We start from the raw sequence: 63963 nt of genomic DNA, 5'->3' as shown, positions 1-63963 counted from the left end.
ACACCGTGAAATTTGTATGCCACGATAGTGTGGACGTATACAAAATCAAACATTTGTAAGAGGGGTTTTTAATTTTATTATCTTGTCAACTTATTTATTTGACAAATCAATAGTTGGTTTTCTTCGGTCACACAAATAATAGCAGTGACTCCGATGGGGAGGATACTATTAGACGTGCCTAAGTGTATACCATTACTTGACACTAAGTCCATTAATAAGATTGTGCCCCTTCCGATGGGGAAGATCACACGCTCTTAATTAACTTCCTATAGTCATCCAAAATGGAAGTTTAAGCTAGTGATCTGCAAACAAGCTCATCCGATATGGAGGAAGGCACTCAGAGCCAATGCGCAAGCTTGTTGCATCACTTATAAACCAGTAATGGAGACCGTGGAATTTATTTAAAAATAAATCCCTCTCCCACTTAGTTATTTAAAGTGAGGAATTTTGACTATGCTAGCCTACTTAGCATGCATACTAACAAGCACACACAACACAAAATAAAAAGCAATAAATAGAAAAACTATTTTTTAACTATTATGGCTTTTTATCTATTGTTGTCCTCCGTGTGTCGCCAACCCTAGCTGCTGCCATCTTTGGCCACCGCCACCGGGTCTAGTTGTCGCATCCATCTTGCTCCTTGTTCCGCTGCGCCTCTGGTCCTCAAAAGGTTCCACGCCTTGCAAGATTCGATCCGCGACATGAATAGAATTTTACATTTTTCGATCCTATATTCCTCGAAGGAATGAACATGTAAACTAGATCGAACATAAAATAAAATTTACATCCATCGATCCTATATTCCATAAAAGGAATGTACATGTGACTAGATCAAAAAATAAAATCCTAATAAAACTAAATACAGCTCCTGCTGTATTTTATAATACAATCATGCACACAGAATAAAATGCCCTTGACATGTCCAAGGGTCCAATCACACACATAATAACTATAAGCCATAATAGTTGGATCCTGCATCCACAAAGTTAGCACATCCTACTATTAACCTGCCTAAATTATGTATGACATGTGCATAATTAAACTAATATCAAATACACAGAGGCAAAACTCTAGCTCTGATACCAATTGTTGGTTGCTACTCAGAAAACCTAATGGTTCCACTGTACAAATATTTTGTACAAAGGTCTGAACCTTTTCCTAGCTACCATGTGTTCTTTTAAATTAAACTCGGATCGCCTGCGGAACTTAACACGTTTGATCCAAAGTTTAATCTATTTGTTCTTTTAGGTTTTGACTTGGATCTCCTGCGGAACTTAACACGTTTGATCCAAATCACCTAGGTTATTAATTTCGTTAAATATTAGTTTCCAAAATTGACTCCGAGTACTGACGTGGCGAGGCACATGACCTTCTTGGATATGGGAACAACCACCACCGACTAGACAAAGCCTTTTAAGGAAAGTTAATATTTAATTTCCTTAAATAACTTTAGGTCAACCGAAAAGAACAATCAAATCACAAGGAAAAGAAAAACAACAAAAAGAACACAACATCGAAAACAAATTCGAAATACTAGAATCGTATGCCTCTTGTATTTAGTATTATTTCCTAAAATAACTAGTATGATGCGGAAAGGAAAAATACTAGTTATATCTTTTAGAAAGACCTCTTGATCTTCTACCGTATTCCTCTTCTAACCTCGGACGTTGTGTGGGCAACGATCTTCCGAGATGAGAAACCACCAAAGCACCTTCTTCTCCTTTCTTCAAGTTTCGGCCAAGCACAATGCTTCCAAAAGATGAAGATCTTTTTCCACCAACCAAGCTCCAAGGGATGTAAGCTTTCTCTCCTTCTTCTCCAAGCTAAAACCCGGCCACCACTTGATCTCCAAGGAGGAAGAGAGGTTCGGCCACAAGGATGGAGAGAAGAGAAGGGGAAGGGCCAACCACACCAAGGAAGAAAAGAGGGAGAAAAATAATAGGGTAGTTCACCCATGAAGGCACCTCTACCCCCTCTTTTATAATCCTTGGTCTTGGCAAATAAGGAAATTTAAATAAAAACTTCCTTAATTCTTTTGCCATGAAAAGGAAATATTTATTTAATTAAAATTTTTTTTTCTCTTCTCAATTTACAATGGCCGGCCATATACAAATCTCCAAGCAAATAAAATTTTAAACACAAATTAAAACTTCCTTATTTGCTTCCGAAAATTTATAAAAAATTTCAATAATTTTTATCCCTTCATGATTGGTTAATAAAAAGAAAATTTTATAAATTAAAATCTTTCTTTTAAACATGTGTTTAATTTTCTAAAAAGGAAAGTTATCTCTAAAAATTAAAATCTCTTTTCAATTTACAAATAAGGAAAGATATCAAATCTTTTCTTAATATTTTGTAGAAACTAATAAAAGAGAATTTTTAATTTTTAAACTTTCTATTAAATCATGAACATGATTAAAAAGGAAAGTTTTTACCAAAATTAAACTCAACCTTTTAATCTACAAATAAGGAAAGAGATTTAGCTCTTCTCTTAATCTTTTGTAGAATCTTATAAAAGGAAAGATTTAAATTTTTAAACTCTCTTTTAAATCATGTTATCCACATAAGAAAAATTTTAAAAAATAAAAATCCTTTTATTTTAATTTGGGCCGGCCACACCAAGCTTGAACCCAAGCTAGGGCCGGCCACCTTAACTTTGGCCGGCCCTAGCTTGGTCTCCAAGCTAGCTTGGCCGACCCCTATGGGATGGGTAAGAAGGTGGGTATAGGTGGGTATAGTACTCTATAATTAAGAGGCTATGATAGGGACCGAGAGGAGGAATTGGTTTTGGTCTCCCGATGAAATTAAGCATCCCGTGTTCGCCCCGAACACACAACTTAATTTCATCAATAATAATTCATTCCACTAAAGAACTATTATTAAACTACCGCACCAATCCCAAATTACATTTTGGGATCCTTCTTATTATGAGTGTGTTAGTCTCCCTGTGTTTAAGATAACAAATGTCCACTAATTAAGTAAGTTACTGACAACTCACTTAATTAATATCTAGCTCCAAGAGTAGTACCACTCAACCTTATCGTCATGTCGGACTAAGTCCACCTACAGGGTTTAACATGACAATCCTTATGAGCTCCTCTTGAGGACATTCTCAACCTAGATCATTAGGACACAGTTTCCTTCTATAATCAACAACACACACTATAAGTGATATCATTTCCCAACTTATCGGGCTTATTGATTTATCGAACTAAATCTCACCCATTGATAAATTAAAGAAATAAATATCAAATATATGTGCTTGTTATTATATTGGGATTAAGAGCACACACTTCCATAATAACTGAGGTCTTTGTTCCTTTATAAAGTCAGTATAAAAGAAACGACCTCTAATGGTCCTACTCAATACACTCTAAGTGTACTAGTGTAATTATATAGTTAAGATAAACTAATACCTAATTACACTATGACCTTCCAATGGTTTGTTCCTTTCCATCTTGGTCGTGAGCTACTGTTTATAATTTATAAGGTACTGATAACATGATCTTCTGTGTGTGACACCACACACCATGTTATCTACAATATAAATTAATTGAACAACTACATTTATCATAAATGTAGACATTTGACCAATGTGATTCTTATTTCTAGATAAATGTTTATACCAAAAGCTAGGCTTTTAGTATACATTCTAACATTTTAGATGCGACCTGTTGCAGGAGCCGTTAGACAATACATGCACGGTAGGAATTCATACCCGAGGGTTCATTAATCCTTGTATTTACTATATGTAAGATAGTCCTATCTTTTTCCAGCTCGTAATGGGGTGTAGTGAGAGTTTCAATGACCCATTTACTTGAAAAGACGCGTCCGTTTGACTTCTATATAGGAAGCGGTAGGGTTTGGTAGAGGCTTTTTCCTATAATTACGCGATTCACTGGACAGACTCATCCAACTTGCCTTGCATTTGGTCCCCATTACATCTCTTTCATGATCATGTCTATCTTTAGCAGAAAGACGCAACCTACTATGGGTGGGGTTAAAGACCCCCCTTTGGAAGAGGATTCATGCTGTGCCTCTTCTTCACCAAAAAGATCATCTGTATCACTGGATCCGTATGCTTCCAGGTTTGTATTATTTCATCGTGTTGTTCTTTATATATATCTTTATTTATTTTGAATCTCGATTTTTCCAACATATTCGTGACATGTATCTCAGTTTATTCATGGAACATCAGGTAGTTTGTGGCTATCTTAAGATTCTCACAGAACAACGGGACCAGGCGAGGAAGGAGTTAGAAGCTGCCCTTTTTCGAGAGAAAAAGAACCAAACAGAAATTGTGCAGCTACGACGTAAACTATCCCAAGTCAATGGGGCATTAGAGGAGGCCGCAATTCAAAATAATGAGTAAAATATCACTCTTTGTGAAGCTCTGCCTCACATCTCCATAGGGATGCTGCCTTTCGGCGGGAGAAAAAGAGTACAACTGTATGTGTCCAAGGAGGACGATACCTATGTATTTGTAATGTATCATTAGTGACTACTATAAAGGGAATGAATTACGCACTAATGTTTGAATAAACTCTTTGTTAAGATATTGTTTGTCTTATGTTATTATGAAACCTAACTATAGACTCCAAGCCTTCCTCGTCTACGCTGAACAATATTTGTAGTCCCTCAATCTAAATGTTGACTTTGGATCTCATTTTTGGCCATCTTTACATTTTATCTATTTGTTTATAGTTAGCCACAAGCTGTTACATGTTGTAGTAGCTTCAACGGTATAATGTTGCAATATCATCAGCTTGTAAGGAGATGTTCCTGCACTGTGTTGCAGTTACTACAGATTGGCTGCCACATCGTGTGGCAGTTAATTTGAATTAGCTACTACAACGTGTATGAACTAATCCTATTTTGTGAGATTCAAGAAGATGTAGCCGTTAATGCTGAAGTAACTAACAAACCCCACTGTCTATTGCATAAATACATTTGTATGTAGACTTATCAAATAGAGTATAGGTGACCTATGACATCTTTCCATTCATCCGTCACATCCATAAATGACCACTCATACCTATCAGTTATGGGAGGTGTGACAAGCAATACCTGTCATAAACCACGACTAGTGAAAGGAAATCCGAATCTTACTTTTTCATGTTGGTTGCTACTCGGAAAGCCTAGAGGTTCCACTGTACAAAAATTTTGTACAAAGGTCTGAACCTTTTCCTAGCTACCATGTGTTCTTTTAAATTAAATTTTGGATCGCCTGCGGAACTTAACACGTTTGATCCAAAACTTAATCTATTTGTTCTTTTAGGTTTTGACTTGGATCTCCTGCGGAACTTAACACGTTCGACCCAAATCACCTTAAGTTATTAATTCCATTAAATATTAATTTCCATAATTGGTTCCCAGTACTGACGTGGCGAGGCACATGGCCTTCTTGGATATGGGAGCAACCACCACCGACTAGACAAAACCTTTTATAGAAATCTAATATTTAATTTCCTAAAATAACTTTAGGTTAACCGAAAAGAACAATCAAATCACAAGGAAAAATAAAACAAAAGAACACAACATCGAAAACATATTCGAAACACTAGAATCGTAAGCCTCTTGTATTTGGTATTATTTCCAAAAATAACTAGTATGATGCGGAAAGAAAAATACTAGTTATACCTTTTAGGAAGACCTCTTGATCTTCTACCGTATTCCTCTTCTAACCTCGGACGTTGTGTGGGCAACGATCTTCCGAGATGAGAATCCACCAAAGCACCTTCTTCTCCTTTCTTCAAATTTCAGCCAAGCACAAAGCTTCCAAAAGATGAAGATCTTTTCCACCAACCAAGCTCCAAGGGATACAAGCTTTCTCTCCTTCTTCTTCTTCTTCTCCAAGTAGTATCCGACCACCACAAAAGCTCCAAGCAAGAGAAGGTTCGCCACCACCAAGAGGAAGAGAGGGAGAGGGCCGGCCACCAACAAGGAAAAGAGGGAGAGAAATAATAGAGGTTGTTATTTTTGAAGCCTTCTCTACCCCCTCTTTTATAATCCTTGGTCTTGGCAAATAAGGAAATTTAATTAAAAAACTTCCTTAATTCTTTTGCCATGAAAAGGAAAAATTTATTTAATTAAAAACAATTTTCCTTTCCTCAATTTACATGGCCGGCCACACCAAAGCTACAAACAAGGAGAGTTTTAATTAATTAAAACTTCCTAATTTGTCTCCAGAAATTTATAAAATTTCTCCAATAATTTAATCCCTTCATGATTGGTTTATAAAAAGGAAATTTAATAAATTAAAATCTTTCTTTTAAACATGTGGATAAAAAGAAAGTTATCTCTAAAAATTAAAATCTCTTTTAATCTACAAATAAGGAAAGATATCAAATCTTTTCTCAATCTTTTGTAGAAACTAATAAAAGAGAATTATTAATTTTAAACTTTCTTTTAAATCATGAACATGGTTAAAAGGAAAGTTTCTTAAAATTTAAAATCCTCCTTTAATCAACAAATAAGGAAAGATTTCAAATTTTAAACTCTCTTTAAACATGTAGATGATTTACAAATAAGGAAAGTTTTTACAAAATTAAAACCATCCTTTTAAACTACAAATAAGGAAAGAGATTAATCTCTTCTCTTAATCTTTTGTAGAAAACTATAAAAGGAAATTTTTAATTTTTAAACTCTCTTTAAAATCATGATATCCACATAAGAAATAATTTTAATAAAAATCCTTTTTAATATTCTAGTGGCCAGCCACCTAATCATCCACTTGATCTTGGCCGGCCCTAGCTTGGGTTCCAAGCTAGCTTGGCAGCCCCATTGGATGGGTAAGAAGGTGGGTATCACGGTGGGTATAAATCTCTATATACTAGAGGCTACGATAGGGACCGAGAGGAGGAATTGGTTTTGGTCTCCGATGAAATTAAGCATCCCGTGTTCACCCCGAACACACAACTTAATTTCATCAATAATAATTCATTCCACTAAAGAACTATTATTGAACTACCGCACCAATCCCAAAATACATTTTGGGCTCCTTCTTATTATGAGCGTGTTAGTCTCCCTGTGTTTAAGATATCGAATGTCCACTAATTAAGTGAGTTACTGACAACTCATTTAATTAATATCTAAGTCCAAGAGTAATACCACTCAACCTTATTATCATGTCGGACTAAGTCCACCTGCAGGGTTTAACATGACAATCCTTATGAGCTCCTCTTGAGGACATTATCAACCTAGTATCTCTAGGACACAGTTTCCTTCTATAATCAACAACACACACTATAAGTGATACCATTTCCCAACTTATCGGGTTTATTGATTTATCGAACTAAATCTCACCCATTGATAAATTAAAGAAATAAATGTCAAATATATGTGCTTGTTATTATATTAGGATTAAGAGCACACACTTCCATAATAACTGAGGTCTTTATTCTTTTATAAAGTCAGTATAAAAGGAACGACCTCAAATGGTCCTACTCAATACACTCTAAGTGTACTAGTGTAATCATATAGTTAAGATAAACTAATACCTAATTACACTACGACCTTCCAATGGTTTGTTCCTTTCCATCTTGGTCGTGAGCTACTGTTTATAATTTATAAGGAACCGATAACATGATCTTCTGTATGTGACACCACACACCATGTTATCTACAATATAAATTAATTGAGCAACTACATTTATCATAAATGTAGACATTTGACCAATGCAATTCTTATTTCTAGATTAATGTTTATACCAAAAGCTAGGCTTTTAGTATACACTCTAACATTTCAGACCGTCAGTTGTGGATGCGTGAAGTAGATTGATTTTGCCCCCTCCCGCTTTCACAGCGCACCCCTCTTCCGCCCTCTCTCTCACTGTCAAACGACAGTTGTATCCTTATTTTTCCTTTTTGATCGATTTTATTTAATGTATATTTTTTTAATTTTTTAAATTTTGAAGATTTTTAATTTATTATTATTTATTATTTAATTTATTATATATTTTTTCATCAAAATTTATATATATATTAGTAATTTTATTTACTTTTTTATTAGTTTTATGTTTAAATGATTATGTTTATCCAAAGAAATATAATAACCTAACAAAACCAAGATTATATAAATTTATATAGGTAATTTAAAAACTGAGGATTTTCAGCTTAGTACCAGTGATGTAGTAGCTGGATTTTTTTCATTGAATGGTCTAAAATGTCTTATTATATGAAGTGTCCTTTGTGAGGATTAAAGTATAGCGCCAACAGAACCAACTACCCTTTATATTCATGACCACAACGAATATGGTAGCATAAGATTGGAGACAAAACTTAAAATGATATGACATTATGACCTATCAAGTAAATGCTCTACATTGTACCAGTATACCTTTCAGTTAGCTGCTACACGTTGTAGCAGCAAAATATCCATGCATAACTCGCCTCTACTCCACGTTGTAGGATGTTAGGGTCCTAGCTGCTTAAATAGCGTCTCGTATCTAGAGCATCTGCAGCGCTTTAACGCGTGAAGCGTTATTGTGTATTTTTTTAATTATTTTTTTTGCCATCTGTAGCATTAACGCGTGCATAAGTTTGAACACATTAATGCTACAGTAAATAAAAAAACGCCACGTACCTCTGCAAAAGTAAAAAAAAGGTGCCACGTCGGCGTTAATGCTTAGGCATTAACGCCCATTGCAGCTGCTCTAAAAATTTGTAATCGTAGCATAAATCTTTGAGGGTATATTGAATGACCACTCATAGCAGGCATCGACCCTAGAATGACCACTCAGAGCAGACCCATCACCCATATGACTATACATAGCTGGCATAAATAATGACCTCTGCCTCGTTTTCTTCTAAGTAGCTTTGTCAGTCAGGTTTGTTTGGGCTCGTGCCTGCACCTGATTTCTCTATATAATTGAGGGTCACAACGTTCATGAATGTCGCAAAGGGTAATGAGTAGCAGTTTCATCGGTTGCCCACATTTTCTCGGCACCACCTCCGTCAATCCATCCATGCCTTCCTATATAAAGTTGGAGGTGCATGAAGCTCCCAAATCAGAAAAGGCAAAGCGGTTAACTAGCCTTCTACACTCTAGAGTATAGTTCCATATGTTAAATCCTATTTCCTTAATACAATCATCATCGTCTAGCTCTCATCAACATACATGGATGATAGGCGGATGGTCATGCAAATTTCTCACTTCTGTCTTAAATCATGTGTGCCCAACAAAGGGCTTCTTCATCCCCTGAGGAATCGTCATGGAGCACATTCTTTGTGATTCTCTCCTCCTCGAACTTGGACCATCCGCGACCAAGTGACGTGAGGTGTATCAAGCTCCCATTTTAGCCAAGACAAAGCGGTCATGTATCCTTCCACGGTCTAGATTATGGTTCCATACTCGTAAAATTAGTTCCTCATTCCAAACACCATCGTCAAGCCCTGATGCGTGTATGTTGATGAGGTTTGGCTGCTGGAGTACATTAGGGAGAGGATGATGGCCTCGAATAAGTTTTCCCAACCAGTCACAAAGAATGCGAGGCATGTGGAAAATAATACAATCACTCTACTGGTCACAAGACTCTGTACGGTTGATGAAGGGTGTTTCCGAATGGAGATGAATGTGGATGATATTTGACCTATATGAATATGACGTTGCTGGTATGAGAGCGGTAGGTGTTGTTGGATGTTTTAAACACTGGTCAATATATGACCACTGATGCAATGGAAATGTAAATGTATTAACATTATTAGCTCTTGTCTTTGTAATAATTCAATGTATGAGCGCTATACATTGTTATCCAAGTACTAAGTATCTACTATATTATGTAGTAGTTACTACAATATACTGTTAACCACATGATTTTTTTTTATTTTATTATGTTGGTTGCTACTTGGAAAACCTATATGTTCCACTGTACAAAAATTTTGTACAAAGGTCTGAACCTTTTCCTAGCTACCATGTGTTCTTTTAAATTAAATTTTGGATCGCCTGCGGAACTTAACACGTTTGATCCAAAACTTAATCTATTTGTTCTTTTAGGTTTTGACTTGGATCTCCTGCGGAACTTAACACGTTCGACCCAAGTCTCCTTAAGTTATTAATTCCATTAAATATTAATTTCCATAATTGGTTCCCAGTACTGACGTGGCGAGGCATATGACCTTCTTGGATATGGGAGCAACCACCACCGACTAGACAAAACCTTTTATAGAAATCTAATATTTAATTTCCTAAAATAACTTTAGGTTAACCAAAGAGAACAATCAAATCACAAGGAAAAGAAAAAACAAAAGAACACAACATCGAAAAACATATTCGAAATTCTAGAACGTAAGCCTCTTGTATTTGGTATTATTTCCATAAATAACTAGTATGATGCGGAAAGAAAAATTACTAGTTATACCTTGTAGAAAAACCTCTTGATCTTCTACCGTATTCCTCTTCTAACCTCGGACGTTGTGTGGGCAACGATCTTCCGAGATGAGAAACCACCAACCACCTTCTTCTCCTCCTAGCTAGGTTCGGCCACAAAGAAAGAAGCTTCACCAAGGAAGAAAATCAAAACACCAACCAAGCTCCAAGAGATGCTAGCTTCCTCTCCTTCTTCTTCTTCTTCTCCAAGTAGTATCCGGCCACCACAAGAGCTCCAAGGGAATAGAGGGGTTCGGCCACCACAAGAGGAAGAGAGGGAAAGGATGGCCGGCCACACCAAGGAACAAAAGAGGGAGAGAAAATAATAGAGGTTGTGTCTTGTGAAGGCACCCTCACCCCTTCTTTTATATTCCTTGGCCTAGGCAAATTAGGAAATTTAATTACAATAAAATTTCCTTAATTTCCTTGACATGATTTAATTGAGAAAAATAAAATAAAATTTCCCCAATTAAATTCAAGTGGCCGGCCACATCATGAAGAACAAATTGGACAAGTTTCAATCAACAATTAAAACTTCCTAATTTGTTTCCGGAAATTTTAAAAATAAAATTTCTCTTCAAAAATCTCTTCATGGTTGATAAAAGGAAATTTCTATAATTTTAATTTTATCAACATGTGAATAATTTTAAAGAGAAAATAAAATATCTCACCAATCTACAAATAAGGAAAGAGATCTAATATCTTTCTTTAATCTTTTGTAGATCTTTTATAAGAGATATTTTAATTTAAATTTCTTTAATAAATTATTTTTCCACATAATAAAAATTAAAATTAAAATTCCTTTTAATTTAATTTGGCGGCCCCCACTAGCTTGGGTTCTAGGCCACCCATATACCAAGCTTAGGCCCTAGCTTGGTTCCCAAGCTAGCTTGGCCCACTAATGGTGGGTATAGAAGGTGGGTATAGTACTCTATAAATAAGAGGCTACGATAGGGACCGAGAGGAGGAATTGGTTTTGGTCTCCCGATAAAATTAAGCATCCGTGTTCGCCAACACACAACTTAATTTTATCAATAATAATTCATTCCACTAGAGAACTATTATTGAACTACCGCACCAATCCCAAATTACATTTTTGGGCTCCTTCTTATTATGAGCGTGTTAGTCTCCCTGTGTTTAAGATATCGAATGTCCACTAATTAAGTGAGTTACTGACAACTCATTTAATCAATATCTAAGTCCAAGAGTAGTACCACTCAACCTTATCGTCATGTCGGACTAAGTCCACCTGCAGGGTTTAACATGACAATCCTTATGAGCTCTTCTTAGGGACATTATCAACCTAGTATCTCTAGGACACAGTTTCCTTCTATAATCAACAACACACACTATAAGTGATATCATTTCCCAACTTATCGGGCTTATTGATTCATCGAACTAAATCTCACCCATTGATAAATTAAAGAAATAAATATCAAATATATATGTTTGTTATTATATTAGGATTAAGAGCACACACTTCCATAATAACTGAGGTTTTTGTTCCTTTATAAAGTCAGTATAAAAGAAACAACCTCAAATGGTCCTACTCAATACACTCTAAGTGTACTAGTGTAATTATACAGTCAAGATAAACTGATACCTAATTACACTACGACCTTCTAATGATTTGTTCCTTTCCATTTTGGTCGTGAGCTACTGTTTATAATTTATAAGGTACTGATAACATTATCTTCTGCATGTGACACCACATGCTATGTTATCTACAATATAAATTAATTGAACAACTACAAACAAATGTAGATAATTTGACCAAATGTGATTCTTTATTCAAAACAAATGTTTACAAAAGCTTAGGCTTTCAATATACACTCAACAATCTCCCACTTATACTAATGACTAAGTCGCCATATCTTCTACCATACATCCGATTCCCATTCCTTCCACATGCCGATCGAAAGCTTTCGCCGGAAGGGCCTTAGTGAAAGGATCCGCAGTTATCCGCTGATGCAATCTTGGCGATGACAACTTCTCCTCGCTTCACGATATCTCGTATCTGGTACTTGCGCTCTATATGTTTACTTGCCTTATGAGCTCGTGGTTCCTTCGAGTTTGCAACTGCTATTATCACAATAAATTGTGATAATTTTGGGCAAACCAGAATCACATCTAAGTCCATTAGAAAGTTCCCGAGCCATACTGCTTCTTTGCCTCAGAGGCTGCTACATACTCGACTTCCATGGTTGAGTCCGATACCATTTCGCTAACACTCCTCCATGAAATGGCTTCACCTCCTAAAGTAAACACATAGCCGATGTAGACTTCATCGTTATCCCTATCGATTAGAAATCAATCGTGTAACCCACAGGGAGCAAATCATCTGCTTGGTAAACTAGCATATAATCTCTAGTCCTTCTCAGGTACTTTAATATATGCTTTACCGCAGTCCAATGTCCTTGTCCAGGGTTACTCTGATATCTGCTGACCATGCTCACGGCAAAACAGATATCAGGTCTCGTACATAGCATTGCATACATTAAGCTTCCTACAGCCGAAGCATAAGGAACTGCTTTCATGTCCTCTATCTCTTTCGATGTCTTTGGAGACATCTCTTTAGATAGAGCTACTCCATGTCTAAAAGGTAAGAAACCTTTCTTGGAATCCTGCATGCTAAAATGAGCAAGGATTGTATCTATATATAAAGCTTGGGACAGACACAACATTCTTTTCTTACGATCCCTTATAACTTTGATCCCAAGAATGTGCGCACAATCTCCTAAGTCCTTCATATCAAATTGTTTGGACAACCATACCCTTACGTCTGATAATACCTTGACATTGTTACCAATTAACAAAATATCATCTACGTATAGTACAAGAAATACCACCACATTTCCGTTACACTTCTTATATACACAAGATTCATCCGGACTTTGAATAAATCCATATGACTGGATTACTTCATTAAACCGGATGTTCCAAGATCTTGAAGCTTGCTTTAGTCCATAAATGGACCGATTGAGCTTGCACACTAGATGCTCTTTGCCTTTTTCAATGAACCCTTCTGGTTGCTTCATATGGATGTTCTCTTCAAGACTTCCATTAAGGAAAGCTGTCTTGACATCCATTTGCCAAATCTCATAATCCATATGAGCAGCAATGGATAAGAGTATCCGGATAGACTTAAGCATGGCCACCGGTGAAAAGGTCTCCTCATAATCGATTCCCTCTTTCTGAGTGTACCCTTTCGCAACAAGCCTAGCTTTGAAAGTTTCTACCTTCCCGTCTGTCCCTCTTTTCCTTTTGTAGATCTACTTGCATCCAACGGCTTTTACACCATCAGGTGGTTCTACAAGCTCCCAGACCTTATTAGAGTACATAGAATCTATTTCAGAATTCATTGCCTTTTGCCAAGATGTTGCATCTATATCTTGGAGTGCTTCGTCATATGTTCGTGGATCAGGTTCATGTTTACCCGGGATCAAGTCCGAAGACTCTCCCAAAAACATGAATCTCTCAGGTTGCCTTACAACCCTCCCACTACGACGAGACATTGTCTGTGGTTGTGTATCATGTGTGACACGTGTTGCAGTCTCTTGTGGTACTTCATCTTGTACTGTTGGTACTGAAGTAGACGTGTCCTCTCTAAGTTCTTCTAAAACAACTTTGTTACTGGGCTTGTGATCCATTATATAGTCTTCTTCTAAAAACTGGGCATTGGTGCTAACAATGACCTTCTGGTCTTTAGGACTATAAAATAAACCACCTTTTGTTCATTTGGGATATCCTACAAACACGCGAACTTCTGTACGGGATTCTAACTTATCAGCATCTGGTTTCAGCACATGTGCTGGACTACCCTAAATCCGAATATGTCTTAGACTGAGTTTTCGCCCATTCCACAATTCTATGGGAGTAGAAGAAACTGATTTAGAAGGTACTAAGTTCAGAACGTATACTGCTGTTTCCAGAGCATATCCCCAAAACGAATTTGGTAATTCTGAATAACTCATCATCGATCTAACCATCTCCATAAGAGTCCTGTTCCTTCGTTCTGCTACACCATTCTATTGGGGTGTTCCAGGTGCAGACAATTGGGATTGAATCCCGGCCTCTGATAAGTAATTCCTAAACTCTCCTAAGAGGTATTCGCCACCACGATCAGACCGTAGTGTCTTGATACTTTTACCTAGTCGTTTCTCCACATCAGCCTTGTATTCTTTGAATTTATCAAAGCACTCGGACTTGCGGCGCATTAGGTAAATGTATCCATATCTTGAATAATCGTCTATAAAAGAGACAAAATATTCAAAACAACCTCTTGCTTGGGCAGATATAGGACCACACAAATCAGAATGAACCAATTCTAACACTTCTTTGGCTCTATACCCCTTTGCCTTGAATGACCTCTTGATCATTTTACCTTCTAAGCAAGATTCACAAGTTGGAAAATTTTTCAACTCTAATGAACTCAAAAGTCCATCGGCTATAGGCCTCTGAATCCTACTTAAGTTAATATGACCAAGCCTTAGATGCCAAAGATATGCTTGGTTCATTTCCGAAGGTTCTTTTCTCTTATTAGAATTAGAAGATGAGTTATAAATTTCCATGTTTTACTTTGTGGAAGAAATTGGATTTAAAGTATACAAATTGCCAACTAATGCACCAGAACAGATAATCACTTTATTTCTTTTAATAACTATATCGTTACCAAAGGAAACTGAATATCCATCTAAAAACAGTTTAGAAACTGAAATTAAATTCTTTCTAAAACTGGGTACATAAAGACAATTTCTTAAAATCAAATTTCTATTTCTACTAAAAGATAAGTAGACGTCTCCCATCGCAGCTGCTACCTTAGTAGCATTGCTCATGTAGACGGTAATCTCTCCTTCAGATAGTCGTCGGGTTTCCTTGAACCCCTGCAAGGAATTGCAGACATGATCAGTGGCTCCCATATCTACACACCAGGTGTTGGTAGATAACACCGCTAAACATGTTTCAACAACTAGAGCATGAGATATACCTTTGTTTTGGTTCTTACGAGGACAATCGCCTTCCAATGTCCCCCTTGCAGATGAAGCACTTGCCCTTGGGCTTCTTCACTCCGACTTTAAATCCCGTACTGAGATTTATTCACTTTCTTCGCTGAGCAAATTGTTTCTTCTTCTTCTTTCCTTTCGGTTTAGTAGTAACCATTTTCAGAAAGTGAATTTGAGAATTGTGACGAAATAATCCTTCAGCTGCTTGAGTCAGTAGTTTCCCTAATGAATAAATCCTTTTATTCATATTATAGTTCAAAGTGAACTGCTCAAAACTTCTAGGTAGCGTTTGGAGGATCATATCGATCCGGGTTTCCCATCAATTTCTCCTCCAAGGATCTGATCTCGTTCGGATAAGCCATCATCTTTAGGATATGATCCCTCAGAGTACCCTTTTGCATGGTGGTCGTCATTCTTTCTCATAGCTTCTTGTCTAGAAGCCCTATCCGATGACCAAAGAGTTCCTTGAGATTGTTCATAATATCATAAGTTGTTGATCTTGATGCTGATGTTGCAATACATTTGACATTGAAGCCAAAATGTAACACCGCGCCATCTCATCTGCCTTTACCCATCTCTTATGATATTCAATCTCCTCTTGAGTAGATTCACCAGTGGGTGCATCAGGACAAGGTTCAGTCAGTACAAATTTATAGCTTTCAGCAGTCAGAACAATGTCCAGGTTCCTTTTCCAATCTATGTAATTAGGTCCAGTAAGTCTATTTTGTTGAAGTATGATGGACAGTGGGTTGAAAGTCATCCTAAGAATCACAAATAACTTTTGGTCAGAACTCTAAATTTAGAATAATATTGATTCCTCAAACAATACTATTTTAAATTAACCAACACCTCATAACACCGTGAATTTTATATGCCACGTTAGTGTGGACATATACAAATTCAACATTTGTAAAAGGAGGATTTTAACCCATTAATTTTATTATTTTGTTAACCTAACTTTTGACAAATAAAATTAATAGTTGGTATTATTTGGTCACACAAATAATAGCAGTGACTCCGATGGGGAGGATACTATTAGATGTGTCTAAGTGTATACCATTACTTGACATTAAGTCCATTAATAAGATTATGCCCCTTCCGTTGGGGAAGATCACACACTTTTAATTAACTTCCTATAGTCATCCAAAAATGGAAGTCTGTTCTAGTGATCCGCAAACAAGCTCATCCGTTATGGAGGAAGGCACTCAGAGCCAACGCGCAAGCTTGTTTGCATCACTTACAAACCAGTAATGGAGACCATGGAATTTACTTAAAAATCCCTCTCCCACTTAGTTATTTATAAATGAGGAATTTTAACTATGCTAGCCTACTTAACTTGTAAACTAACATGCACACATAGCACAATATAAAAGCAATAAATAGAAAATCTAATTTTCAACTATTATGGCTTTTATCTCTAGTTGTCCTCCGTGTGTTGTCATCCCAAGCTGCTGCCATATTTGGCCACCGCTACCGGGTCTAGCTGTCGCATCCATCTTGCTCCTAGTTCCGCTGCGCCTCTGGTCCTTAGAAGGTTCCACGCTTTGCAAGATTCGATCCGCGACATAAATAGAATTTTACATTTTTTGATCCTATATTCCATAAAAGGAATGTACATGTATCTAGATCAAAAATAAAATCCTAATAAAACTAAATACAACTCCTGCTGTATTTTAATACAATCATGCACACACATATAAATGCCCTTGACATGTCCAAGGGTCCAATCCACACAAAATAACTAAAAGTCATAATAGTTGGATCCTGCATCCACAAAGTTAGCACATCCTACTATTAACCTGCCTAAATTATGTATGACATGTGCATAATTAACCTAATACCAAATACACAGAGGCAAAACCCTAGCTCTGATACCAATTGTTGGTTGCTACTCGGAAAACCTATAGGTTCCACTGTACAAAAATTTTGTACAAAGGTCTGAACCTTTTCTTAGCTACCATGTGTTCTTTTAAATTAAATTTTGGATCGCCTGCGGAACTTAACACGTGTGATCCAAAACTTAATCTATTTGTTCTTTTAGGTTTTGACTTGGATCTCCTGCGGAACTTAACACGTTCGACCCAAGTCTCCTTAAGTTATTAATTTCATTAAATATTAATTTCCATAATTGGTTCCCAGTACTGACGTGGCGAGGCATATGACCTTCTTAGATATGGGAGCAACCACCACCGACTAGACAAAACCTTTTATAGAAATCTAATATTTAATTTCCTAAAATAACTTTAGGTTAACCAAAGAGAACAATCAAATCACAAGGAAAAGAAAAAATAAAAGAACACAACATCGAATAACATATTCGAAATTCTAGAACGTAAGCCTCTTGTATTTGATATTATTTCCATAAATAACTAGTATGATGCGGAAAGAAAAATTACTAGTTATACCTTGTAGAAAAACCTCTTGATCTTCTACCGTATTCCTCTTCTAACCTCGGACGTTGTGTGGGCAACGATCTTCCGAGATGAGAAACCACCAACCACCTTCTTCTCCTCCTAGCTAGGTTCGGCCACAAAGAAAGAAGCTTCACCAAGGAAGAAAATCAAAACACCAACCAAGCTCCAAGAGATGCTAGCTTCCTCTCCTTCTTCTTCTTCTTCTCCAAGTAGTATCCGGCCACCACAAGAGCTCCAAGGAAAGAGAGGGGTTCGGCCACCACAAGAGGAAGAGAGGGAAAGGATGGCCGGCCACACCAAGGAACAAAAGAGGGAGAGAAATAATAGAGGTTGTATCTCTTGAAGGCACCCTCACCCCTTCTTTTATATTCCTTGGCCTAGGCAAATTAGGAAATTTAATTACAATAAAATTTCCTTAATTTCCTTGACATGATTTAATTGAGAAAAATAAAATAAAATTTCCCCAATTAAATTCAAGTGGCCGGCCACATCATGAAGAACAAATTGGACAAGTTTCAATCAACAATTAAAACTTCCTAATTTGTTTCCGGAAATTTTAAAAATAAAATTTCTCTTCAAAAATCTCTTCATGGTTGATAAAAGGAAATTTCTATAATTTTAATTTTATCAACATGTGAATAATTTTAAAGAGAAAATAAAACATCTCACCAATCTACAAATAAGGAAAGAGATCTAATATCTTTCTTTAATCTTTTGTAGATCTTTTAAAAGAGAGATATTTTAATTTAAATTCTCTTTAATAAATTATTTCTTCCACATAATAAAAATTAAAATTAAAATTCCTTTTTAATTTAATTTGGCCGGCCCCCACTAGCTTGGGTTCAAGCTAGGGCCGACCACCCAATATTATACCTAGGCCGGCCCTAGCTTGGCCGACCCACTATTGGTGAGTATAGAAGGTGGGTATAGGTGGGTATAGTACTCTATAAATAAGAGGCTACGATAGGGACCGAGAGGAGGAATTGGTTTTGGTCTCCCGATAAAATTAAGCATCCCGTGTTCGCCCCGAACACACAACTTAATTTTATCAATAATAATTCATTCCACTAGAGAACTATTATTGAACTACCGCACCAATCCCAAATTACATTTTTGGGCTCCTTCTTATTATGAGCGTGTTAGTCTCCCTATGTTTAAGATATCGAATGTCCACTAATTAAGTGAGTTACTGACAACTCATTTAATCAATATCTAAGTCCAAGAGTAGTACCACTCAACCTTATCATCATGTCGGACTAAGTCCACCTGCAGGGTTTAACATGACAATCCTTATGAGCTCCTCTTGGGGACATTATCAACCTAGTATCTCTAGGACACAGTTTCCTTTTATAATCAACAACACACACTACAAGTGATATCATTTCCCAACTTATCGGGCTTATTGATTCATCGAACTAAATCTCACCCATTGATAAATTAAAGAAATAAATATCAAATATATATGTTTGTTATTATATTAGGATTAAGAGCACACACTTCCATAATAACTGAGGTTTTTGTTTCTTTATAAAGTCAGTATAAAAGAAACAACCTCAAATGGTCCTACTCAATACACTCTAAGTGTACTAGTGTAATTATACAGTCAAGATAAACTAATACCTAATTACACTACGACCTTCTAATGATTTGTTCCTTTCCATTTTGGTCGTGAGCTACTGTTTATAATTTATAAGGTACTGATAACATTATCTTCTGCATGTGACACCACATGCTATGTTATCTATAATATAAATTAATTGAACAACTACAAACAAATGTAGATAATTTGACCAAATGTGATTCTTTATTCAAAACAAATGTTTACAAAAGCTTAGGCTTTCAGTATACACTCCAACATATTATTCTCATTTTGTGTCGTAAGTGTATCGTAGAAGTATGAACTGATATATGCAAGTGGACTAATGCATATTTGAACAAGCATGCGACCTTAGAAACTGACGTCCACGCTGGAGCAGCTACGTTGTGGCAGACAGAAACACCATTGTAGGAACTTAATTACCCTTCCAATATTAACACCTCCGGGAGGAGTCGGTGATAATAATTTTAACTTACGTTAAGGTGTAGTAGTTACTGGTCTGTAACTAAACCAACACAGACCACGTTCGTCTGTATATTTATTTGAGGTGTCAAGGTTTATAAAAATTTATTTCCAAACTATATTTCTAAGATGTTAATTGTACGAAGTAGTTTGTTCGACCGTTGGCTACTTCAAAGTGTAGCAGTTATTCGGCCGGAACTGCGACATAGTGTCACATCACCTCTTCACAAGCTACCAGAAGGTAGAAAGTGTAGCAACTATTAGGTCCACGTTATAGCAGCTACAACATTATAGCTGCTACACCAATGTAGCAACGGATGGGGCCGGAGAAATGTAAATATACTTAACGTGATGATATAGCAGTTACGGCTGACAAAAAACTTATAACTTATTGTTGTAGCAGTTACGGTTGTAACAAGTTACAAGTACTGCCAACTAGCTGATGTCATTACTCTGATTTATGTGAGGTATCTGGGAAAGGCGAAAAACATACTAATTATTTCCTTGTATATATTATGTAGTAGATGCTACAAAGAGAATCTGAATCGACAGTAACCAATACACGAGTTGCATCTCCATATAGGGGGTAGTTGCTACAATGTCTAGAAACTAATTCGAATTAAATGCTAAAGAAATCAGCAACTCACGATCGGTGCCTTCTCCAAAAATGTGTAGCAGCTAATCTATAGAAACTGCTACTGAGTGTATCAGCTAATCTATAGAAACTACTTCTCCCATCTTAAGTTCGACCGTCGGGACCGTCGCAGCTCCCCCCAACCTCACTGCGACATCTTGTCTCCGCCTTCGATTCTTCGACTTTTGTAAGTTATTTTGACTCTTCACTTTGGGAATAGGGTTACGATGGTAAGGGTTCAGATGGAATATTTTCGCCTTTTAGATTATCGTACTTATATCTTCGATCATATAACCATTTCCACAATCTAATATTTTAACATAATTAGTCATCATCATTGATTGTAATTCATACCTACAATCGGTCCTAAATATGTCATCCTCTAGCAATGACAGACACCTCTGAGGGTCCTCACCTATACAATCCCCAAGTGGGGGAAGATCGAAAACCACAGATTGGGATGGAATTTCCATCATTGGAGGAGGCCTTTGCGTTCTATAATCAATATGCACGTGAATCCGGCTTTAGTGCAAGATTAGGCAACAGTAAAAAGAATAAGCGGACAAATGAAGTTGGATGGAAACAATTTGTATGCTTTAAAGAAGGACATACAGATGAAAAACGGAAAAAAGTTGCTCAAGTTGACAGTGTAAAGGAAAGAGCACGTGGGGAAGTAAGGACTGGATGTAGGGCAAAACTATCACTTGCTAAAGAACAGACCGGGGCAAATTGGATTGTCACTAAATTCTTGGAAAGTCATAATCATCCACTCTCAACACCTTCGAAGGTGCATTTGCTCCGCTCACATCGCCATGTTTCTGAAGCCAAGAAAGTTTTGATGCAGCAGTTTGCAGGAGCAATATCCCAACTTGTCAACAAGTCCGATTATTGGAGATAGATTCCGGAGGCCCTGAGTTTCTAGGTTGCACGGAACGGGATATTAGAAACTTTGAGAGAGAGTTAAGGGATGAACAAAAGGGAATTGACGCTGAAACACTGATTGAGTTTTTTGCGATTGAGAAAGAGAAGAATTCCGCCTTTTTCTATGCTTATGAGATTGATTCAACAGAAAGATTCACTAGGTGTTTCTGGGCGGATCATGTATCAAGGAGGGCATACAACATCTTTGGTGATGCTGTTGTATTTGATACAACCTATAACACCAACAAATATCGGTTGATTTTCGCACCCTTCATAGGAGTTAATCATCATCATCAGAGCATCGTATTCGGTTGTGCCTTTTTAAGTGATGAGAAAATTGAGTCGTTTGTTTGGTTGCTTACAAAGTTCATTGAAGCAATGCCTAAAGGTCCACCAACTGTGATTATCACCGATTAAGATCCAGCGTTGACGAAGGCCATTGGCCAGGTTTTACCTCAAACAGTGCATCGATATTGTTTGTGGCACATACTCAATAAATTTCAAGATAAATTACCCCCCTTGACTTTTCGCAACTACTATCAAACGATAAAGGATGTAATTGTTAACTCCTCATCCCCAGCCGAATTTGATAAGACATGGGAAGAAGTTATCAGGTGTTCTGGATTGGAGAACAATGATTGGTTAACATTGATGTATGAAATAAGACAAAGGTGGGTCCCATTATTTTTTACCCATGTTTTTTCTGCTGGAATGTCAAGCAGTCAGCGATCTGAAAACTCTCATTCATTTTTCAAGAAGTATGTATCACATAAGAACTCATTGATGGATTTTATCACACGTTTTAATAGAGCATTGCGACACCAACGACACAATGAGTTAGTTGCCGACCATATTGATATGGTCGAGCAACCTAAGATTAAGACAAATTGGCCTATGGAATATCAAATGGTCAGGGTGTACACCAAAAAAAAATGGTTGGACTTTCAAAATGAAATGAGTGTGAGTCATGGTTATTATGTGCAACAAGAATCTATGGTTGGTGATTTAGTGGGTTACCATGTCATGAATTTTCAAAGTGGTTCATCTGCAAAGCCAAGGGTCCTCACACATGACAAACTTGCAGACTACATATCGTGTAGTTGTAGTAAATTTGAATTTGAGGGTATTCCATGTAGGCATATGTTAGCATTTTTCCGTATCAACCAAGTGTTTCTACTGCCTAATAAGTACATACTCAACCGATGGACAAGAAATGCCAAGGTGGGGGCAATCTATGACTTTGGTACGCAAACTTCCATCGACACTCCAGATGCGAAGTTGATGGCAAGGCACTCTAGGCTATCCTATAAAACTTCAATAGTTATTGATGTTGCATCTTTAACTGATGAGGGGACAAACATGTTGGATGATCAATTCGATTGTATATACAGTAAACTTCAAGAGCTTAACATTAGCAGTAAAAATGACAACTAAAGTCAAAGAAACCAAGGCATCGATGGGGGGCCCTCTATTGTTGACCTTCTTTAGTCAGGGCAAAGGGGTGTGGAAAACGATTGAAATCGTCAAAAGAGACAACAACCTCAAAAGCGAGGCTATGTCGTGGATGCGGTCACCGAGGTGTCTCACACGACAAGCGTAATTATCCTTTACTGCAGCAGAAGTATGCGCCCATTAGTTATTGCCTTAGATCATACACATTTAGCTGCGCATATCAATTTATATCATCCAAAAATAATATAGTAAATAACTATACGATTTCCAGATCAAATGCTATAGAGAAGGATAATACCAATGATGATGAATCGTATGAAGAAGATTTGACATCTATAGCTGGTATAATCATATATTTGTGTACCTATATGACTCAATCTGAACGCATATTTATCTTATAATTTTTGCACTAATCTTGTAGGGTCTAACACCTTGCCCTTTCCGTTCTGAGGATAGGTACTACCACTCTCTAGTCTCTAAGTTGAAGAGAGTAATACAGGCGATCCTAGAGGTATTGAACATTGTGCAAAATATATCTGAACATGCCCTCGAAATGTAAATGTTTTGACATTACTTTCTCAGGTAATTATATTAGTGAAATGTATGGGTGCTATAACGTGTTATCCTCGTACTAAGTAGCTACTACATTTTGTTGCGGCAACTACCATATATTACTCTATTTGTAAACACCGGATTAAGTTATTGTTGCACATATCACTGATCCATCATTTCCACATAACGCATATTAGCTGCTACACTATATGGCAATTAGTGAGGATTAGCTGATATATGATGTAGAATCTAATTCGGTCACGTGACGTGATCTGCTAAGGCCACACCGGTCACACGTATTAATACCAAATATATTTATACTCATTAAGAGCTGCTACACGAGGTAGCATGCTGCTACAACGTCTGACAGTTTTACTAGCGATAAGCACTACACACATACATCCAATAGATTATAATTTACTGAAACATGAAAGTTACTTACAAACTTTTTAAAGGTAAATAAAACAATAACAAAGAAATACAAATTTGGGTAAATGCAACAAGTTGTGGAAGCTACATGTATATGTAAATGCTACAATGTGTGGCAGTTATTAGTCATAGTAGCTGCTACAACGCTTTGCAAACCAAAGCAAAGCCGATGCAGCATCACATATCACTTTTTTCAGCGCCTTTAAGCAATATGATATACAACTACAAACAGGTGTAGCAAGTTATTAGTCTAGGAAGCTGCTACACCGTGTAGCAGCAAACCTAAACACATGGCCCTGCAGAAGCATAAAAAATTTTAAATCAAATGTATATACATGTTCCAATCATCCTATAGTAGGAAAGGCGTTGAAAGAGCGAAAAGTCATGCATCAAAAATAATTTTTCAATCAAGTTGATATACACAATATGAAAACTATGGCTAAAGAGTAGTGTTAATCTATGCTAGAAAATAGAGGGGCTAGAAATCCGACTAACCAAGTTAGCTGTTACAAGGTGTGGCAGATTCACACAGATTTAACTGCTACACGTTGTAGCAGCTTCGTCTCCATGAAGCTGCAACACCTTGTAGTTGCAAATCAAAGTCCACCGGATAGCAGGCAGTTGGTGCAGCCGACCTTTCACTTTCCCAGTAGGGGCCCAAGTGGTCAGCCGGACGACCTTCGACGAAGACGAGGGAGACGGAGGGAGCGAAGGAGAGAGAATTCCAATCAATCTGTAGCAGGAAAGGCGCTGAAGCAGTGAAAAATTTTTTAAAAAATAATTTTTGAATATGGTTGATATAGACAATATGAAAACTATGGGTACCGAATACGTTAATCTCTGCTAGAAAATGACAAGGTAGCTGCTACAAGGTGTGGCAGCTTCATGCACAGTTAACTGCTACACGTTGTAGCAGCTTCCTCCCCATGAAGCTGCTACACCTTGTAGCAGTAAAATGGAAGTCCACCGGAGAGCAGGCGGTTGTTGGAGCCGTCGACCATCCAGGTCGTAGCAAAAGTCCTTCCGACCTTCTACCACGACCAATCCAAGTCATATCCTACAAGCACGGTTTCATCAGTCGTATTAGTTGATGCAACGGTTAGAAATGGGAGTAAAGCCGCGGTGCATCTTTACCGATTTCACAAGGTAATAACGGTGTGGATTAAGAAATTAAATTGGAATGAGGTGGTAGGATCTCACAGTAGACCTGCGATTGAAGACGCCGGAGCAACTTTCCGGCCGGGAGCGCGAGGGACGAGTTTCGACGGAGGGATCGAGGGAAGGGGGGGAGCGGCGAGCCAGACCAAAAATATTGAACTTTCCGGGGAAGCGTTAGGTCGCTCGGAGGACGGACGCCGGAGGGGACCGGGAGCGAGGGAGAGAGAGCGGGGAGGGAGAGGGAGGGAGAGAGAGAGAGCAGCAAGGGAGATTTCACAGTAGACCTGCGATTGAAGACGCCGGAGCAACTTTTCGGCCGGGAGCGCGAGGGATGAGTTTCGACGGAGGGATCGAGGGAAGGGGGGGAGCGGCGAGCCAGACCAAAAATATTGAACTTTCCGGGGAAGCGTCAAGTCGCCCGGAGGACGGACGCCGGAGGGGACCGGGAGCGAGGGAGAGAGAGCGGGGAGGGAGAGAGAGAGAGCGGCGAGGAAGATTTTATTTTTGGTAATAAGCACCGTCGAAATTTTGAACAAAGACGAGAAAGGGAGAGAGTAATTTCCATGGATTATTTTATTTGTAGTGAAATCGAGCTGGCGATGCCACGTCTGCGCGTCGCTCACGATCGCGCACAAAGCGTCGCTCAGCATGGCATTTTTTTTTTTTTTCTCTCTATATATATATATATATATATATATATATATATTCCATGCTTTTAAACAATTCGACAGAGATTTGTTGCTATTGCAGAAACATCGCTTTTCTTTGCAAATTAACAAAACACCCCCTCGCCTTCTCTACAGACTATAATCTCACCTCTCGCAAATCCATCTCCCCTCTCTAAACCCTAATCTCCATTCTCATCGCCTTCAGTTTACGTCAAATACTCTGAGCAAGCGCAGATCCCCTTCGCGCCTTCAAGGAGGGGGAAGGAAGTGGAGGCGTAGGAGGAAGAAGGTGGAATGGCGAAGGACGAGGAGGAGTTTCGGGGTGAACTGGAGGAGCGTTTGATCAACGAGGAGTACAAGATATGGAAGAAGAACACGCCCTTCCTGTACGACCTAGTGATCACTCACGCCCTCGAGTGGCCCTCCCTCACAGTGCAGTGGTTCCCCGACCGCGACGAGCCCGCCGGGAAGGACTACTCCGTGCAGAAGATGATCCTCGGCACTCACACCTCCGACAACGAGCCCAACTACCTCATGCTTGCGCAGGTCCAGCTCCCGCTCGAGGACGCCGAGTACGATGCACGCCAGTACGATGACGAGCACGGCGAGATTGGAGGCTTTGGCAGCGCCGGAGGAAAGGTGCTTTTTTGGTCCAGATCCATGGATGCCGCTCTCTTTTAATAAGTTTGTTCTTATCGTTTGCCTTCTCGTGATTGTTAGGTTCTAAATTTTTGACGCATAATTGAATTTTGATGTTGTAATCGATGCCGTTATTAACAATACATTTGGGTTTTTTTTGGTCCATCTCTTTGTTTATTATATTTATTGGCGTTCAGGCCATCATCGTTCTTGCTCAGCGTTTATGTTATGTTGTTTTATGTTATGTTGTTCTTCTCTTTGTGCCTATTTTTGACGAAGTGGCTTTCAAGAATTAGCTTATATATACTTGATCATTCACTAGGTTCGAATGCTATGTAAAGTATGAAGAATTTTAGATTGATTTCCCAAGGCAATATAATTATTACATAATTTTTAGAATGGGATATCAGTGAGGCTGTCGTCTGGATGTGGTTTTTACTGCTACAATGCACGTTAATGTTTCTGATTCTACTCACGCCAAAATTTTGTTTCTGCTATTGCATCCAGGTGCAAATTGTTCAGCAAATAAATCATGATGGCGAGGTTAATCGAGCTCGCTATATGCCTCAGAATACCTTCATAATCGCAACGAAGACTGTTAGTGCTGAAGTTTATGTTTTTGACTACAGCAAACATCCATCGAAGCCTCCACTTGACGGTACATGCAATCCTGATTTGAGGTTGAGGGGTCACAATTCTGAAGGATATGGTTTATCCTGGAGCCAGTTTAAGCAAGGGCACCTATTGAGTGGTTCTGATGATGCTCAAATTTGTCTGTGGGACATTAATGCTGCTCCTAAAAATAAAACACTTGATGCTCTTCAGATTTTTAAGGTTATAGTTTCGGGTTTTCATAATTAGTTAAATTCTTATGGTTGCTTTTTTGTTTATGTTTCCTGTGCTTATCATCATTTTATTTTCTGATGGTTTTCACTTTAATTTATATGGTTTCTAAACCATAGTGTATAAAATTTCATCTTAAATCGGGCAGTGAGATTCAGTTTAAAAAGATTTTGCAGCACATTATCAAATATGGATGAGTTTAGAGGCATAACTATGAAATTTCATGGAACAAGTGAGCCTCCTTTCGTATATGTCTGCCTGAATAAGCAAACTTGTCTTTCTGCATTTCTTCCATTTATTTGTCTTTCATCTCTTCGCTTTGGGTGGGATTTGTGAGAACTAGGGCATTTTGCTTGAATGTTAGAGCCTTATAATGTTTATGTTGACTCTTCTAAGTTGGGATATATGCTTCTAACACCAGTTTGCTGAGCAATCTGAGGTACCATCTTCAAGATTTTCTCAACATTCTTGTTGCACTTAGCAACTACAAAACCTGAGTTTTCAATAAACCATCTGTTGAAACTTGAAGCTACCAAAGTTAGGCATTTTCATCGTTGTTTATTTTGTTCACTGCTGAGGGCTTGATCGATTACTTATCAGTGGGTGTTGATACAATGATACTTGAATGATTTGTTAATACTCTTACTTTAGGTGCACGATGGTGTCGTTGAGGATGTTGCATGGCATTTAAGGCACGAGTATTATTTTGGTTCTGTTGGGGATGATCATTATCTTCTACTTTGGGATCTTCGAACAACAAATAATAAGCCAGTCAAATCTGTTGTTGCTCATCAAGGTGAGGTGAGTATGTTGGGCCAAAAGGGTGATACTTATTTTCTTTTCATGAAATTTCTAATTTTTTAATTAGTTCTTGGCTGCAATCAGATCTTCTGTTATAGTCTGCCTGATGCTCCCAGTCTAGAGTCCATCTAGCATTTTCTCACACTGAAGATTACAAAGGGAAATTATCCTTTTTTTGTCTGTGTATATATATGATGAAACTTTTAACATCTAAATATGCTATAATAGTTTGTTACTTTTATGCTAATCAATGTTATGGAAATTAGATCTTGCTGTATGGTCTTTTATTTGAAAATAGTTTGTAGATACAAAAAAACAAAAGAAACTTCTAAATTACACTTGAGTTTGCATATGAACAAAATATTGATGATTTGGAAGGGATGGACAGGAAATAATTGAATATCCATCCTTATAATCTGCTTTTCATGCATTTTTGTTGTCCCTACACTCCGCTGCTATATTTTCCTATTTTTGTGTTTTTTTTCAAGAATATTTTAGGTTCAAGATATTTATTTCTCACTGATCTGTGATTGTAATTGGCTGATTGCTTGAGTATATGCTCAGTGTATTGACAGCTTAGATCAGGATACAGTTTAAGGAAGGAAGATCAGTTGACGTAGGCATGTAGATTTTGTTTTACTGAAAATATTCCATTATTTTTCTTATCTTGAGATAATATCTCGACTAGTAAAGTGATGAAGTCTTTTATTGACAACTGAGAAATGCATCAGTTGTTCCTTTTCAACTTTTGTCAAACTATTTAAACTTGCTAGATATGAGAACTGTTGCTCTTGGCAGGTAAACTGCTTAGCATTCAATCCTTTCAATGAGTGGATTGTCGCAACTGGATCTACTGATAAAACTGTCAAGTTATTTGATCTTCGTAAGCTTGAAACTGCTCTGCACACACTAGACTGCCACAAGTATGCCACATTTTTAGTGCACATTTATTTAGTATGTTATATGTGTGGACAATTGCAAAGTTCATGTTGTTGTATCATAACCAGAGAGGAGGTTTTCCAAGTTGGCTGGAGCCCAAAGAATGAGACTATTCTAGCATCTTGCTGTCTTGGTAGGCGGCTCATGGTGTGGGATCTAAGCAGGTATTTAAATGCTTTAACTACATACACAGAAATTATTAGATGCTTTTATCTGTTTGAAAATATTCTGTTACTTTCAATTGCTAATTTGCATTCTCTCTCACATGTTCCACGTCCATATATATTGAATAAAATTGGTATCAGTATTTGTCACAACCGTTTTAGATGAGAAAGGACCTACCTAGATGTGAGAACCGCCATTAATTTGTCTAGATAAACCCCAAAGATGCTCAAGGCGAAGTAGATAATATTGCACTCATGTAAACTTATAGAACTTCCTTATCAGTGGATATTTCATTATTTGAGATTGAATACCCATTAATTTGTCTGGACGACGCATTCTCTGCTGTATAAGACTCAATGTTCCCGTTAAGACTCAAAATCTAACTCAGCCTAGAATCACCCTTGAACAGCAATATGTGAGGTCCAACGGTCATCAAAATGTGAGATCTAGTGGTAGTTACACCATCACACAGAGTAACTTTTTTCGCCACCTCACCGTATGCAAGATTAGATATATCAATTGTCATGGTTCGCATAGATGAGACAATTGAGTCATTAACTTGTCTGGATGAACCATTGGCCTAGAAATGTTTAATATCCAGTTAATACTAACACTTCTAAATTTACAAAAGCTTCTTATCCTTATTTTGTAGCTATGTTTACTCTCTTGATGGCTCATGCACACTGCAATCCACGTCCTATGAAAAAGAACCTTTGACGAATTGCTTTTTGGTTAGTTCATAACTTTTTGAACAATGTTGTGAATCTTTGAAACATTCGTTGTCCTTAAAATCTTGCAAACTGCATGTTTGTGAATCAGTGGTTGAAAACTATCATTATAGTAACAGAATCCGTATGTATATTCTCTTAATTGTTCATGCATGACATAATCTATGTCTTGGGGGAAAAACTGATGATGAATGTGCTTGGTAGTTCCATGTTAGCTAACAACTTATCCACAATGTGGTCACAAAATGTACATTTAAATATCAGCGCTTGAAAGTTGTCAGTACTGTGACAGGATTGACGAGGAACAGACGCCAGAGGATGCTGCCGATGGCCCCCCAGAGTTGCTGTTCATTCATGGTGGCCACACAAGCAAGATCTCTGATTTCTCATGGAACTCCTGCGAAGATTGGATCGTTGCCAGCGTTGCAGAAGATAACATCCTCCAAATATGGCAGATGGCAGAGAACATTTACCACGACGAAGATTTGCTAGGGGAAGAGACTCCAAAATCTTCTTAACTACATAAACACCAATTATGTCCATAAGTTAAAAAAGAAGGAAAAAAAAAAGATTGGAGAAGCAAATCTATCTCATCTAATATCCTCCAAATGTGCTTGTATTGTTGGGTCTTTGTTGGTAAGCAGATATTTTTTTTGCTTTGGACAATCAATTCGATTTAAGTTGGTGTTACTTCATCTAAGTTAAACTGATTTGTTCATGCTCTTGGTTTCTTCTTCAAATCTCTCGTTTTTAAGTTCACTGCTTTATCATCCTAGACAAAGGTTTAATCTCTTATTTTAATGTTCACTTTAGCAAGCCACTCGATTTAATTGATTATGTTTTGCCAACAGAGACTTTGCCATAACTCTGACTCACTGTTTTGCAGGCGCATGCATTTACTGATTGAATGGCTGCTCCACGCCTCCTGCCACGTCCAGTGCCATGCTTCACAGCCGACGAGAATCCGATGCACAAATAAGCCTTCACTTCTACCGAAGAGAACCTTTTGAAAGCATCAAAATGATAAAATCCAGGCTTCTTAACTGACTCGGATCAAACGAAGGACAGGGGAATCTTTCTCAAACTTTGAGCTCCGTCCCTTCTCTTTGACCATGCATGTGTCCTTTGTTCTTATCTATTTCATTTATGAGTAAATCTTGCTGGCCAGAATTTGGCCAGTTAAAAATCCCTATCTCCCAATTAAAATGTATGCATGGACATGCATATAATTAATGTGACTATATGAAATTACTAAAATACCCATGCATATGCATGCATGCATATATTCTAGCTGGCCAGATTCTGACCGTTTAGCAATACCCTTCATTTATTGGCCAGCGAGAATATATTTTTAAGATCATTATCAAATAAAGTTATCTCTCTATATTAATAATTAATTACAATTTAAAGTTATATATATTATAATCCATTTTCTAGCGGGTGCAATTCTGCCAGTAAAATTTACTGTTCATTTATATCTCATTTATTCATCCAGATCCTTCAGCCCTGATTTATCTTAATTTACATTTTCTTGTAACTATTTTTTTTAATAAGTCAGATATTTGGGCATCTCCGATAATTAAAATTTGGGTAATACTAAATGACTAGAATTTAGCCACCCAGAATATATACATACATATGTATGTAAGGATATTTTAGTAATATCATATATACATATTAATTACATGTATATACATACATACATTATGATTAATAGATAAAAATTTCTAATTAACCAGATTTTGGCCAACAAAATTTACTCATAAAATTTTATACGATTTTTTTTTTGGGTATTGCTAAACGGCCAGAATCTGGCCAGCTAGAATATATGCATGCATGCATATGCATGGGTATTTTAGTAATTTCATATGACCACATTAATTATATGGATGTCCATACATGTATTTTAATTGAGAGATAGGAATTTCTAACTGGCCAGATTCTGACCAGCAAGATTTACTCTTATTTTTTTTTAGTCTTCATATGCCACCTCAATACCGTATACAAATAACAAATATGTGGTTTTCAGCGCACATGCCTCCGTTAATGACTCACGTGGATTTGATAAGTGCTTGGCGTCCGCGAGGCGCGTGTTTCCTTTTTGGCGGGTAATATTAATGTATACATCTCATGCCCTTAAAAAACAACAACAAAGAAAGTGCTCTGTTCCACTGCACGAAGAAGTCCCCAGACGAACAGAGGCAGGCACAGCGACGAGCTCTGGGCTCTCATTATAGGGTTAAGCTTCCTTCCTCGTTGCAACTTCCGTCCTTCGTTCTTCCCCTTCCGCTCTTGTTCTTCCATTATTTTTGGATTTTTATCCCAGTTGCTACTTTTTTTTTTGTTATTCTGGTGAGGATAGATGGCCCGCTTTATCGACATGATTGCTGCGGATTGGAGAAGCTTTTCTATGGATTTCGCCAACTCACGGTGGTGGAGCTGTTAGGGCTTTCAATGTGCCCCCCATTCCTTGTCGTAGTGGAAGAAAAGTCGGAGTTCTTCGTTTTTTTTTAGCTGCTAACGTCTTTGTTTCCCTCGAAAAGCTGCTATCTTTGCTGCTCGTGACTGGAATCTTTGCAAAGGTTGCCTTTGCTATGATCTAATCGCTCTCGGAGGAGCGTGCTTCTGTGTTGGATGGTAGATCTCACCTACTAGACCAAGTTGAGATAGCGCAGGTCAATTTGGGTGAAGCAGCAGCAAATAGGATTTTACAAGTTCTTTGGTTCTCCTTGTCTGTTTCAGTTTTGCCAGTGGTTGAAGATAAATGGATCTCCTCGTAAGAATTTCTGCACTGCTTTTCCTTTTCATTCCTTGCTTCGGGCAGCTTCCTTCACCGGATATACTGGCGCTTCTGGCGTTCAAGAAAGGTATAACACATGATCCCACAGGATTCGTCGTCGGATCCTGGAATGAGGAGTCCATCGACTTCAATGGCTGCCCAGCGTCCTGGAATGGTATTGTCTGTAATGGTGGGAATGTGGCGGGTGTTCTCCTTGATAACCATGGTATTTCTGGCTACGCTGATCTGTCTGTCTTTGCTAACCTCACCATGCTTTTGAAGCTCTCCATGGCAAATAATAACCTTTCTGGTAGCTTGCCTGAAAGCATCTCTGATCTGAAGAACTTGGAGTATCTTGACATTTCCAAGAATGCCTTCTCGGGGGAGTTACCTGCAGGTCTTGGGAAGCTTCACAGCTTGCAGAACTTATCCTTGGCTGGAAACGAATTCACAGGGTCTATGCCCGACACCATTGGCGGATTAACTTCTATCAAGTCTCTTGATTTGAGCCGCAATTCTCTATCCGGTCCTTTGCCTGATACTCTTACTGGTCTCAGTAACTTGGTTGCTTTGAATCTGTCCTACAATGTTTTTAGTAAAAACATTCCATCTGGGTGGGAACTGATTAACACTCTGGAGTCAGTTGATCTCAGCTGGAATCAGCTTGATGGTAGTGTCAATTGGAACTTTCTTATGCAATCTTCTAGTGTTATCCATGTTGATTTCAGTGGGAATCTGCTTACTTCGACCCCCAGGGAGTTGAAGTCTTTGTCAGATATCTCGGAAACTATCAAGTATTTACATCTCAGCAACAACAGATTGACTGGATCACTGATTGGAGTTGGGATTTCTACTTTTGGGAGCTTGAAGGTGTTGGATTTAAGTTCCAATCAGTTAAATGGTGAACTACCTGGGTTTAATTATGTATATGATCTCGAGATTCTGAGGTTGGGGAATAATGGATTTAGTGGTTTCCTACCTGGTGGACTTCTCAAAGGTGACTCTTTGGTTTTACGTGAATTGGATTTGAGTGCAAACAACCTAACAGGTCTGTCTATTTTATCTGTATAAGAACTATTTGCCTCACACTACTTGAGGATTTCCTTTTATTTTCTATGATATATTTCATTTGCTGACTAACAAATTGGTTTTGTGTATGGCAGGACATATAAATATGATCACCTCAACAAGTTTGCAAATCCTTAATCTTTCTTCTAATGCCCTTTTCGGTGAACTTCCAGTGGTGCAAGGAACCTGTTCAGTGCTTGATCTATCAAACAATCAGTTTACTGGCAATTTATCACTTGTTGCAAAGTGGGGAAATGACCTCAAGTATATTGATCTTAGCAGAAATCATCTGACAGGGCACATACCAGATATAACCTCGCAGTTTCTTCTACTTAGTTATCTTAACCTTTCTCATAATGCTTTGATAGATGATCTCCCTGCTGTTCTCATTCAGTACCCGAAACTTACTGTGTTAGATATCAGTTTCAATAAGCTTGGGGGACCTATTCTAAATGGCCTACTAAGCTCCTCCACATTGCAAGAGCTTCATCTTAAGAACAATATGTTCTATGGTAATATCACTTTGTCGTCATCTTTTTCCAACCAGTCCAATCTTCGTGTGCTTGATATATCAGCTAACCGATTTGATGGTAGTTTTCCTGAAAGCCTTGGGTCTTTGACTATGCTCCGAGTCCTAGATATTTCTACAAACAATTTTTCTGGTGTATTATCACCTGTTCTAGCAAAACTCTCCTCTCTCACTTCCCTTGATATCTCCCTTAACCATTTCTCTGGTTCTTTGCCATCGACACTGCCTGATACACTTGTATACTTCAATTGTTCGTACAATGACCTATCAGGAACAGTTTCAGAAAACCTTAGAAAGTTCTCAGAGTCTTCATTCCATCCAGGAAATTCCAGATTAGAGTTTCCAAGTGGTTCATCTGGATCTCGTAGCTCTTCATTGCTGAATCGTGATCACAGATCAGTCAAAACATTTGTCATTGCAGGGATTGTCACTGCTTGTGTAGTGGCTGCAGTTATTCTGATCCTCTTGGTTATCATCATGCGTTGTTTGAAAGCTTCCAGGGGATCTGGATCAGATAAGCTTTCTGACAAGAATCTCCATAACCGAAGTTTTCCACGAAGTAGAGAATCTGGTGGGTCACTTGTATCTGCTGAAGACCTTATTGCTCCTCAAAAAGATTCTTCGTCAGAGATACTCGATCCAGATGAGAAAATGGCTATGGTTGCTGGATTTTCACCATCGAGGAAAAGTCGCTTTTCGTGGTCACCAGATTCTGGCAACATGTACACTCAACAAAATCTCGGAAGACTGGATGTTCGTTCGCCAGACAGGTTGGTTGGTGATTTACATTTTCTGGATGAATCAATAATCCTAACTCCAGATGAATTATCTAGAGCACCCGCCGAATTGTTGGGAAGGAGTAGTCATGGAACTTCTTATAGAGCAACCCTGGACAATGGAGTTTACTTGACAGTGAAATGGCTTAGGGAAGGAGTGGCAAAACAGAAGAAGGAATTTGCCAAAGAGGCGAAGAAATTCGCAAACATCAGACATCCAAATGTGGCGTCATTGCGAGGGTACTACTGGGGGCCTACTCAGCATGAGAAACTTCTCTTGTCAGATTATGTCACACCGGGAAGCCTTGCGGGCTTTGTATATGGTATGTCTACTCCTGTTCATCTACTTCAGTTCTAGGCCTTATGGACTGTTAAAGAACCGCCCAATTAGCTTTTCAAAAATGTATATGGTTTTTGATGGTTTTGCTTGATGTTCTTTGTAATTCAGACCGGCCAGGACGGAAAGGCTCTCCGTTGACATGGGCTCAGCGCCTCAAAATTGCCGTCGACGTTGCACGCGGTCTGAACTATCTCCATTTTGACCGATCCACCCCTCACGGCAATCTCAAAGCCTCCAACATACTACTCGATGGTCTGGACCTCAATGCACGCGTTGCTGATTACTGCCTCCATCGCCTGATGACTCAATCAGGCACAGCTGAGCAAATTCTTGACGCAGGGGTGCTGGGCTACCGCGCGCCTGAGCTGGCTTTGTCCAAGAAGCCGTCCCCCTCCTTAAAGTCGGATGTCTATGCCTTTGGTGTGGTTCTCTTGGAATTATTGACGGGTAGGTGTGCAGCAGATGTGGTCTCCGGAGAGGAAGGAGCAGTGGACCTTGCCGTTTGGGTCAGGTCGCGGGTGGCAGAAGGTCAAGGATCCGACTGCTTTGATCCAACAATGAACGCAGAAATGGCAAATCCAGTCGCATCCAAGGGGATGAAAGAGATGCTCGGGGTTGCGATGAGGTGTATCCGGCCGCTCTCCGAGCGACCAGGTATCAAGTCTGTGTATGAGGATCTCTCATCCATATGAAGCTAGCAGTTTAATTTGCGCTTAAAACATAGATTTGGCTTTGGCAAATGCAATTTCAATAGATCTGCTTACAGTAGTCCATGTAGCTTCTTGTTGTTTAGAAAATAGCTCTGGAGTGGTGGCTACTAATTTAAAGCCATGCTTACTGGTGAAATTTTGTTGCTGATGATTCGGTGGCCATTGATTTGTCTTTGTACATCTCCCTCTATTTACCATATTGCTTATAGTTTATTTTGCCAAATAGTACTACGAAATATTGACGTAACAAAATTTTAAAAATAAAATAAAACAACAGACGTAGATAATTAAAAGATGGGCATTTTACTAAATTGTGCATATTTGGGATTTTTTATTTCATGTATTTAACTTTTATGAATCAAAATCACGCGGCGTATATTCGATATACTCAGGGTTTTTTTTCTCCTTTTAAAATTTTTGTTCTATTTATTTAAAAAATTAATGTTTTAATTTACAAATTATGACATGATATATTAAAGAGGTTTTTAGGAATAAGGATGACGATGAGTCAGATAAGGATGACGATGCAAATTATTTTAAAATTTTTGTTCTATTTATTTATAAGTCTATTAATTATTTTTGTGAATCTAAATTATTTAAAAATTTAATATTTTTAATAGGAGATGACGATGGATCAGATTTGATTGAATTTTATATTCTCTGTTTTTATATTCATCGGTATCCATACCTACTAAAAAATTAGATATAATTTATACTAATAATTTTTCTTGCGCTCGTAATATCAGTATGTTTTTTTTTTAATTTTTAAAAACTAATATTTTTTGTAAATATAAATCTTAAATAATTATTATACCCGATAATTATAATACTAGACTCCGTGAACACTTAATTTTTTTTATTTTTAATTTTTTCTTTTAACCGAACACTATAATTTAATTGGGAAGTTTAAACCTTAAAAATAAAATCTTAAAATTTTTTAATTTGAACATTATAATCTAATTAAAAATGAAAAAAATTTAGATGTACCCTTAGGATTTATACTTCTTAATTAGGTTATAGTGTTCAAGCTACAAAATTTTAAGATTTTACCTCTAGGGTTCAGACTTCCCAATTGGTTTATAATGTTTAGCTAAAAAAATGAAAAATGAAAAAAAAAATAGGCGTACCCCTAGGGTTCAGAGGTTTAAGCTTCCCAATTGGGTTATAGTATTCAAGTTAAATTTTTTTAAGATTTTATTTTTAGGGTTCAGACTTTCTAATTGGGTTATAATATTCAGTTAAAATAAAAATGAAAAATGAAAAAAATTTAAGTGTTTATGGAGTATAGTAATTTAATCAGGTATTTAGGTCGAATATTGAGTATTCATAATCCATTTTTTCCCTCTTTCATTTGGGTCAGACATCGAATTCTCTATTAGATTCAGATGAAGTTGTCATCCCTAATAGGAGGGTCTTAGAAATCTATTGGTGATATTAATATTATTATCTTAGATGAGCTTATGATAATTTTTATAAAGTTTTTATAAGTTTGACTAACAAATTTTAAATTATTTCAAATTCAAATCCATATGATTTAGAATGTATCTATGCCCTTATCCAGATTTGATAGTATAAATTGAAAACAATAAATTTTTAAATGGATATCATAAAAATTTAAAGAGAAACTTGTAAGAGTAAAAAATAAAAATAATTAATTAGGTAATACTGAACTTGGGATGACTGGTTCAGGTCTATCCTATGAAGGTTTCCCATTAATTGTCTGGATAAATAAAAAGTTTCCATGACGGACGGTCTAGAAGCCTAATAAGAATAGTGGAATCCAATAAGAGTAGTGGACGAAGAAGGGGTATAATGTGCTTGATTTTGATATTGTGAAAGTTTTACTACACCAACATAGTTCAGTAAAATATAGATTACTTCTTTTATTCAAAGAAACAATAGTTTTTTACCGAACCGTGTAGGTAAAGTATCGAAATTACCAAATCGTGTAGGGTAGTTTTAAAATGATCAAATCACGTACCCACTTTTTATTTTACCCCTAATTAATCGACTGATAAAAAAAAATCAACTGATCAATTTTCTGTTTAAAAATCAGTCGACTGATAATTTTTACCAATCGAATCAAATTTGTCTCTGTGCCTAAATGTTAAAATTATGATCAAATCATTCAACTGATTTATTTATTTTTTATCAAAATAGATTAATAGACCAAACGACCTCGGATTGATAGTTCCTATGTGTTTGACTAGTTCTCTTTATTATATTCATGCCCTCAAACATCAATATAACCTAGTATATTAAGAGCAATGATTTTTTGAACATAAATTAAAATTTTTAAATATATTCATGTTTAAAAAATCACTACTATTAATATATTGAGTCAAAATGATATTTGAGGGCATATATATAATCAGGAGAATTAGACGAACACAAATGAGCTAGTTTTATGTCAATTTGAGGTCGTTTGGTCCATCAGTCGGCTTTAGGCAAAATCAACTGATGGACCAAACTGTTGGGACACATAGTAGATAAAGGAGAGGGGTGAATAGCTCGCTTTGCTTTGATGATAATTTCCAGCAGATAAACTTAAAGCATAGCTCTCCAATGCTAATATAGTGATTTATTTGGTATCCATCTCAAGATGAGGTGACTAATACAAGGATTCACACCAAGCACACTCTCCACAATCAAAAACACTCTTTCTCGGAAACAATCCGGAGATAGAGAAACCTTGTACAACTCACACAAGAGTACAACTCAAAACAAGAAATAAATTCACAAATACAAATTAAAAACTTTTTTGCTTAATCTCTTGTTGCTTGTTGATGCCTCTTGTAAGTTTAGAAATGCAACAACACCTCAGCTCTAAGCCTTCAAGAACTGGCGGAGAAGATTGTAGAAATTAAGAAAAATAAAAAACTAGCCATATTATTGAATCCAAAATTGATGATTGGAAATACAGAGTATAAGTTCTTTATATAATTTAGTTAAGAAACTCTAAACTCTAAACTCTAAATATAAAAGGGGAAAAGACCAAATTACCCAAAAAGGTATAAACAAATAAATATATATAATCTAACATCCCCTCTCAAACTCATGATGCTACAGCTAGAAGTATTGAGAGTTTGTCAGATAAGAAACGAAAGCGTAAAGTAGAATGTTACTTAGTAAATATATTAGCAATCTATAGCTTTGGAGGAACAAAAGACAATGTGATTGTGCTAATCTGAAGATGACGACGAGTAATGTGACAATTAATTTAAATATGTTGTTGGTGCGGGTAGCACTAACGGTTTAACTCAGGTTTTGATGAATGACAAATCAGGTTAAGTTAGGTTTGTCGTGATCTAACACTCTGACCGAGTGTGCAGGATAAGTCTAGACAAGTCGACGGGCTGACCGGATGTCTGGCACGAAGTCGAAGCGGGTCGACGGGCTGACCGGACGCTTGGCGAGAAGTCCAGCTAGGTCGACGAGCTGACCGGATAGCTGGCGAGAAGTCCAAGCGGGTCGACGGGCTGACCGGACGCTAGGCGAGAAGTCCAGACGGGTCGAAGGGCTGACCGGCCGTCTGGCAGGTGAGCAAAGGTAAGTCACTGGAAGGGAGTGGCTGTGAGGACGCATTCCCGGGCAGGGATTAGGCGTCGATCCGGCTTAGATCCATTTCGGATATCTAAGTCGAGATCGTGACTAGATTCAGGTCTCGGAAAAACGGAATCTAAGTCATACTCTTTTTTGCTAAACTATAAACTGAACTAACACTCTGTTTTGCAAGTTATAATTTATATAGTTTCCTCGGACTAACCTTATTTTGCAGGAAAGGTGCTCCCTGGAAAAAGGTGGTCCTGGCGCCCGGAGGGGATCCGGGCACCCGGGAGAGATCCGGGCGCCCAGGAGGCAAATTTCATCCAAACACGTTGTCGCCACGTGGAGCTCACTGGTTGGACCTGCCACGTCCCACCAGGGCGCCCGGAAGGGATCCGGGGCGCCCCGAGCTTCATATAAAAGAAGGGACTTTTGTGCTCCTACGACGCCGCAAAGCTCCGACAGCTCGCTCTTTTCTTTTTGATTTCTTCCTCTGTCGGTACTGCTTTATTTTTCATTAGCAACTGCACTTTCAATTGTAAAACAATTATTCGAATTGCTAGTGAATTGCCCAACGAAAGCACCCTCGTGTGCGGGCCTTGGAGTAGGAGTCGCCACAGGCTCCGAACCAAGTAAAATTGGTTATTGCATTAGCATTGTTTTAATTTCGTCTTTTCCACTGCACTTGCTCTTGTCGAAATTTTTATAATCGCTATTCACCCCCCCTCTAGCGAAACTTCATGATCCAACAAGTGGTATCAGAGCAGGTACCGCTCTGATTTGGTGCAACCACCAATCAGACAAGGGGATGATTTGCTTTTTATTTTATTTCGGATTTCAGTTTTTCGTAAAAATCCAAACTGGTATTATTACCCTTTTGGAAATTTTTTTTCGTCGAAATTAAAACTAAATTGGTGCAACACCAATTTAGTTATTTTTTTAATTCTTCCCGTACTACTAATCCAAGACCAAGTCTTGGAACCTCTCTATATTTTTTTTGTGTGTGCAGATTAAAAATGTCGCAGATTGAGGGCTTCGGCACAGTGCGACCTCCCATCTTCAACGGGGATGATTTCCCGTACTGGAAGAAGCGAATGGAAGTGTATCTCAAGACAGACTTCGACCAGTGGATGAGCGTCACCAGACCCTACAAATACCAGTAGACAGTTCCGGGAATCTACTGGATCCAGAAGATTAGACAACAAACCTAAAGAAGAAGGCATCAACAGAGAACAAGGCAATCAACACCTTACAGTGCAGATTGACTAGAGAGGAACTAAATCGGGTTGGACCACACAAGAACGCCAAAGAGTTGTGGGACAAACTGATCGAGCTGCACGAAGGAACGAGTGACGCTAAGGTAACAAAACGAGACTTGCTCTTAAATATAATTTTTAACATAAAAATGCAGGAGGGAGAAACGGCTAGCCAACTCCACGCAAGATTTAAAGACATTCTCAACGGACTCCACGCAATAGGGCACCAAATGGAGAACCGGGACTTAATAAGGTATGCCCTAAACACCTTTCCACGCAACAGCTTGTGGGCATCTATCGTAGATGCCTACAAGATCTCTAAAAATTTATCTAAATTAAAATTAGATGAGCTTTTTTGTGAGTTAGAACTGCATGAGCAAACTAACGCCGGGGTCGAGAAAGCTGTAGCTTTATTTGCAGGTTCCTCAAAAGAAAAGAAGAACAAGTCCGAACTGGAAGAAGACTTTGACCAAAACTCTGAAGATGAAGAGCACCTGGTGAACCTGGTAAGGAAGATGTTCACCAGGAGGAAAAGAAGCTTCAGCAAAAAGGACCTTCAAAAGATTAATCCTCCAACCGAATCGAGGAGCATGACGTGCTTCGAATGCAACAAGAAGGGCCACTACAAGAACGAGTGCCCGAGATTGAAGATCGACAAACCGAAGCCGACAAAAAAGAAGGCCCTCAAAGCGACGTGGGACGACTCCTCCTCAGAAGAATCGGAAGCAGAAGATCAGAAGCACCAGAGCCACCTCGCGCTGATGGCCCGTGAAGCAGAGTCGGAAGATGAATCAGAAGACGGGTCCGAACCCGAATCGAGCCACGAGTCCGTACTCGTTTCCGAAGGTTCCGAAGAGGTATTCCTAAACTTAAACCGGAAATTTTTTAAAATTATTTCGTGCTTAAATAATAAATTAGTTAAGTTAGAAAATGAAAACAAATTGCTCCTCGAGGAAAATCAAATCCTCAAGGAACAAGTTGTAAATAATAAACCAACTCAAGATCTAACACTTGAGGAGGAGAATTCATCATTAAAATTAGAAATTAAAAACTTAAAAATTATGTTAGAAAAATTTACTACTAGATCAAAAAATTTAGACTTAATACTAAAAAATCAAAAAATATGTTATAATAAAATCGGACTTGGATATAAGTTGAACTCAAATAAAACATTTAAATCTTTAATAACCCAATACAAACCAACGAATAAGGCCTGGGTTCCGAAAGCGTGTTTGACCATGCAAATAGGACCCAACCAATATTATATCCCTAGAGATAAAATATATTACATAAAATCAAATAAACCAAATAAAAAACCAGAATACAAACCTGAACAAAAAAATTTAAAATCTAAATATATTAAAACTCAACAAAATGTAAACTATCACCAAGTAAAATATAATTACAAAAGAAATAGACATAAACCGAGAACAAAATTAAATTAAATGACCATTAATTCAGGGGGAGGCTCCAAAATAACTGGCACCTCCAAAATTAACCTACCCGGCAGGGTAACCCTAACCAACCTACCCGACAGGGTAATTAGGATTAGTTAAAAAGGGTTCAAGTTTAACTTGAAAAATGGTACTGGTGAAATTTTGGATGATAGTACGTTAGGGAAGCTTAGTCTATGCATGTCTAGGAAGATATGACTTCGACCTGGTGCATTTGGCTAAGTGGAACTGACCGAAGCTACCTTTATGGATCCTAAGCAGTTAGACCAAGGTTTTGTACTAAGTCCAGTGGATAGGACTATTTGGAAAACCTCGAAGGCATGGTTACTCTAATGATGTCCAGGTGACTCATCATAGCCCAGAAGTTTATCCAAAAAATGTCTATTTGTTGAGCTCAAAGCTAAACCTGAATCTAACACAAAGTTAAACCAAACCCTATAATTGAATCAAATTCATCTCACAAAAATATAAGATTTCCTGATTGAAAATTTAGATCGGGTGAGATGACTAAGGATCAAAATTAAATTTTTGAATTCAAATAAAATTTCAATTTAAGATTAAAATTAAAATTAAAATTAAATTAAAATTAAATTAAAATTAAATTAAAATTAAAATTAAAATTAAATATCAAAATTTAAAAACGTTCTTTTTAACTTAAAAATTATTCTAAAAATTATTTTAACTTAAAAATTATTCTAAAAATTATTTTAACTTAAAAATTTATTTTAAAAATGATTTTAACTTAAAAATTATTTTAAAAATAGTTTTTAAATTTAAAATTATTATAAAAATTATTTTAAAAATTCTTAAAAAAATATTTAAAAATCATTTTAAAAACTATTTTAAAAATTAGTTTAAAAACTTTTAAAAATCATTTAAAAAACTATTTAAAAAAAATTATTTTAAAAAAATTATTTTAAAAAAATTATTTTAAAAAAATTATTTAAAAAACTATTTTAAAAACTTTTAAAATCATTTTAAATTATTTTAAAAAAACTATTTTAAAAATTATTTAAAAAATTTTTAAAATCATTTTAAATTCTTTTAAAATCATTTTAAATTATTTTTAAAACTTTTTTAAAAAAAATCATTTTAAAAACTTTTTTAAAAATTAGTTAAAAAACTTTTAAAAATCATTTTAAAAATTATTTAAAAAAATATTTTAAAAAATATTTTAAAAAATATTTTAAAAACTTAAAAAAAATCATTTTTAAAACTCTTTTAAAAATTATTTTAAAAACTCTTATAAATCATTTTAAAAATTATTTTAAAAACTCTTATAAATCATTTTAAAAACTTTTAAAAATCCTTTTAAAAATTATTTTAAAAACTTTTTTAAAACTCATTTAAATTTTTTTTTTAATTTTTTTTAAAAAATATTTAAAAAAAAACTTTTTCAAAACTTATTTTAAAAATTCTTTTAAAAATTATTTAAGAAGTCATTTTAAAAACCTTTTAAAAAAATCTTTTTTTAAAAAATTATTTAAAAATTATTTTAAAAACCTTTTAAACACTGTCCTGTTAGAAATCTCTCAAAAAATAATAATAAAAATTCTTTTAAAATCATTTAAAACTTAAACATGTAACAAAAAAAACACAAACTTAAATTCCACTAACTTAAACTTTAAACTTAATTTAAAATTTACAATTAAAATTAAAGTTAAATCTTCTTTAAAAATTATATTAAAAATCCTTTTTAACCAAAAAAAAACTTTTCAAGAAAACTTAAAGTTAAATAAAATAAAATTAAATTCAAATTACATTAAAATATGTTAAACTAAACCTTAATGATGTTATTAACAAATAATTAAGTTTTGATTAACTTAAGATTATATACTTAATTAAATACTTAATAAGTGAATAATTGAAGCAAGAATTTCAAAAATTAACTTTAACTTACACTAAACTGTTAATTAATTCTCAACCTTAATTTAACTCAATAAATCCTAATTTTAACATTAATCAAAATCTTAATTTCACTATAATTTAATCATAATTTATCATTATTAACGGTTGATTCAAATTGAACCTTAACTATGTTTAATAACTTTAATAAATTTAACTTCGAATTAATGTTAACTTTAAACTATGTTAATCCTACTTAAAACGAAGTAAATGAATAGTTAAAAATTATAACTAGCACTTTCATTAAATCAACTTAATGAATTATTATGAAAGTTAAATTATTTTAATAAGTATTAAATTATTGAATCAAGTAAAATTTAATCGATAAATTATTGATAATGACTAATTGTTATTGAATTTATAACAAGTTATCTTATTTAACCTTAAACTAAAGTTTAAGGACTTGAATCTAAAATTAATTAATTTTAGAATAATTAATTAATTAAACTTAAATAAATAATTATACCAAGTATGTAGAAATACTTATGTAAATAAAAAGGTGTTAAGGCTTTGAACATTAATATACCCAAACCTTAGTGTTAACTTAAGAGGGAGAAATAAATTAAGGAGAGTAATAAAGTCAAGGGGAATATCAAATTCAGGGGGAGGTTCAAGTTTTTCTTTTTATGAAATTTTTATTTAAATCTCTTTAAGAAATCCTACCTCAATTTTTTTAAAAAAATCTCACTTTAAATACTTTTCTGTGAATTTTTTTTAAAAAAAAATTCATTTTAAACTATGTCAGGTTTAGGGGGAGGATTAAATCAATTTACTTTTACAATTAGCACCAAAATTATTTTCTCCACCTTAAACATAATATCTTTTCTAAAAATTTTTTAGTTTTGAGATTAAATTTCGATTTTCAAATTTGAAGTTTTTACAAACTTAGTCAGTATTGAAAAATAAATTTTTCAAACTTAGTTTTGAAATCTTTAAATTTGGAAAACTTATGTTTCAAATTTTTAATAAACCTATTTTTGAAAACCAGTTTTTATAAAACTAAGCTTTTAAATTGGATTTAATAAACTAAGTTTTTAAAAAATTGAATCTTTTGCAAACTTAGTCTTAATTAGTAGATTTTTTAAACTTAATTTTGAAATTCTGGTCTTGAAAACTCAGGTTTGAAAAACGTTTCAAAGTTGAAACTTATTTTGAAAAATCTACACCTTGATCTTGAAACTTTGATTTTGAAAACTTATGATTGAAAAATATTTCAAAATTTAAACGTATTTTGAAAATTTAAAACTTGATCTTAAAATTTGAAACTTATACACTTATACTTGAAAATTAGCTTTTCAAATTTCTGATTAGAAAATTCTCTTTGAGTTTGCAAATTCATTAAATAAATTTTGCAAAAAATTATCTTTAAAAATTACTCAAAATATACTCATCACTAATTTATCTTGCTACTTTTTCAAGACTTAGCTATTTTCTAAAAGCTAAAGCTAATGCATTAAACAAATCTTCAAAAGTTTAAACTCCCCCAAGTTAACTTGACATCATTCCTTACATTCCATCAAAATATTTTTTGACTTATGTCCTTGTTTGATAAATGCCAAAGGGGGAGGGATAGGTGGTTAAGTTAGAGAAACAAAATGTCAAAGTTAAAAACTAACTTAAACCCTAAAAAACATGCTTGTTTGTTTACTTGCATAATTTTTTCACTAACTTAACCAGGTTGTCATTCCATCAAAAAGAGGGAGATTGTTGGTGCGGGTAGCACTAACGGTCTAACTCAGGTTTTAATGAATGACAAATCAGGTTAAGTTAGGTTTGTCGTGATCTAACACTCTGACCGAGTGTGCAGGATAAGTCCAGACAGGTCGATGGGCTAACAGGATGTCTGGCACGAAGTCCAAGCGGGTCGACGGGCTGACTGGACCCTTGTCGAGAAGTCCAGCTAGGTCGACGGGCTGACCGGATAGCTGGCGAGAAGTCCAAGCGGGTCGACGGGCTGACCGGACACTTGGCGAGAAGTCCAGACGGGTCGAAGGGCTGACCGGACGTCTGGTAGGTGAGCAAAGGTAAGTCACTGGAAGGGAGTGATTGCGAGGACGCATTCCCGGGAAGGGAACATTAGGCGTTGATCCAGCTTAGATCCATTTTGGATATCTAAGTCGAGATCATGACTAGATTCCGATCTCGGAAAAACAGAATCTAAGTCATACTCTTTTTGCTAAACTATAAACTGAACTAACACCCTGTTTTGCAGGTTATAAATTATATAGTTTCCTCGGACTAACCTTGTTTTGCAGGAAAGGTGCTCCATGGAAAAAGGTGGTCCGGGCGCCCGGGAGGCAAATTTCATCCAAACACGTCGTTGCCACGTGGAGCTCACTGGTTGGACCTGCCACGTCCCACCAGGGCGCCCGGAAGGGATCCGGGGCGCCCCGAGCTTCATATAAAAGAAGGGGAAGGGGCGGAGCTTGAACAACAACTCTGAATTGACGATCTGCTCTTCTGTGCTCCTACGACGCCGCAAAGCTCCAACAACGCGCTCTTTTCTTTTTGATTTCTTCCTCTGTCGGTACTGCTTTATTTTTCATTAGCAACTGCACTTTCAATTGTAAAATGATTATTCGAATTGCTAGTGAATTGTCCAACGAAAGCACCCTCGTGTGCGGGCCTTGGAGTAGGAGTCGCCACAGGCTCCGAACCAAGTAAAATTGGTTATTGTGTTAGCATTGTTTTAATTTCATCTTTTCCGCTGCGCTTGCTCTTGTCGAAATTTTTATAATCGCTATTCACCCCCCCTCTAGCGAAACTTCACGATCCAACATATGTTTCGTCCGCTCATGAAAAACTGAATTACGTGTACTTTGAATAGCACTCTGATTATTACAAAATAACGAAGTAGGTTGATGAAAAGAAATACCCATATCCGCAAGCAACAATGCAACCAAACTATCTCATAAGTAGTTGAGGCCATGGCACGATACTCAGTTTTTGTGGAAGATATAGAAATAACATCTTGCTTCTTACTCTTCCAAGAAATGAGGGAATCACCAAGAAAAATGCAAAAGCCGGTGGTAGATTTACGATCCATAGGATCACCAGTCTAATCCACATCAGAGTATGCACGCAGTTCAAGAGATGAGTAGAAAGAAATAAAAGGCTTTGAAATTGAGTGCCCTGAAGATACATGAGAATACGAAGAACAACAGCCAAATGAATTCTAGTTGGTGCAATGACAAATTAACTAACCACATAAGCAGCATACACAATATTTGGACGAGTCATAGTGAGATAAACCAAGCTTTCAACAATAGTTCTGTACAAACTAGGATCTGACAAAGGTGAGTCATCAGATGGAGAATATCGAGCATTAGTTTCAATATGAGTATCAATGACTCTATTATCAGTAATTCAAGTACACTCAAACAGATCAGATATATACTTTGATTAGGATAAAAGATAACCTTTCTAGGAATAAGCAACCTTAATGCCTAAAAAGTAGCGTAGTATACCCAAGTATTTCATAGCAAAATGGCAAGCCAACTCAGACTTCATGGAAGCAATTCCATCAGAATCATCACTAGTAATAATCATGTCATCAATATATAATGATAAAAAAATACAACCTGCACTCATACAACTAACAAACAATGCTGAATCATGATTACTAGGATGAAAACTAAGCAAAGTAATCACTATAGAGAAATTCTCAAACCATGCACGAGGTGCTTGTTTGAGACCATAAAGCGCTTTACGAAGCTTACAAACTTCACCAGGTTGGTGCGAAATATCAGGAGGAGGTGTAATATAAAATTCTTCATGAAGATCACCATTTAGAGATGTATTCTTGACATCTATCTGAGATACTCTCCATCGATGAACAGAAGCAACAACAATCAGAATATGAATAGTCGTCATTTTGTAACAGGAGCAAATGTTTCCTCATGATCCATGTCATACTCTTGAGAATAACCTTTAGCAATAAGATGAGCTTTGTATTGCTTGATAGATCCATCAGATTTAGTTTTGATCTTATATATCCAATGAGAATCAATAGTTTGTTTTCCTAGTGGAAACGGAACCAAATCCTGTGTATGAGTCAGATGCAAAGCAGTTAGTTCCTCAGCCATAGCACTCTTCCAAAGTGAGTTACAAATAGCTTCTCTATAGGATACAAGCTCAGAAAGACAATGAATAAGTGCAACAAATGAAGCAAAAGAATGAGAATAATAAGAGTAAACAAAATCTGAAGTTTAGTAGACTTACGAACACGAGTGGATTGACAACAGTGGAGAGAAGGATCAGCTGTAACCTCAGGAGATGATTTGGTAGTGGGAGAAGGAGGAGCATGTGGAGCGGATATCTCAGGAATCAAAGTACTAGATTCAGTTGAGCTACCAGTAGGAGCTGTGGGTGAAACTTCCTCAATGTTGGTATTGAAAGGATTAATATAAAGTAGATTTGACTTTGTCCTATTATACGAACTAGCTGGAATAGAAAAGAATGGAATATGCTCAAGAAACATAACATGACAAGAGACATACAATTTTTGACTAACAGGATCAAAGTAACGATATCCTTTTTGAATAACACCATAACCCAAAAAGACACAAAGAGCAAACCGAGAGGCTAATTTATTACTCTCGACATGTGGATGAAGGACAAAGCAAGTACAACTAAAAACACACAAAGAGGAATAGAGATGAGCATGCCTATACAATTTTTCAAAAGGTGACAAGCCTAAATTATGTGAGGTTAGAATTCTATTAATAACGTGAGAAGCGGTAAGGATTGCTTCCCCCCAAAAGGTACTAGGAACACTGACAGATAATAAAAATGAACGGGCTATTTCAACAAGATGTCTTTATTTTCTTTCAATCACACCATTCTGTTCAAGAGTATCTGTACAAGAGGTTTGATGAATAGTACCATCATAAGTAAGTAATTATGAAAAATGATTCGAAGTGTATTCACCTCCCAAATCACAACAAAAATACTTCATGACATTAGAATGTTGAGTTTTCATAAGAGCTCCGAAGTTGTTGAAAATGGTAAGATAATCAGACTTGTGTTTCATAAGATAGACCCAAGCGTAACAAGTACAATCATCAATAAATGAAACATAATACCTTAACTCCTCTTTTATAGGAATAGGAGAGGGTCCCCACACATCAGAATGGATAAGATCAAATAGAGTAGAAGAAAAAGAAAGACTTTTAGAAAATGGTAAAGTAGAAAATTTGGCCAGTTTACAACCACTACAATCAGAAATATCAGAACTTTTTAAAGATGCTAATACTCCTATAGAAGCTAAAAATTGCAAACAAGATGCTGAAACATGACTTAAACGAGAGTGCCACAAATAAAAATCAGAAGATAAAGGATTCAAATGAAAAGATGATAAATCCACATTCAAAGTTACAACTTCTGGTACTTTGAGTTGATCTAAAACATAGGGTTCTCCTTGCTTACGACTTGTCCCAATTAGCCTCTGAGATTGCCGGTCCTGAACATAATAATTGGATGAAGAAAAAAAGACTAGGTATCCAGACTCATATAATTGACTAACAAAAATCAGATTTAAAGTAAGACTCGAAATATAATAAACATCAGTAAGAGATAAACAAGATGTAACAATTGAACCGACACATACTAATGACATAGGAGTACCATCAGCAGTCACAATAGATATAGATGAACAGGGAGAAAAAAATAAAAGATGATAAATTAGATGACATATGATGGGAGACACCAGTGTCCAAAATCTATAAGGATGAAGATATATTTGAAATACCAGACAATGAAAAACCTATATAAGAGGAAGCTGACATGGTAGAGGGTTGTGAAGCAAGGAACTGTTGAAACTACTCCAACATATATGGATCAAATTTCCATGAAGCATCTGCATGACCAGACATAATAACAGAATGAATAATTATCAGAATAACTAAACTGTAAGGATACACATCTGTACGATCCGTAAAAACTGGTGTTAGGATGACTCGTGGTCTCATAGAGAATTTGAGGCAGAAAAGATGTCAAACGTAGAATTGGCAACACAGCGCGTCAGTGTCAAAATCAGTAGAAAAGGACATCAATACCAAAAATTAGTAACGTAGAGCGTTGACACCGAAATCGATAGAAAAAAGCGTCGACGTCGAAATCAGCATTACAAGGCATCGGTGCCGAAATTAGCAGCAGCAGTAGGAGACGACAGCAGCAACAATAAGTAATAATAGGGGGCGATAGAAAAAAATTAGGTCAGAGAAAGAGAACCTTGCTTTGATACCATGTAGAAATTAAGAAAAGGAAAAAACTAACCATATTATTGAATCCAAAATTGATGGTTGGAAATACAGAGCATAAGTTCTTTATATAGTTTAGTTAAGAAACCCTAAACTCTAAATATAAAAGAAAAAGAGACCAAATTGCCTTAAAAGCTATAAACAAATAAATATATATAATCTAACAAAGATAAAGTGAAGACTTATTTCGTTTGAACTCATCGCCGCTTTATATCTGTGTATTTAGGGCTCCCAATCAATTGGGTCTACTCCCAATCGATTGGGTCTGCTCTCAATCGATTGTTACATCATATCCAAGCGATCCCAGCCATCCAAACCTTGCATCCTGCAAAATAGTCATATCCCAATCGATTGGCTAATCGATTGGGGAGGCTTCAATTGATCAATTGATCCATTTAGAGCACCTCTGTGCTCTCACAGAAGACCCAAAATCGATTGACCAATCGATTCTGGCTGCCTCATAATATTGTGAGAAAACCCGCTCTGATTAATTGGATGATCGATTGGAGTGTCCCAATCTATCGGCCGATTGATTGGGAAGCCTTTTGTGCTCATGCAATTTCCTCTTAATCGATCACCTGATTGATTGAGCTCCTCGCGTCAAAAGATATTGTCCAATCGATCCACTGATCGATTGGGCTCTGGTTCAATTGATCACTTGATCGATTGACCAACCTAAACTTGCTCAAACTCAAGTCTAGGGTTCCCATGTCCAACATCCAGTCAACCTTGACTTGATGGAACTCCTCATGCCTAGAATCTGGTCAACCTTGACCTGCTGGACTTTGTCACCAAGTGTCCGGTCAATCATTTGACTCACTTGGACTTTTCTCCCCATGCCAAGTGTCCGGTCAACCTTGACCCACTTGGGCTTACCATCTTATGCGAAGAATCCGATCCTCCCTGACCCACTTGGACTTCCAAACACCAGGTGTTCTATCAACCTTGACCCACCTAGATTTCTACTACCTGGCTTCACTCACCAGGGCTTTTCACCACTCGACTTTATTCACCATGATTTTCCTCTGCTTAGCTTCACTCACTAGGGCTTTTCGCATAGCTTCACCCACCAAGACTTTTCACTTGACTTCACTCACCAGGACTTTTTCCATTGCCTAGCTTCACTCACTAAGACTTTTCACATCACCTAGATTTACTCACTAGGATTTTTCAAACTGCCTGACTTCATTTATCATGACTTTTTCACTGCTCGGCTTCGCTCACTAGGACTTTCCACACTAAGTACTTGGTCAACATTGACTCACTTGGATTTTTATCTTCTGCCAACCTTCCCATTGGACTTGCCCTTGCCTAACCTCCAGTTAGGACTTCCCAGTCAAGTATCCGGTCAACATTAACATACTTGACTTCTAGTCAATCTTTCACCATCAATCTCCATATATTGTCAAACATCAAGACTCAAGTTTGAGCCAACTCAAGCTTAGTCAACCTGATCAACCTTGACCCAAGGGAAATTGCACCAATAATCTCCACCCTTTTGATATTTGACAATATGTTTAAGTTAGGCTAGTCTCATAGCCTCAACTTCTTCTTCATGCTAATGCATGAATGAGGGTTTCCTTTATTCTCTCCCTTTTGGTGATCTTCCCCTTTAGGTAAATGAAGATTTCATAATTTAAACCCTGCATTCTCCCCTTTTGGCATACATCAAAAACTTCTTCTAGAAGAGTTATCCATATGTTGTTCACAATCTCACTTGTTGTTCACAACAATGAAGGTCTCATACCTTGATTATCTCTAAATGATCATCCTATAGTATTAACCCATCATACAATGTGTGAGTACCCCGTGGTAGTTTTGATGTAATCAATCAAGTCAAGTTAGATCTTGTTATGGTTTGATCCTTAGGTCTAAGTGTGTAGGAACTTATGAGCACAGGAAGTTGAGCAAAAGACGCAGCTAACAAGAAGGACTACATGAGAGAGAGTCGACGGGCTCAGTGTGTCCAAGGGATGAGGTACTGCAGAAGAGTACACCGACAGATGAGAAGAAAACGAGCGATGTTTCCAAGGGATAATAAGTCAGAGAGGAATTGCTCAAGAAGGTTAGAAAATGGGTTCGGGTGAGCCCTATTTCGGATAGCCTAAATCACTCAAGTGAGCGGAGCTGGAGCAGATGACTCAGATAAAAAGTTAACATGGAGTTGACTTTCTGGTTCGGGCGCCCGAAGCTATTCTAAGTGGCCAGATCAATTTGGTCCAGCCGGGGCGCCTCGGCGAGGCACCCTTGCTCGAAGACGTTCCAGGCGTCTGGAGTTGTTCCAACGCTCGAACTAGATAAGATTTTATCTTTCGGTCATTGCGTAGCCAGTGCGACGTGGATAAACTTTTATCCACACCTACGCGCTCGGAGCCCTTTCCAAATGCTCGGACTGTGTCACGTCAGCAACGGTTAGTTTCGACCAGTGGACTATAAATAAAGCTCTGGTCTTCTCCTTTGAGAACAACACACTCTGTATTTCAATTCTCTTTCAGTTTTTCATTTCTAATCATTATTATCATGTATAAGGCTTCTCCGCCTTCGACGTTCTGTTTGAGAAGGAAATCTTGATAATGAGCTTACATTCCTTGGAGTAGCAATCCTTTGATTGCCAACCAAGTAAAACTTCCTTTGTCTCGTACTTGTTTTATTGCTTTATATTTTATTTAAGTATGTAATTGATAAAGCCTGATCGAGTTGAGAAAGGTCTTTCTTGTTTTATTTTGTATAGGGTAATTCACCCTGCTCTCGCCGCCCGCAAGGGACCAACAAGTGGTATTAGAGCCCAACTGCTTCAAAAGGGATGACCGTCGATCGAAGCATAAAAGATGATAGTTGGACCAAGCATCTACCCGCCTAAGTTCGAGGAGGAGTTTGTAAACTCGAAAAAGAAGTTGGAGGTATAATTTAAAATTGACTTTGAGTTATTAATAATAATGAAATATGGTTTTGTAACATCAAAGGATTAGTAAGGGAAAGATAAAGAAGAACATCAATGGACAAAAAAAAGAGCAAGCAATTCATGGCAAACGACAATGTAGAATTTCATCTGCTGAGCGCTTTACCGCCTCAAGAAGTCAATCGGATCAGAGCCTATGAGTTAGCCAAGGAGTTCTGGGAGAAATTCCTGGAACTACACGAAGGGACCTTGGAGACTAAACTCACGAGACGGGACCTGCTCTAGAACCATATCAGTAACCTCCGATTAGAAGAAGGCAAAACCGTTGCACATCTCCACTCAAGGATTAAAGAACTCATCATCGGACCCACGAATATCGGAGAAAAGGTAACCAACCGAGATTGCTAAGGTATGCGCTTAACACTTTTCCTAGGACTCCTGAATGGTCATCCCTAGTAGATGCATACTTCATCTCTAGGGACTTAGAGGTAAGTAATTTAGAAAAACTTTTTTTAACTTTTTAAATTCATGAGTCTAAATGTGCAGATCTAAAGAAGAAGTCAAAGTACAACATTTTCTTAAAAGAAAAAATAGATGAACCAAATTTCAAAATGTCCCTTGATGATGACGAAGTGACATTCATGGTAAGGAAGTTTAAAAGTTTTTTTAAAACTAGTAAGTTTAATCAAGTGCAAACCAAAAGAAGGAAAAGAAAAGTAAGGTGCTATTATTGCAATGAAGAATGACACATGAAAGAAAACTGTCCAAAACTAAAGAACAAGAGAGGACAAGGAAAAGGACAAAAGAGTGACCCAGAAGAAGCACAAGAATCTAAGTAAAGGTGATATGGGACGAAACATCTTCATCAGATTCAAACGTCGTAGCCTATGCCGGATTTGCATTGATGGTAAGTCACCAAGAAGATGAGGGAGCAAGTTCATCGGAGATGAGCATCGAGAGTATCGATCAAGGGAGAGCAACGCTAGAAAAAATAGTTCAACATGGGGAGCATCAGATAATGAGATCGACAATGTAAGTCAGGTACGATCTTTACCTCTTGATAAGTTATTTAAGTTTATAAAAATATTGTTGAAAAATTATTGTAAATTAGAAATTGAAAATGGAAAATTTAAAAAGGAAAACGAGGAATTAAAACTAGCAACATCTTATCGGTTAGAAGATTTCGACAAGATAAAAATTGAAAATGAAAAATTGAAAGTAGAAATTTTTTTTTTGAAGAATTATGCATGCGCATATATTCAATAAATTAAAAATTATTCAGGACTTAATTGATATTTTAATATCATAAGGGTTAAATTAGAAAATTATCACCAAAATATATACCTAGGAAGTTTTTAATTAATCCAGTTGAAAGGAACCTATATTAAATTCCAAAATCATGCTTAAATTAAATTTTTATGCATGTTGTACTTTTGAATTGATTTAATTTTTGTTGTTTGCTAAGTAACATCTAAATAAATTTTTTTGTATAATTTATGTTCAAAATTAATTATAAATTATTTTTTTTTTGAAAAAGAGGATTTCATTTCTTAACTGTAGAAGTATTTGAATATTTTTTTGACCATTATATTAATTTTTATGATTTTTTTTACAAAAATCATAATATTAAACTTAAAAATATTTCACAGTGCCATTTTGTAAAATTTATATTTTGTAAAAAGTTATCATGCTCTCTGCTCAAGAAAATATTTTTTTTTTAATTTTATACCGTTATTAAATTTTATATGAATTATTTATCCAAATATTACATTTTAATATTTAAAATTCTTGAAAAGTTGTTTTTTGAAAATTTATTTTTTTGCAAAGTTACTTGTTATAATACATTCTCAAATTTTTTTTCAAAATTTTTTTAATCTTAAAAACTATTTTTATAAATTTTTTTATGAAAATACATCTCTTTGTAGAAAATAATTTATTGCTCCTCAAATTATTTTTAACATTTTTAAAAATTTAATTACTACTTTAGATATGTCTATTTAACTGTTATAAATTTTTATTTCAAAATTTATTTTCAATTAAAAATAATTTAAACAATTATTTCTTTAAAAATATATTATAAATTACAAAAGATCCTATTTTCCACATTTTAAGTTCATAATTTTTTCTAAATGTTAATAATTTTTTCCTTAGTTATTCAATTTTCCTTTAGAGACTATTTTTGATTTATTTCCAAGTCATTTTTAGATTACCCTTATTTTTAATGTGATCAAAGGGGGGGAATTAGAGATTAAGTTTAGGAGGAGGATACATTTTTTTTACATTGACAATTATTAATTGAAATTCATGTACTTGCTATTTTTTACTATTATTTATTTTTTGTTTATCCTAACTTAACTTAGTTTGCTCACATCAAAAATGGAGAGATTGTAAGTACCCCATGGTAGTTTTTATGTGATCAACCAAGTCAAGTTAGATCCTGCTATGGTTTGATGCTTGTGTCTAAGTGTGCAAGAACTTAGAGCCCAAGAAGTCAAGCAAAAGATGCAGTTAACGAGAAGGATGACACGAGAGAGAGTCTACGGGCTCAGTGTGTTTGAGGGACAAGGTGCTGTGAGAGAGTCAGCTAGTGGACGAGAAGGAAACACGTGGCGTTTCCGAAGGACAAGAAGCCGGAGAGGAAGGTTGCTCGAGAAGGTCGGAAAATGGGTTCGGGTGAGCCCTATTCCGGATGGCCGAAATCACCCAAGCGAGCGGAGCCAGAGCGGAAGACCTAGACAGAAAGTCAACATAGAGTTGACTTTCTGGTCCGGGCGCCCAGACCAATTTGGTCCAGCTAGGGCGCCTCGGTGAGGTGCCCCTGCTTGAAGGCAGTCTAGGCGCCCGGACCAGATAAGATTTTATCTTTCAGTCATTGCGTAGTTGTTGCAACACGGATACACTTTATCTACACCCAGGCGCCTGGTGTTGGGATCGTTCGTACTCGGCTAGAGAGGGGGGGGGTGTGAATAGCCGACCCCAAATCGTCGTTTCTTTCTACAAAACGTGTTAGCGCAGCGGAAAATACAAAGAAACGAAAGAGAAGAAAACCAAACCTTAACACAAGGATGTAACGAGGTTCGGAGATTAGGGCTCCTACTCCTCGGCGTGTCCGTAAGGTGGACGAGTCCAGTCAATCCGTCGGTGGATGAGTCCCCGGAGAACCGGCTAATACAATATACTCCTTGTGGGTGGAGAAACCTCGCCACAAACGTTTGCAACAGCAAACAAAGAGTACAAGAACAGTAAGAAAAGCAATACAATATGAATATAATAGCACTCTACCAATTGCTTACTTTCTTGTCGACTGGAGGTGAAGCAGCAACTTCACAACCCAAACGCAGCAGCTTGTCGACGACTGGAAGCTCACGCGAAGCTTCGGAGGCGAGCTCAATCAAAGCTCAGTTGAAGCAGAAGCTTTAGCAGCAGAAGAACAGAAGTTCTAGGAAAAGAGAAGAAGTCCTTGCGCAGCGTGACCCTTTATACCGCCAAGAAGCAATGAAGAAACTGGCTGCGTCGCAGCTAGAACCTGATCGATGCGTGGACCGATCGGGAAGAAGCCTTCACTGTTCGTCTCGATCGGTCCATGGACCGATCAGGGAATCTGATCGGTCCACGCCGATCGAGGCTCTCGATCGGTGCGGGGACCGATTAAACGATCGGTCCCGCACCGATCAGCCCTCTGCGCCTCGCTCTGTTCGCTTCGATCGACTCGATCGGTCACCGATCAGTTATCACATGAGGCTATCGATGTGTTACCGATCGGTCACCGGATCGATCCGATATTCGAGATCACCGATCGATCACCGGATCGATCTAGTTCATGGTTTCGCCCAAACCAAGTCCAAACCAACATCCGGTCAATCTTGACTTGTTGGTACTTCATTCCTAGCATCTGGTCACTCCTTGACTGCTAGAATTTCCCGCCAAGTGTCCGGTCAATCCTTTGACCTACTTGGACTTTCCTCAACACCGGATGTCCGATCATCCCTGATCCATTTGGATTTTCCCTTGCCTGGCTTCACCCACTTTCACCGGCTCACTCACCCGGATTTCCAACCGCCTAACATCCCGTTAGGACTTTTTCACGGCTTCACTCACGAGACTTTCCAACCGCCTAACGTCCGTTAGGACTTTCCCCCTGGCCGCTCACGGGACTTTCCCACCGCCTAACATCCCGTTAGGACTTTCCCCCGGCTTCATTCACCAGGACTTTCCACACTGCCTAACATCCCAGTTAGGACTTTCCCTCGTGCCAAGCTCCCTGCTTGGACTTTCCGCGTGCCAAGCTACCTGCTTGGACTTTTCCCCGTGCCAAGTCTCCGTACTTGGACTTTTCCAGTGCCAAGTCTCCATACTTGGACTTTTCGCGTGCCAAGCTCCCTGCTTGGACTTTTCCCGAATCACGGTCAACCAGGTCAACCTTGACCTAAGGTTGCACCTACAATCTCCCAAACACCTATTCTTGTCAAACATCAAGAATACAACTCTCTTCTCGTCAAACATCGTCAAACATCAACATGCAACTCAACTATGTCAACCTTGACCTAAGGTTGCACCGATAATCTTCCCAAGTCAAATATCAAAATACAACTCGAGTCAAGTCACCTCGAGTCGGGTCAACCAGGTCAACCTTGACCTAAGGTTGCACCAACAATCTCCCCCTTTTTGATGTTTGACAAAACCCATAATCAAGTTAGGTTAACCCGATAACCTAACTTAGGTTTTCCAACCATCTTCCAATGTCCAATGTTCTTTCCTTGAACATTCTCTGGACATTCTCCCCTTAGGTTAACCCGATAACCTAACTTGGGTTCTCCAATAATTCTCCCCCTTTTTGACACACATCAAAAAGAATTCCAATGTTCTTCCTCGAACATTCCTTGACATTCTTCCCCTAGCTTAGGTTAACCCGATAACCTAACTTGGGTTCTCCAATAATTCTCCAATGAACACTCTCCCCTTTGTGACACACATCAAAAAGAAAAAAGGAGGGTATCAAGGTCAAGAGTTTCTTCCTAATGAAAGCCCCATCCCTTTCATTGAAACTCTTAATTTCCCCCTTGATACTAAACTCATATCACTATTAGTGATAATCCCATATCACTAATCCTTAAAAGTCTTAAGGAGTAAAAACTCCCCCTAAAAGTCAACTCCCCCTTGACAATTAGGTAAAACTCCCCCTAAAGGTCAACTCCCCCTTTGACCATTGCACCAACAATGTCTTTGAGAGTTCCAAACCTTTAGAAATCCAAAAACACCATTTTCATAACTGAAATTTCAGACAACAGCTGATCGGTCCCCAGACCGATCAGCCCTTCACCAGATCGCACTCGTGCTACTGGAACTCACTGGATCGGTCTGCAGACCGATCCACAATACTCTGGATCGGTCCACAGACCGATCAGATCTTCCCTGGATCGGTCCCCGGACCGATCCAGCCACTGAAATCAGAGATTTCTGATTTTCTCTCCGGGAGAAGTTCAGAAACTCACAGAAAATTACAGAAAATTCCAAAAATTACGAAACTTTGAGGATACATTCCTCATATCATACACTATCAAGGAAAAATAGTTTTCTATGAAAATAGTTTCCATTTTTCAATCTTGATACAAAGTTCAAAAACTTTGAAATAGTTCAAGTTTAACTCAACTTTGTATCACAATGTTCAATGATGAATGCTATCACTAGGAAAGCTTCATCAAGGTTTTTCAAATCAATTTTGAAATGATTTTAAACCTTTTAATTTAGGACCATAATCTTAGGGCTAAATGTACATGACTTGTACACAAGCTTTCCCTATGATCCTCCATTTCTTGAATTAGGCTCATCTAGGTACAAGAACTATGCACCTTGATCCTAATTCATGATCCTAATATCTCACACACATCTAAAGTGTATCAAACACATCCATGGCAATTTTGATGTGAGATATGGGTTTAGGTATCTTAGACTAAGGTCTCATGCATTTTCTAAACACAAATTTGATCTCAATATCAAAATGTGTTTTTCATCCTTAAATCAATTCAATTGATTATTAATGCAAGAGATGATGACATGGCATAAAATGGTATCATAAATGAAAACATGTGCCAATGTCATGATGTCATGGCATAAAGTTTGAAACTTAAATAAACATGACATAAAAACTAGCCTAAGCATTATCATGACATTACAAATGATAATAAAACTAAACATGATGTCATGACATGTGAGGGCAAACAATCATGGCAAGATTTAGTATAAATAAATATACCTAGATTACCTATCTAAGTATCCTTAACCACTTGGCTAACTTCAAATTTAATCCTAGATTGCCCCAAAATGCCAAAATCCTAATTTTGACACTTCTTGAACTCTAGATTAATTCATGCCACTTAAAGATCAAATTTATCCTCAAAACTTGGCATGTTTCATTTTTCCTCGAGAGTTCTCTAGATTTTCCCAAATTGTGCCAATTGAGATTAAAAATAAAATTTCCAATCTTTAGGCACATTTAACTCTTCAAAGGAGTAAATGATAATTCCATTTCATTTTCAAAAGTTCTCAAAACCTTGAAAATCCTCCTTGAGTGTCAATTTCCTCAAAGTTGGGTTAACTACCCTTCTAATCGGAGTTGACACTCTCTAACCCATCTATGGAGTAGAGAAGATGCTCCTAGGAACCCAATACCTATTAGAGCTCATTGGGTTCACTAAATATTCACTAGGGAAAACTTCCCTAGCAACCCTCCTAATGACCCTCTTAGACTTTAAAGCCTTGGTCATTTGGGTCTCATCAAGGTCAACTATAGGGGTGACTCCCCTTGTGACCTTGGTAATGGTCTTCCTAGCCCTAGGTTTTGTTCCATAATCGAATGAAACATTATGATAAGTGGGCTTGACCAATTGGGACTTAGGTTTGTGACCCAAACCTTTCTTGTCCTTGGACTTGGGTTTTTGACCCCTAGACCCTAGAGTCAAATCCTTAAGAGCCTTTTCTAGAGAGTCAAGTCTTGACCTCAAGACTTGATTTTCTTTCTCTAATACCTCAAGTTTTGATTTATCATTTTTCTTTGAGGTATTCCTAGGCATGTGTCTAGATGATTTGGGATTTCTATCTAGATTTTCCTTAGCCTTAGATGAGTTAATTCTAGGGTTAGCATTTCTAGAATTGTTCTTATCTAGGCTAACATGCTTGGCTCCTAAGCACATGTATCGATTTCTAGTGTTAACATGCTTATCATTATTGACAATGGCAATAAGACTACTAGCATGCATCCTACTAGAATTGCAAGAATGAGCTTTAAATGTTACCTTAGGGTTTGCCTTAGCTCCCCTTTACATGTGTTTGGCCTCTTGTCCTTGTGAGGTTGCCCCCTTGGACATTGACTCCTATAGTGTCCCGGTTGCTTGCATTGGAAGCACACCACGTGCTTCTTGCTCTTGCATGTCGGGACTCCGGCTTCCTTGACCTTTGGTGCCGGTGGAGTCTTTCTAACCCTCTTTGGACACTTACTCTTGTAGTGCCCAAACTTCCTACACTCAAAACACATTATGTGTAATTTGCTTGAAATCACAGTGTTTGAGTTACCTAGAGTTGTGGATGTAGATGAGCTTTCTTCTTCATCCCTTCCGGAGGTAGATGCCTCTTCTTGCTCCGATCTTGAACAAGAGCTCTCCTCCTCTTCTTCCTTGGATGTTGAGTAGCCCTCAACTCCCAATTCGCTTCCTCCATGATGTGAGCTACTTGGCTCACTAGGCTCCTTTTCATGAAATTTTGCCAAATTGTTCCACAATTCCTTGGCGTTGTTGTACCTATCTATCTTCCACAAAACATTATTAGGTAAAGAAAATTCAATAATTTTTGTTACCTCGTCATTGATTTCGGATTGTCGGATTTGCTCTTTCGTCCACTCCTTCTTCTTGATAGGTTTTCCTTCCTCATCCATCGGAGGGGAAAACCCTTCTTGTACACAAAACCAATTTAACATATTAGTCCTAAGAAAATACATCATCCTTACCTTCCAATATGTGAAGTTGTCGTGAGACTCGTAGAAGGGTTGAATCGTGACATCTTCTCCATAGAGATCCATCTCTAGCCCGTGCTCCCTCGGGTGTTGATCCGTCGAAGAGCGGCCTCGCTCTGATACCACTTGTTGGGATCGTTCGTACTCGGCTAGAGAGGGGGGGTGTGAATAGCCGACCCCAAATCGTCGTTTCTTTCTACAAAACGTGTTAGCGCAACGGAAAATACAAAGAAACGAAAGAGAAGAAAACCAAACCTTAACACAAGGATGTAACGAGGTTCGGAGATTAGGGCTCCTACTCCTCGGCGTGTCCGTAAGGTGGACGAGTCCAGTCAATCCGTCGGTGGATGAGTCCCCGGAGAACCGGCTAATACAATATACTCCTTGTGGGTGGAGAAACCTCGCCACAAACGTTTGCAACAGCAAACAAAGAGTACAAGAACAGTAAGAAAAGAAATACAATATGAATACAATAGCACTCTACCAATTGCTTGCTTTCTTGTTGACTGGAGGTGAAGCAGCAACTTCACAACCCAAACGCAGCAGCTTGTCGACGACTGGAAGCTCACGCGAAGCTTCAGAGGTGAGCTCAATCAAAGCTCAGTTGAAGCAGAAGCTTTAGCAGCAGAAGAACAGAAGTTCTAGGAAAAGAGAAGAAGTCCTTGTGCAGCAGCAGCCCTTGACCCCTTTATACCTGCGAAGAAGACAGCGAAGAAACTAGCCGTTGCGTCGCAACGGCTAGAACCCTGATCGGTCTGTGGACCGATCAGGGAACCTCCTGATCGGTCCACGACCGATCGTCCATGGACCGATCAGGATCCTCCCGATCGGTCCACGACCGATCGAACTATTGCGGGACCGATCAGGTCTTTTTGTACTCTTGAGTCTGTCCCTGCCGCATGTCCGGCCTCGAATCAATTTTCGATATTCTAGCCTGTCACATCAAATATTTGCATGCTGATCGGTCACCGGACCGCTCAGAATATTCGAGGTATCACTGGATCGATCACCAGATCGATCTAGTTCATGGTTTTTGCCCAAACCAAGTCCAAACCAACATCCGGTCAATCTTGACTTGTTGGTACTTCATTCCTAGCATCTGGTCCCTTGACCTGATAGAATTCCCCGCCAAGTGTCCGGTCAATCCCTTTGACCTACTTGGACTTTCCTCAACACCGATCCGATCATCCCTTGACCTGCTAGAATTCCCCGCCAAGTGTCCGGTCAATCCCTTTGACCTACTTGGACTTTCCTCAACACCAGATGTCCGATCATCCCTGATCCATCTGGATTTTCCCTTGCCTGGCTTCACTCACCCGGACTTTCACCTGCTTCACTCACCAGGATTTTCACACTGCCTAACATCCCAGTTAGGACTTTCCCACTGCCTGTCTTCACTCACCAGGACTTTCCACACTGCCTAACATCCCAGTTAGGACTTTCCCTCGTGTCAAGCTCTCTGCTTGGACTTTCCGCGTGCCAAGCTACCTGCTTGGACTTTTCCCCGTGCCAAGTCTCCGTACTTGGACTTTTCCAGTGCCAAGTCTCCATACTTGGACTTTTCGCGTGCCAAGCTCCCTGCTTGGACTTTTCCCGAATCACGGTCAACCAGGTCAACCTTGACCTAAGGTTGCACCTACAATCTCCCAAACACCTATTCTTGTCAAACATCAAGAATACAACTCTCTTCTCGTCAAACATCGTCAAACATCAACATGCAACTCAACTAGGTCAACCTTGACCTAAGGTTGCACCGACAATCTTCCCAAGTCAAATATCAAAATACAACTCGAGTCAAGTCACCTCGAGTCGGGTCAACCAGGTCAACCTTGACCTAAGGTTGCACCAACACCTGGAGCCCTTCCAGGCGCCCGGACCGTGCCACGCCAGCAATAATAAATTTTGACCAGTGGATTATAAATAGAACCCTGGTCTTCTTCTTTAAGAATAACACACTCTGTACTTCAATTCTCTTTCATTTTTTATTTTTATTTTTGAGTATTATTTTTGTGTACGAGGCTTTTCCACCTTCGACGTTCTATTCGAGAAGGAGATCTTGATAGTGAGCTTACATTAGCAATCCTCTAATTGCCAATCAAATAAAAATTCCTTTGTCTCATACTTGTTTTATTACTTTATATTTTATTTAAATGTGTAATTGATAAAACCCGATCGAGTTGAGAAAGGTCTTGCTTGTTTTATTTTGTGCAGGGCAATTCACCCCTCTCTCGCCGCCCGCAAGGGACCAACACAATGCTCATCCTAGAGTATTCACAAATTACAATGAAGATTTCCAATTTTTCATTATTTTCCAATGCCCAACCTTGAGCATTCATAATAATGAAGATTTCCAACCTTCCATTATATCATGTTTTTGAAATAAAATCAAAACCATGTCTTTAAGGAGTAGCTCCCACTCAAGACATGCTCCAAACTTCTGTTATTGCACTAACAATGACTTGGAGTTCCTGAACCTTTAGGAAATCCAAAATTTAAAGTTTTGAGGTTCAAGAATAAATATTGAATGCAAACCTCTACCTAAACTTCAACTTAGTCTTCCTTAACCATTCCATTGTTATTTTCATCAAGAAAACCACCATTAAATGTTCATAAATGAATTTCTTAGGATAAGGGATGGTTAACATGATTAAATGCGATTTAATGGA

The 63963-nt window shown here is 37.4% G+C and overlaps 3 protein-coding genes across 4 annotated transcripts; all 3 read left to right on the top strand.

The window, feature by feature from the left end:
• The first annotated feature begins 22179 nt into the window (after positions 1–22179).
• Positions 22180–22830, top strand: LOC121986816 (protein FAR1-RELATED SEQUENCE 5-like). The gene has a single exon (XM_042540754.1). The coding sequence runs from the start codon at positions 22180–22182 to the stop codon at positions 22828–22830; it is 651 nt and encodes a 216-aa protein (XP_042396688.1).
• A 2964-nt stretch (positions 22831–25794) lies between these two features.
• On the top strand, positions 25795–30469 carry LOC121984866 (WD-40 repeat-containing protein MSI1-like). Its single transcript, XM_042538019.1, has 6 exons — positions 25795–26294; positions 26802–27128; positions 27789–27938; positions 28737–28861; positions 28946–29041; positions 30063–30469. Exons 1-6 carry the CDS (start codon positions 25950–25952, stop codon positions 30286–30288), a joined length of 1269 nt encoding a protein of 422 aa, XP_042393953.1. The 5' UTR covers positions 25795–25949; the 3' UTR covers positions 30289–30469.
• Positions 30470–31539: 1070 nt separating this feature from the next.
• On the top strand, positions 31540–36197 carry LOC121984865 (LRR receptor-like serine/threonine-protein kinase GHR1). Of its 2 annotated transcripts, XM_042538017.1 has the most exons (5): positions 31540–32008; positions 32133–33597; positions 33713–34916; positions 34980–35245; positions 35371–36197. In XM_042538017.1, exons 2-5 carry the CDS (start codon positions 32535–32537, stop codon positions 35952–35954), a joined length of 3117 nt encoding a protein of 1038 aa, XP_042393951.1. In that variant the 5' UTR covers positions 31540–32008; positions 32133–32534; the 3' UTR covers positions 35955–36197. The 2 variants fall into 2 exon arrangements, with proteins under 2 accessions (XP_042393951.1, XP_042393950.1); XM_042538016.1 differs by having other exon boundaries at positions 31543–32008; positions 33713–35245.
• Positions 36198–63963: the final 27766 nt, after the last annotated feature.

This window comes from Zingiber officinale, chromosome 5B (genome assembly GCF_018446385.1).
Source record: "Zingiber officinale cultivar Zhangliang chromosome 5B, Zo_v1.1, whole genome shotgun sequence".
In the NCBI taxonomy this organism is placed as follows: domain Eukaryota; kingdom Viridiplantae; phylum Streptophyta; class Magnoliopsida; order Zingiberales; family Zingiberaceae; genus Zingiber; species Zingiber officinale.
The sequence above is the reverse complement of the archived record's forward strand: the minus strand, read 5'-3'. Positions and strand labels throughout refer to the sequence as shown.

Coding starts and splice junctions, on each gene's coding strand:
- LOC121984865 (XM_042538016.1), top strand. CDS start 32,535: ATGGATCTCCTCGTAAGAATTTCTGCACTGCTTTTCCTTTTCATTCCT. Junction 33,598..33,712: donor GAGTGCAAACAACCTAACAG/GTCTGTCTATTT, acceptor TGTGTATGGCAG/GACATATAAATATGATCACC. Junction 35,246..35,370: donor CCTTGCGGGCTTTGTATATG/GTATGTCTACTC, acceptor TTTGTAATTCAG/ACCGGCCAGGACGGAAAGGC.
- LOC121984866 (XM_042538019.1), top strand. CDS start 25,950: ATGGCGAAGGACGAGGAGGAGTTTCGGGGTGAACTGGAGGAGCGTTTG. Junction 27,939..28,736: donor TTGTTGCTCATCAAGGTGAG/GTGAGTATGTTG, acceptor TGCTCTTGGCAG/GTAAACTGCTTAGCATTCAA. Junction 28,862..28,945: donor CACACACTAGACTGCCACAA/GTATGCCACATT, acceptor TATCATAACCAG/AGAGGAGGTTTTCCAAGTTG.
- LOC121986816 (XM_042540754.1), top strand. CDS start 22,180: ATGGATTTTATCACACGTTTTAATAGAGCATTGCGACACCAACGACAC.